Source organism: Elaeis guineensis, chromosome 3 (assembly GCF_000442705.2).
Source record: "Elaeis guineensis isolate ETL-2024a chromosome 3, EG11, whole genome shotgun sequence".
NCBI classification, from domain to species: Eukaryota; Viridiplantae; Streptophyta; class Magnoliopsida; order Arecales; family Arecaceae; genus Elaeis; species Elaeis guineensis.
This window is the reverse complement of record NC_025995.2, coordinates 118,644,681-118,696,765: the sequence shown is the minus strand read 5'-3', so window position 1 is coordinate 118,696,765 and position 52,085 is coordinate 118,644,681. Positions and strand designations below refer to the sequence as shown.

Genomic DNA, 52,085 nt, shown 5'->3' with positions numbered 1-52,085 from the left:
TCATGCCAAGTTGTGTCAAGCATCAAGCACCCACATGGAGTTTCATTTTTTTCTTAGAATTCCTTAAGAGTTCTTGGCTACTTACTTATTTTGTTGAAGGTTGATTTCTTTCCTATGGTAGATTATAATGCTTTACTTTTTTGTGGAGGGTTGATTTCTTCCTTGTAAAGATAAGAGATTTCTAAACAAACAGGACCCTTAAAGTTCTATATAAATCCTTGTATCTTTCATGAAAAAAATAATGAATGATTTTACAAACTTCACAAATACTTGTGTCAATCGCTTCGAGAGGGAGAGGGTGTGAGACCCAAAATCGTCCCACAAGGGGAGGGTGTGAGGTCCACTTTCTATCCTATTCCTTCTACTTAAGATTCAGTGTTCCTACGACTTTGATCAACTCCACCATCTACCCACGCAAGCCTATTCCGTCAAGAGAAGATCTGTCTCCTCCAGAATTTTCATCTGTCGTGCTGAGAGAAGGAGTGATTTCTTATTCTACAGATCATATGCTGTCAAGGACCTTCGTTCCTTAACAGTTGATCTTTGATTTTTTTTTTTTAATCCGATGTTGGTAAAGACCTAGTTCTTTATCGATGGATCTGTTTGGTTAAAAGATTAAGAGCCATAATCAGAGTAGTTTCTTAACTACCACGATCCGGATTCTTATCATCTTCTTGGATTTTCTCACGGGTTTAATATTTTATTTTCTCTCGTTCCATTCTTATTTCTTTTTTTGCATTTACTCGTGAGCATGTTTAATTTCTGCTATCTGTTTATGAAATTTTCTATTGCTAATTATTTACTGATCTCTCGAATGGCATTCGTCTGTATCATTTAGATTGATCTCGCTTTAGTCTCGTATCAATCAATCATGCCTCCTGAGCAGAGTATAGGCAACTATACTGTCTGTCCTGAGAATAATGAGCCCCTAGCCGGACGTGATTTGTTGTTGATGAACAGAAGAGAGCTTGATTATTAGGATTGATTTTCTTTTTAGGATTGTCCCGCATCAATTTGGTATCAGAGCAGGTTGATTAGGGCTTTAGTTTAAATTCAGTAATTTAAATTTTTGCAAGTTAAATTTTCGCACTCTAAATTTCGTACTTTACTTTCAAGCATTTTAATTTTTATTGCACCTTATTTCTGCATCTTAGAGTTGCATGACCACTAGATCAGGTACCTGGTACCAACATCCTACTTCTCCACCCAACATCAATATGGATCCCAATATAGCAGCCATCATTAATGCTCTGACTGAAAAGTTTGATGACATGAAAAATTTTATGAAAGCCATGGATGAGAGAATAGTGGTATTAGAAGAAGCTAGGCAGAAACAACCTGAACCTGAGTCTCTCCGACTACCTATAGGACAAAGAGGTAGGAATATAGAACTTGATCGACCTATAGGGGCACGCCCGCACCATAACCAGTTCGATCAAGATGAGCATATTCTTAGGAATGTGAAAGTCGAAGCTCCAAGTTTTGATGGTTGTCTAGATCCGAGAGAGTACCTAGATTGGGAATCAGGTATGGACTACTATTTTGGATGGTACGAAATGTCTGAAGCAAGGAGAGTTAGATTTGCTAGGATGAAATTGGTGAGGCAAGCCCGACTTTATTGGAAAAGTGTTGAGCGTCTTCTCAATCAGAGAAGACAAGATCCGATAGAAATCTGGGATGAGATGAAAGAAAAACTCAGAGAGAAGTACCTCCCCACCTCTTACCAACAAAGACTTTTAGATCAATGGCAGAGGCTTACTCAAGGGAATAGATCAGTCACCGAGTATATCATGAGATTTGATGAATACCTCATGAGATGTGGAGTAGCCGAAGATAGAGTTGTTACCTTATCTAGATTTAGAGCTGAATTACGAGAGGATATTCAGCGTGAGCTCTTTCTGCGAGAGGTAACCACGTTGGAACAAGCTTATCAACTTGCCTTAGATTTTGAAAGATTTTCTAGATATTCGACTCCCCATCGTCCTGAACCCAACTGAGTAACTCCTTCTGGATCGAGACCTAATATTAATCAAACTCCTAGTAACAGACCTCCACTTATAAATCCTATTGGGAGAAAAGAAGATAAAGGAAAAGGAGCTATAGGAGAGTTATCAAAAGGAAGTAGTTCTCGATCTCATTGCTTCAAGTGCCATGGTTACGGTCACTTTGCTGCACAATGCCCCAACCGATCATTATTCGTAGAAGAATTAGAAGGAGAAATTCTAAAAAATATTGAGGAGAAAGTTTATAAAGCTGATCCAGATTTAGCCGAGCAATTTGAGAGTACTGAGGACATCCTAGGTTATGCCACACCTGAGTCAGACCTTAGGCTTGGAGTCGTTAGGTATGTCCTAGCCCAAACTAAGGAAAGTGAAGACTGGCGTAGGACCTCTATTTTCTATACCTTCATAAAATTTGGTGATAAAATTTGTAAGGTGATCATTGATAGCGGTAGCTGTATCAACGCCATCTCCACCGACACGGTTAAGCGATTAGGATTAACTCCTGTAGATCATCCTAGTCCATACCGTGTGTCTTGGATTGATTCCTTCTCTATTCCCATCAAATTTAGATACCGTGTGCCCATCCAGCTTCATTCCTATCAAGATCATGTGTGGTGCGATGTCTTACCCATGGAAGTCGGAAGTATCATATTAGGTCGGCCTTGGCTATTCGACAATGATGTTACGATTTATGACCGTACCAACTCCTACAGCTTTACTCATCAGGGTAAGAAGATCATGATTAATCCTTCCCCACCTAAGGCTACTAATAGAAAGATAGGCGATGGACCAAAAGAAAATCTTAAGAAGAAAAACCTCAATCTGATAGGTGCTAAAGAATTAGAGACGATCATGAGTGAAGGATCACCAGTTTGGATGCTTGTTGCTAGAGAAGTTTGTGAGGATTCTAAGGTGGATTATCCTAAGGAAGTAACTAGCCTTCTTACTGAGTTTCATGATGTTTTCTTGAGGATCTTCTAGATTACTTACCGCCTATGAGAAATATTCAACATGCCATTGATTTAGTTCCTGGATCTACCCTACCCAACTTGCCCCACTATAGGTTGAACCTTAATTAGCATACCGAGCTACAAAGACAAGTTGGAGAGCTGATAGAAAAAAGATTTGTGAGGGAGAGTTTGAGTCCTTTTGAAGTAGTTCATGGATATCAACCTAGAAAATCAATAGACCTCATCCCACTACCCATGCATGCTAGGATTTCCGAATCTGCAGAGTCATTTGCACAACATGTCAAGAGTCTGCATAAAGAGATCAGTAAAAAAATTAGTATGAGTAATAAAGTTTATAAACAGAATGCAGATTCTCATCGACGTGTTCAAGAGTTTGCAGAGGAAGACTATGTGATGGTTCGATTGAGGCCTGAACGGTTTCTCCCCGAAACCGTGAAGAAGTTACATGCCCGAGGAGCAGGTCCATTTAAGATCATAAAGAAAATTGGATCAAATGCGTATGTTGTGGACCTACCTTCTGATTTTGGAATTAGCTCTACTTTTAACATTACAGATCTTGTCGCCTATAAAAAATTAACTCGGATACCTAGTGAGCCATTTGAGCCTGAAACAACCTTTGAGAGCGAACCTATCCCTGAGTGTCCACCAGCCAAAATGTCAGCAAAACACGATCAGATTGAGAGAATTTTGGATGAGCAGATCCTTTCCACCCGGAGTCGATGCTATCAGCGGTATCTGATCAAATGGCGAGGTCGACTGGAGTCTGAAGATATCTGGATCACTCGAGAAGAGCTGCAATGCATTGATCCCGATCTACTTGAGCATCACCAGAGTGGAATCGATCCACACTCGACAGGGTCGAGTTTTTCCCACCCCAGAAGAATTGGTGCGGACACCAGAGCCATCAAAAAATCGGCAACATAATTTAAGTTTGATTTGGATCGAAGAAGCCTCATTAAATTGATTCTACTTCAGTTATTTATTTTCAGTCAATAAATTTTAATGCATTTGGCTTTGGGTCCATAGGGCCATACTTGGATTTGTCCACGTCACCTTTGGAGCCACCACTCTCCACATACCAAGAGAAGAAATATGCATGCCAGCATGTGTCGTGCTCATGCCAAGTTATGTCAAGCATCAAGCACCCACATGGAGTTTCATTTCTTCCTTAGAATTCCTTAAGAGTTCTTGGCTACTTACTTATTTTGTTGAAGGTTGATTTCTTTCCTATGGTAGATTATAATACTTTACTTTTTTGTGGAGGGTTGATTTCTTCCTTGTAAAGATAAGAGATTCCTAAACAAACAGGACCCTTAAAGTCCTATATAAATCCTTGTATCTTTTATGAAAAAAAATAATGAATGATTTTACAAACTCCACAAATACTTGTGTCAATCGCTCCGAGAGGGAGAGGGTGTGAGACCCAAAATCGCCCCACAAGGGGAGGGTGTGAGGCCCACTTTCTATCCTATTCCTTCTACTTAAGATTCAGTGTTCCTACGACTTTGATCGACTCCACCATCTACCCACGCAAGCCTATTCCGTCAAGAGAAGATCTGTCTCCTCCAGAATTTTTATCTGTCGTGCTGAAAGAAGGAGTGATTTCTTATTCTACAGATCATATGCTGTCAAGGACCTTCATTCCTTAACAGTTGATCTTTGATTTTTTTTTTTAATCTGATGTTGGTAAAGACCTAGTTCTTTATCGATGGATCTGTTTGGTTAAAAGATTAAGAGCCATAATCAGAGTAGTTTCTTAACTACCACGATCCGGATTCTTATCATCTTCTTGGATTTTCTCATGGGTTTAATGTTTTATTTTCTCTCGTTCTATTCTTATTTCTTTTTTTGCATTTACTCGTGAGCATGTTTAATTTCTGCTATCTGTTTATGAAATTTTTTATTGCTAATTGTTTACTGATCTCTCGAATGGCATTCATCTGTATCATTTAGATTGATCTCGCTTTAGTCTCGTATCAATCAATCACGCCTCCTAAGCAGAGTATAGGCAACTATACTGTCTGTCTTGAGAATAATGAGCCCCTGGCCGGACGTGATTTATTGTTGATGAACAGAAGAGAGCTTGATTATTAGGATTGATTTTCTTTTTAGGATTGTCCCGCATCAACTGTCGGCGCCGACAGTGCGATGACGGGCTCCACCCCCGATCCAGTCGGTTCGCTCGGCGGAGCTACGTGGGGCCTCTTGGGAGGCCGCGACGGCCCGGCCCCTTGTGCCGACCTCTTTCGAACGGCGTACTGACGTACGTCGGCTGCCGTCAGTCTTGATCTCGACGGCATATCTGCAACCAACGATAGACGGTCAGGACCATAAAGGAAAAACAAAGAGAAGAAAAAGGGTAAGAAAAATGAAAAACTGACCTAAGCGAGGGATCGGGCTGAGGCCGGCGTCGTACAGGGCCTGCTCGGTGACGAGCTCCCTCTGCTTCGGCACCGAGATGTCCTTTAGCCGGTGGAAGTCTTCCCGATCCTCGGCTTCCACCCGACTATTCTCATTCGGTTCGGTTCAGGGATTCCCCCAACGGGCAGGGAACCCCCAGGGAGCGGAAGAGGATGCGAAAAAGAACTGATTCTTCCATCCATGAATGGACGATGGAAGACCAGTGATGAAAGAAAGCCCCTTCCGAAGATTGAAGTACCACCACCCTCGGACTTTAGGGTGGGGTCAGAGGACGAAGAAAGCTCGAAAGAGGGAGATCCGAGGATCAGTCGGCAGAAGCCGACACAAAAGAGCAAAACTGACTATTAGCCGAACTGAGTTCGGCGCGAGTTGTGCCGGGCACAGCCCATAATAGTCAAGAATGTTTCGGACAAACTCCGGGACCGAAAAACGAAGGCCGGCCCGGAGGTCCTCCACGTAGAATGCCACCTGGTCCTCAGGCGGGTTGTTAACCCGACCGTTGGCACCAGGGGCGAATAGCCGAAACTGCTCCGGGATGCAATATTGCTCCCGGAGCCGATCGACGTTCGGCCCCGAAAGTGAAGAAACCTCCACCTCCGGGGTCGATCGAGGGTCGTCAGTCGGCTCTCCCGACCGACTGCCTCATGGAGATGTTCTAGCCATGGACTGGAGCAAAAGACGAGGAAATGAAGAAGAAGGCAGGGAGGGAGACGGTCGAGATGAAGGCCCTTAGAAGAAAATCTGAAAGGGAGGAAGGCGGAGTACCTGGAACTACGCGGGCAGAGTCTCGACAGCAAAGTAACGGGGGGGGTAAAAACTGAATATGGACGATCCTGTATATATAGTACCCCCCGATGGTCGAGATGAAGGCACGACCAACGAGAAGTCCCCAGATCTCGTCACATGGCGTCATCCTGTCCGTCCGTCCGCCCGACAGTTCGACGCACCCATCCTCAGGTCGAACCACGTCACCTCAATCCGCTCCAACGGATCCGTCCCAATGACCACGTGCCACGTGGCACAGAGGCCGTAACGTTTCGTATCCCCGAAGGGGCGGCGGGAACGGCGGTTTTCCTTCCCGATGGGACGAGACGTCTGACGCCGACGAGACAGGACGTCCGACACCGACATGACGTCTCACACCGACTGGACATCTGACGCCAGCGAATCGCCCGACATTCACGAGACGCCTGACATCATATCAGCCCACAGTACGGTCGGAACTTGGCACACAAAGGATCCACTCCTTCTCGCCCGACGCTACTGCCCCAAATGAAGACATCGGCCAGCGCACCGTCCGACTCAGGAGTGGAGGGGGGCAACTGTTGGGGAATACCGACCGACCCCGCTCGTGCCGACTTATAATCGGACATATACGACCGACCGACCGACCGACCGACTGACCGATCGATCGACGACTGTCGACCGACCGAGGATATGTCGGTCGGGCAGACCCTTCCTGCCCTCCCGCGACGTGCCCGACTGCACCGGGGCGTCCGATGCCCGACTCTCGCGACGTCCCCGAATGACCATCGGAGGGGTCCGAATCTCTACCCGACGCCCCTCAGCTGGCCACCGACCTAAGGTCGGTCGACTCCTCCAATCGCCGTACTACTGCCAGGGACTGTCGGTTCTGACAGCAGCATACGGCACTGCCCCCTAGGGGCATTATCCCGCCTATGGCATTGTCAACCCTAGTGATTTGACGGCCCCACGACGATTTGACATCTTTACGGCGACTCTGACAGTCTACAGTGAATTGACAATTCTTCAATTGTCCGCGCCATTAATGACAGCGCCATACCACGCTCCACTATATATATCGGAGAAGGCAACAGTGCTAGAGGCCGGTCCAAAAACTCTCAGGCTTGCTCCCTCTCTCTTTTTCTCTCTCTCGTTGAGCTCCCTGTCTTCATTTTACTGTTGCCTAGTCTCCTCTCTGACTTGACCGTCGGAGGGTTCCCGCCGGAGCCGCCTCCAATCAGTGTGGACTTTCTTTTGCAGGTGCTTGTTTCCGGCGATCAGACGACGAGGGGATTGGCCGCAACAGTGCTCGACTACTCTTTTGTCATTTTATTTAAAGAGAACTTGATCTGAGTGGAAGAGGAGGCCCTTGAGATCAAAAGAACACTAGGGAACTACTGCTGGCATTGATTACTTCTCCTGCTGTAATATACTGGAGGAGAGCTCCGATCGTATTATGCTTGCAAGAGGAACCCGGCACCTGATGCATAAATACCCTGCCGGTGCCATTCCATCCTTGTACTCTATCGTAAAAAAGCCAAGTTTTTCTGTAACAAAATGAGTGCAATGCTGGAAATATAACTAATCCACTGGGTACCAGAGCTCGCGGAGAAGGTTTCTCTGTTTCATGATTCTGCAGTAAACTACAAATGCTCTGTTTTTAAGAGTTTTCAATGTTTACTGCAAGGACAAGCACAGATGTTGTTCTGATCAAACTACTAGTACTCTTACCTACCTAATATCTATGCTAGAACTTTATATTCTGGAGAAATCTACAGTACGACAAGTGTCTGCACAACCTTCAGTGCCTTGGGGACATCAGATTGTTTTGAAAAGGACACAAGCCACAGTGATCTTCAGAAGTGATGCATCTTAGCTACGCTTGATGCAGTGTGCGTACTCCAAGGATGCTTTTCGTTGAAGAATCATGCTTATGCTGAATATGAAAACAAGGTAACAAATCCTGAAATCGACTAGCTATTCACTAGCATTCTTTCCCCATAAAGTCGAAGATTTCAATCCAACCATCAGAACAAGACAAGGTCACAAGGGCAATAACTTATATATCTAGAAAAATCAGCCCGGAGTCCTGATTTAAGTGGCTCAGAAACTCAGGTCGGTTGACTGGTAAAGTGTTGTGGAAATACTGAAAAATGTAGAAAATGTATAACGAAGATAAATGTAGGAATTGAACCAGAAACTGGAAAAGAAAGACAATTAAATTGGATAACCACAGATTCTTGATAAATTTATGATTTTGACCACTCCATTTTTAACTTGGATCACCAATAAATTGCCATTTTGATGGCTGATCCAACTTTGAATTTGACTAATTCGATTTAGACAAATGGGATAGGTGAGTTTTGGAGCAGCAGTGACTCAGTTTAGCTTTGATAGTTTAGGTCATAGATGCAGTTCCTCATAATAAATGCATTCCTGGTAGGCATGGGTAGGTAACATCATGTTTGAAAATTTTATGAGTCTTTTAAGACTGGTCCTGTTAACGGGAGGTATACTCCAAAGTTAATTTCATTGGTCGCATACGCTTAGCTCTGAAAAGATGGCATGCCTTCCATCACCTTATGTAGGAATCCTAAAATCAAAGCTTAGCATTAAACATGGATATAAATATTAATGGAATCTCACCACTTAAGGAAGGCCAAGCGGATCTGTAATATTTATTTGGATTGTATTCAGGAAAACATTAAATGTCACCCAACTACTTACTGTCCTCCCCTACCAGCAGCATTTATGTTCATGAATGCAAGACTATCCTTCCAATCACCCCTTCTCTGTGTGTATTTATATGCATGGGCAGCCAGCTGCGTTGTTGCAGGATCTTGTCTCCACTACTTTCATTTCTGTTCCTTCATTCTTCCCTTTGTGTGCATCGAGATTGATAGACATGGAGAGGGAGAGGAGGGGAAAGGCTCATCTCATGAGTTTTCTATCAGCAGGTTTAGTTTTCCAGATTGTGATCACTCCGGTTGTGTCTCGGAGCCTGGAGGAATCCTCAGACCAGAACAACTACTACTACATCCCACATGGTAGGACTCCCAAACGTAGAGTCTCTCTGTGTGCGCGCGCGCGCGCCCGCGCGCATGTATTTGTGTGCTAGTGCATGCATGCGCGCTTGTGTTTGCTAGGTGTTCTAGTTTACAGTATTCTTTTTTTTGAGGTTTAGTTTACAGTATTCAAATGTAGGAACCCTCCAACTAACCAAAGTAAACAGATCTCCTGAAAGACAGTACTGGAGTTCTCTCCACACTCTCTGGTAGAAAGGATACTGGTGCTTTACTTCATAGATTTTAAGTTGCTTAAATTACAATTAGGCCAGATTTTGCTAAAACCTAGTGGCTTTCAGGATGCATGTTCCTGTAAACTCATCTGTGCTTTTGTGTCATGGACGCCTAATGAGCATTAACTTGACATAAATACCATTCTTTGGAAATACTAGAAAAACTCATGAAACATCAGTCGATGTATAGAGTCTCACAGCCCATATTTGAAGATGAGCTTCTACCAACAATAACAACAACAAAAACAAAAACCAAAAAATAAAAATAAAAAATAAAAAAATGAAAGTTTTCTTCTTGATGAGAGTAGGCCCAATAAGTGGAATTGGACCTTTTGTGAAATGTTGCTGTATTTTTCAAGCTCATCACCTAATGTAGTTCTAGGTTCTTTACTTTCACAAAATATTTGTAGGACTCGAACACCAATTTGCTACTGCTTGACTCTGATTATTTGAATGTAGTAAAATCTCCACCAGCAAAAAGTTTATGACAATGCCATGGCTTGCATTTTTGCAGACCAACGTAAGGAACCGATGTTATGCTCAACTCCATCACATGGTGGCTCATCAACTCCCTCCCATGGAGCCGGAGGCGGCTATGGCTTGCCAACGCCATCACATGGAAGCGGATGCGGCTATGGGTCACCATCACCGTCACAGGGAGGCGGAGACAGCTATGGGTCTCCACCACCATCACAAGGAGGAGAAGGCGGCCACACATCGCCAACACCATCACATGGTAGCTACTATACACCAACACCTTCGCGCGGGAGCGGCGGCTACCACGGTTCACCACCATGCGGCGGCGGCGGCGGCGGCGGCGGCGGCCATTCCTCGCCAGCAATAATTCCCCCTTCGTCCCCCCCAGTGGTTGTGCCACCCGTCACTCCATCACCAGGAAGTGGAGGAAGCTATGGTACACCAGCACCTTCGGATGGAAGCACCGGTTACTACAATCCACCTCCAAGTAGTGGTGGCTCGCCGGCCATCATCCCCTCTCCGCCCTCCCCTGTGGTTGAGTCACCGGTCACACCACCTGGAAGTGGAGGTGGCTACGATACACCAACACCCTCACATGGAAGCGGTGGTTACTATAATTCACCTCCAACTCCAAGCAGCAATGGCTCACCGGCCATCATCCCCTCTCCGCCCTCCCCTGTGTTTGAGTCACCGGTCACACCACCTGGAAGTGGAGGTGGCTACGATACACCAACACCCTCACATGGAAGCGGTGGTTACTATAATTCACCTCCAACTCCAAGCAGCAATGGCTCACCGGCCATCATTCCCTCTCCGCCCTCCCCTGTGTTTGAGTCACCAGTCACACCACCAAGAAGTGGAGGTGGCCACGATACACCAACACCTTCACATGGAAGCGGTGGTTACTATAATTCCCCTCCAATTCCCAGCAATGATTACCATAATCCACCTCCAAGCAGCGATTGTTATAATCCACCCCCAAGCAATGGTTACTACAATACACCTCCGTCCTCCCCTACGATCGAGCCGCCCGTCACTCCAACTCCAGCCATTCCTGACACCACACCGCCCTCACCATTGATCCCTAATCCAAACAGCCATCCATACTTCACTGGCACTTGCAAGTAGGAGCAACCGTCCTGCATTATATATCCAAAAATTTTTGACTACTGTTTTACTTTCTCTTTAACGTAACTTGAATTCTTTCTTGATCTGTCAAAGCTATTGGAGGACGCATCCAGAAGCCATAATGGCTATATTGGGATACTTGGGCAACATCAGTCAGCTATTTGGGCCGGCATATGGGTTGGCTTTTGGGAGAGACCTCAGCTTGCCTGAGGCCTTGGCAAACACCAGGACCGATGGGATCGGCGCTCTCTACCGGGAAGGGACCGCTTCACTGCTCAACTCCTTTGTTGATAGTAGATTCCCCTTCACCACCCAACAGGTGAAGAATGCCTTTGCTGCTGCCGTCACCTCCGACAAGGCTGCGGCAACGCGGGCAGAGCTCTTCAAGCAAGCTAACGAGGGACGTCTCAAGTTCTAGAAACAGAAATAATCCTGTTTTACATACGTCTACTTGGTTCTCTGGTCACTTGATGGGTGTGCTTTTGCATTGGTGTATTTGTCGCGTCTAAGCTTCTATTGTACCTTGCAAGTTGTTTCAGCTATGTCTCGTTGTATTAGTGTGGAGCATTTTTTTTTTTTTTTTTTTTTTTTTTTTGCATAAAGTGTGGTTGCTGGGGAACTAGGGTTGAATGAAAAGCTAAAATCAGTGCCACGTCAAACTTATAACAATCCAATCACAAATTGAGAATCGATAGCCAGTATGGATATCATCATAAAAATTGATAAAATACAGATGATCGATAAAATATAAATATTCTCATTGACTTACTATAAGTTTGATATGATATCACTATTACAATAGAGTTTTTTTCCTAAAATAGGAAAGAGCGTGGATGCTTGAATTTGATGCCAGCCAGATATAATTAGAGATCAGGTCTGGTTCAGAATTTGGATCATCTCTGGAACAATCTGATCAGGTCAGGTCATTTTTGCTAGTTACAGTATCCTAGACTACCATTGATGGTTCATGTTGAACCTATATATTGTGTAGTTCCATTGCTCAAGCTAAACTCGATTACTAGAATGGGTCTACAAATCCTGATCTTTAATCGAGATTTAGTAGGACTGAAATCAGATCGGATACGGATTGGATATCAGTATATTCATATCCATATTTGTTTTTGTCTGATGAATACGAATACGATATGGATATTATTCGGACGTAAAAATTTATATCCATATTTATTTTAAACGGATACGGATACAATTTAGATATTAAAAGTATAGATATAATTATGGATATAACTTAAATAATTAAATTTTATGACTATAGAATCAAAGATATTATTAAACAGATGATAAATTAAGTTAATAACATATTTATATGGTTATATATTTTTTAAAAAATTAATAAATATTATATAAAATTATATAGAATTATATGTAAATTCGGATATGGATCGAATAGTTATCTATCCATATCTATATCTATTTTTCTTTGATGGATATTGATATGAATACGGACATTAATCAGATCTTCAAATTTCTGTCCATATCTGATTTGATTTGGATACGAAAACTGATTCAGACAGATAATATCCATGCTACTTTCACTCCTAAGATTTGGCTTAAGTTGTGTTGTGGTCAATCTCCTATCGTCTGTTGCCGGTGAAAAGCACCTACAAGACAAAGTCCTTACAGATCGAAGTTGTATTCGACGGAGACCCTTCGATGCTTAAATCAGAGAGAGGGTTGGTGAACAGCAAATAAAGAATGTTTAGAACGGCAGAGTCTTAGCCCAAAATTGTCTTATTCGTGCTGTTCGTTTACCTTCCTTTTATAGATGATTCTTATGTAACCGTCGAATACGTAGTCCCCTTTTTATGACGCTAAATTATTGAGCTATAATCATGGAGTTAGTGGGCTGTTTATTTTCATTAATGACCGTAATACGTAGTTGATAATCGTTTATAACGATTAGAATATGTTGAGCAGATAGCCGACTATATGTCAGTAATACTGATAAGTCGATAGTCTTGAAAATCCGAATGAGTATTGGTCGGTAACTCTATCGATAGTCTTCGATCGAAGATTAACTGAGTTCTGTTGTTGGTTGATAATAGCCGACTATTGATCAGTCAGTCGATTATGAGTCGACGTAATGTGTTCATACGGCGATATAAAGTTAGAGTCGAAGGTCAATTAACTTATCCCAACAAATTATAAAATTACGAGTGGCTTTGATTGAAGCCAATATGAGAACTGTCGCAACAAATCCAGCATGCCACAGCTGCGATCCAAATCTAATGCTTAATTTGGAGAGGCGTTTTTGAGGTCCTACTTTTGAAACCCAATGTTAACCAAGAGTCTGTCTGACTCGCAAAGATGGATTTATGAATCCTTCAGGTTTCTTGCTAGTATTTCCGAAGTTCTCTCTTGCATCCAGGCTGTCATAGGCCTTTGACTTGCAGGCAAATTTATTTTTTCTATTCTTATTTAAGAATGCGTATATCAACTTCATTATTTTTTTTTTTTTTTGTACAAACATATCAACCCTACTATGGATTACCTGCACAACCCCACCATTTCCTGCTTTGATTATATTGCCGCGTAGTAGGGATGGCAATTGGATCGGATCGGATCATGAATGAGTCGAATCGTAAACGGATCGGATTAGAAAATCGTCAACTCAAATTCGATCTGTTTATTAAATGGATCAAAAATTCAAACCTAAATCCGACCTATTTATTAAACAGGTAACCCGATCCGATCCGTTTAACCCTTTATTAAATAGATCAAATTAGATTAAATGGGTTAAATAAGTTAAACGGATTAAACAAGTCGGGTTAAATGGATCAGAAACAGGTTAAACAGATTTTAAACAAGTTAAACGGGTCTTAAATGGGTTAAACAAGCTAAACAATCGGATTAAATGGATCACAAATAGGTTAAATAGGTTAAATGGGTTATCTAACTCAATTCGACCTGGATATTAAATGGGTTAAATAGATCAGATATTTAAAATTCAAATCTGATCCAATTATTAAATGGATTAAACGGATTGATCCATTTATGATCCAAATCCATTGAGCCTAAACTCAAATCTGTTTATGACGAATCGAAAATGGATTGGATTAACAGATCGGATCATATTCTATCAGTCCTATCATGCAGAGGTATCTCAATATTCAGATCTTGTCATACGCATCTCTCTTCATCGCCTCATAATTGATATCACCTTAAACTGTGAGCCTTACCATTTCTCTGATCCCTGGGGCATGCGGAGATGACATGAATTGTGAAATTCACTCTAATTTATCTCCTCATTTTTATAATAACTAACTCAAGTTAGTGTAAGTATCAATGCCTCTCATATTTTGAGTTGCAATTGAAATCAAAATCGAAATAAAAATTGAAATGATCATTAATTTATGAATAAAATTAAAATCAAAATTAAATTTAAATATTAAATTAAAATCTAAATTAAAATTTAAGAGATTGGACATTCCCTCCCTCTTTGGAATTTGAACAGAACTTCCCACCTAAACTGTTGAAATAAAAAATATTTATTTTCATTGCAGAACTCAACTCCCTGCAATCAAATATACCGTTAGTTTTAGTATATTACAAATAGATAACCCTACACACCATTCCCTTTTCTCCTCAGATTTAGTCTTTGAAGACGATTTTTAAGTCTCGTCAAATCACATTAACACAAGTAAAGACATACTTTACCAAAAAAAAAAAACACAAATAAAGACAGCCAATCAAGAAGCCACAGGACATGGACGCTAATTATCTTCTCTTTCAGCTGCAAATTCCTTTGTGACGACCACACGTTCATAGAATACCAAAACCTTGGCTGTCCTTGCCACCAGACAACCCCAAGTCCTCATTACACCGCAATAAAAGGGTTAAAGAAACTTCAATACCTCATCGGCAATAGAAGGGTGAACCTATGCCGTTAAGACCAACCAGATTAGAATCATGGCAGTCTGATGCTACCAACCGGCTACACAACCTTCCACATGCAGTGGTGGACAAAAGAACAAAACAGTCACTTGAAAAATTCTGCAGTATAGATGATCCCAAGTAGAATTCCATTCTAAAAACCTTCTTATGCGCAATCTTACTTATCGGTAAAGCCAAAAGAACCACTTTTTTGTTTCCCCAAGATAGACAGCTTTCAAGTGCCCGGAAGAATGAGCCACAATACATTCATCAGCACCAGAATCAATGGATAAACTGAAATACAACCATCACAGATGAGCTAACCATTTGCTTTGGTAAGCCAAATTTAAGATATGTAGGAACAACAGGGTTACTTAATGGCTGCAAAAGCTGAAGCTTTTTGCCTTTTTTTGTTGTTTTCTCCTAAGCTCCAGATTTCAGGGTCTTCAGTAATCAGAGTAATTAGGACTTTGGAAGCTCTGCTCTGAACCAGTTCCTTTTCAAAGGAGGAGGGGAAAGATGACCCCTGTTCTGAACCAGTTTCACAACATCGGATAGAATTTTCAGAAATAGAGAATATACCTTGCAATTAGCACATATCCCATTCATAACCGCAACCCAGCTTGTCCAGAAGTTTCTACTGGGTCGGGTTACCCGCTTACACATCATCGATTACCAACAAGCTGATAGGCTGACAAATAGAGCCACTAGAATGCAGGCAGACAGTGTATGCAAGGTTTATATGTCCAATGATCTATCTGAGAGAATTATGGGGACCTATCAACTGTACATCTTAGAATAATTAGGTCCCAATCCAAGCATGCAATTTAATCTCAGTTCTCAACCTAATTAAAAACTATCTGCATTTCATAAAGTATTTCGTGACATGAGCACTAGCTCAATCAAAAATGCAGTTCAGAAGTTGGCCAAGCAGTAAATACCTTAAGAAACCATTTGCCAAGAGTATCAATTTTTCCACAAATTCACTGATTAAGAAATCAATGCAAGTTCGCAACATCTCCACTGGAATAATTCATGGGGCATCAGGAATAAGGTGATAAAAATGCCTAAAAATACCTCTTTGCTGGAATATTAATCATATTCCCACAACTTAGCTTATTTTGCCCTTGAGGAAAGTAAAAATAGTCAAAGAATGACATTTGACCTAGGTTTCAAAAATCAAAAGGTCAGAAACTATGGTGCCAAGCAGTTTAAATGAGCAACCATCCTTATTCAAATAGTTCTGTTTGGAAAACTAACTCGTTGCAATGTTGCAAAAGCCTGTCTAACAGTTTTTTGAATAGCAGCACACTATGGTTTCAAGGATGGATACCATTATCATCATGACTCGAGATAGCTGAATTTGAATCAACTGAGCCAACATGATATCTGCCTAAAAACAACTTTAGCATGTTGTTCTCAAATTTATCAAGAATTCAAACATCAGATGTCCACTCACCAAATTTCAGATTATACCCATGAACATGAGATTGGTTTAGATGATTAAAAATGATGGAAAGAGTGTGGAACAGCTAAAGCTTATTTAGAGCATGAGGTTGGGAAGATCAAAAGAGAATTCTTTGACAGATAAGTTAACAAGTAGTCCAATTCTCTCTGCAATCAGATATAGAGACATTCGCATGCATATATTCAGCAAAGCAGCAGACCATGTTACATATACTAAGTCTTTCACCTCGATAGAGTCTCGTCCCAACCACCTTGGAATGTCTTTGAAATACTTCATTAAGAGATACCATTTAAGGAGGGTGCAGTTGCCCCTAACTCAGTAGTTTGAACAATTTGGCATCATGAAATAAAGTCACTGTTTATCTCATTACTCACAACCGATAATCAAGTATTTTAAATAACTGTGTCCTTACAATTCTTCACAATCAATGAAAACTTGTAAACATCACTCTCTTGACCTCTCAAGGACTACACTCGTCTTTTTTGTCTCTTTGAAATCTCCTCCATTTTAACCATACTTCAAATTTTTTATCGCTTCCCTGTCCACATTCTCTGGCATCTTTTCCCATTATTCATTTTTTTCATATATTACCAAGGCAATCTTTCACAATTTTTCATTATCATACTTAGATATAACACTCAGATTGGAACCTTTCTGACTGGGACACTGTTATCCATGTCTTCAAGATCTCCATCACTGTATGCTCATCCTAGAATACTTCATTTCAAAGAAGCAATATGACTTGGATCCACTGATTGGCACCCCGATCCTGATTGCATGCACTAGGGAGAGGTTTTCGTGTTGATCTCAGAAGGTGGTATGCCCTGTGTTTCTCATAAAAAGGGACAAATAGTGCTGGTAACTTGACATCAGACAGTCATTTTAAGTACAGCTCCAGAACTAGTCTTGCCTTAGTAGCTTGTAGTCTGTGACCTATTAACCTCTCCATACAATGGGTTTTCCATGGTCACTCATTCAGGATTCCCTAACTAAGAAAATTTATTCTATAAAGGCAGGTCTAAATTAAGAAAATTTATTCTTTTTTAAAGACAAGTCTAACCAAGGATTTAGCAATATCATACCATGTCAATTAGGGTAGGAAATCTTATGCCCTACCCTGCTGACACTCGGCATGGAGTGGCACAGAACAACACATCATCCACAATTCACATACTCAGAATCAGAATAAACATATCCCTTTTGCATATGCATTAGTTCTAATTTCATTTAAGAAGTTCAAGATTCTGAGCTATACCATAGGTGTGATTCCTGCTAATAAAAAGAGCAATATACATATGCATTTGCATTCCTGATGAATTCTAGCACTAGCAAAGCAAACATAAGGTATTAAATTGCAAAAAAAAAAAAAAAAAAAAAAAGAAGAATTTCAAGAGAGTATCAAAAGAAGTGGCAGAGAAAAGTAACCAACTGAATTTACGCCAGTAGGGTAGATCTGACTATATCTTAGTCCTACTATATATCAAGTTATTAACAAATACTAGCTTACACTGTAACACAGCATTGTAGTTTGATTTATATAAGCAAATATGTATCTGTACATTACGAATGATATGCACTCCATGTATTATGTTGGTAAATTTCTGGTACTACATATACTATATGACACATGGCTTTATTTAAATTAAAAATGTAAAAGTCATGTGAACCAAAACTATAGAGATTCCTATACAACCATTATTTAATGTTTAAGCAAAGAAATTCTCAATAATAGTCACATTAAAGGTTCTTTCAATCTTCCTCTTCAGAAAAATAAGAAAAATTGTAGACAAACAGACACATCCAAACAATTGTCTTTCAATTAGAATAACGGTCCAACATCAAGAAGTAAACCATATTTTCAGCAGTTCCATAAAAACAAGTTAGACTCAGAAACACTGTTCTACCCAACAATCTGCACATCTTACTTTTAGCTTCACCAGAGGTTTTACATTTGTCCAATAAATGTTCTGTAATTTATAAAAAGAAAAGAAGGAACATTGTCTATGATGCCTTTATTAAACATGGAGATCTTCTTGTTGAACTCCTATATCATGTCATGGCCAGTGGAAGAAGAGACAGCAGTGTGACATATTACAGAAACTTTGAGGTTTAAAAACCATTAGTCAATTCATGTGAGACTCAAACCATTCAAAAATATCATCTGACCGCAAACTGGTCATCTCATGGTATGCAAATGCAAGATTTAGCTCCTCTTCGATGTGATTAACCAATTCATGCTTCTTCAACAACAAATTCCTTTGCTTAACAGCTTGCTTCCATGGAATGACCCGCCCATCATTCCTCATGTATCCATTCTTGTCGATGAATTCTTTCTCACGGAAAACCTCAAACAACCTAACAGCCAAGGTCTGATCTAACCCTGGAATTCTATCAGATAATAGCTTTGGAGCCAAAGGAAACTCCAAGCATGTGATCTCCTTGACAGGGATTCCCTTCTGCCTTAGAGCTTCCATGTTCATTCGTATCAACTCCGCTCTGGTGCGGTCCTTAGGCATGTGGACAAAAAGGGTGGGTGGATAGCCTTCTGGTATTTCCATAGAATCAAACTGCCCTTCTGCAATCATAATGGTAATGCTACTAAATTTTATCTCAGCAGCAAGTGCAGAAACAAAATACCCACCAGATGACGCCCCAAGAGCCGTAGCAGGGAGCTTCTCGAGCTTATTTTTTTCAATCCACCATTTAATAATCCATTTGACATTTTCTTTCTCCCTCCCTAATGACCAGCACCTTTCCAAACTAGACACTGCTAGGACTGCAAATCTTCGTTCAAGAGCATGGAGCACGATGAGCCTCTCTTCAGGCAATCCAACACAATTTGGGCAGCCAGGAGATTTGTCCCAAAAGTTGGCAGCTTGGCCATTGCAGCCATGAGCTAGGAAAAGAACAGCCTTGGGTGACTCGGGTACTTGCCATATCAAATTGGTACCATTCATGAACTCTACGGAAGGCTGGAATTGGATGGAAGAATGAAAGCTATTCGATTTTAGATTTGAAACACCGGATAGAGAACTGGGTTTTCCTTTAATAATTATTGTGGTAGTAACCAAAACCAGAACTAAGGATGCCAGAGCAACTGCTCGCCATCTCTGGGTGTCATGGTATGGCTTGGTTGGTCTGAGCCCTCCCATCACATTACTGAAACTATTATAAACAGACTCAATTAGCAATACATCCAAGGTAAATTTAAAGCAATTGGCTTTGGAAGGTAAGGGAAAACAAAATTTAATTGACGGACAACAAGGAAAACATAAATCGATATACCAATTAAAATTTCGAAAATTCAAATTCCATCATCAGACTAACAAACAGATGCATTTACTACCCAGAAGAACACCTACACATATATAAATCCAAAGCATAAAAGACCGAAGCATGGGAGATAACAGTAACATGAGTAGAAGACCTTCAATCGAGTTGATGATACTTTGAGATAACAAAGCAACGATAAGATTAGCGGCTAAATAAAGTGGTGGAGAAACAACCACTTGATAAAAAATAACAGCAGCATTATAATTCGCCAACTTTTCTTTATTCAAGGAGAAAGAGGAACGCTGAAGTCACACAGGGATTATATTATAGATGAAATCTTGGTAAATAAACCAAGAAATAGTTCTTCAGCTGATACCTGGGCATCGATCCGTTTTGGACTACGCCTCGCTTTCTCGCTCGCTCGCCGATCTCGCAAGTCTCGACCCCTTGTAGAAGCTATATCGAATGGAAGATTCACGGATGAGTAACCTTCTTGCAGGTAGCCTACCATCTCCAGATCAGATGGTGGAAATGACGCTTCCTCCCCAGTCAAAGTAGGCGCATATGGGTGGGGCCGGGCCGGGCCAGAAAATGGCTGGGTTCAGCTGTGGTAGGGCCTGCCCCGAGTTTTACTTGGACGGGCTTCTGGTGCCTGATAGGAAGTCATGGTTTGCATATGATTTGAAATAGGAGAAATTCTTTGTCCCCGTGGGCGGTGTAAAAAATTCGATGCGGAGTACATCACTTCATCTATTATTCATATAGTGATCATTTTTTAATACGCATTTAATGCTTATAGATCAGTTTTTTCGTTTAAAAATTTTATATGACAAAATATTCCTATCTTTTGGAAAAATTTATAGATCCTGTGGCATAATATAGCCCAAGATGTCATAATATGGCCTAAGATATCATAATATAAAAGGAATTTTTGTTCAACTACTTTTCAACGTACATTTAATGCCTACAGATCGGCTTTTTATTTCAAAATTTTGAATGACGAAATATCTCTGTTCTTTAGAAAAAATTATGACATCTTGTGCATATTATGGACACAGGATGTCATAATTTTTTTCAAAAAGTAAAAAAATTTTATGATACAAAATTTTTAAACAAAAAAATCGACATACAGACATTAAATGCACATTGAAAAGTGGTGACTATTGAACCAATCGGATGAGATGGTGTACTTCATATCGGATTTTCTATACCGCCCACGATGTATAAAGAATTTTGTTTTGAAATAGTTCCAAGTCACAAACAGACCTATATAATCTAATCGTTTACTAAATGGGTTGAATTCATAATTTGTGCCAGCCCATTTAATCTGTTTGGATCTATTTAATGGTTTAATCTGTTTAATCTATTTAACATATTTAAGACATGTTTAACTTATTTGAGATATATAAATATATTTACATAAATTTAACTTATTTAACTTGATTTGATCCATTAAACATGTTATCCACATCAGGTTGGTTTATTGAGAAAGTTTGAATCGGGTTTAGAATTTCTTACCCATTTGACAAGTGATTGGCTCAATTTGTATTTGACCTGACTCAACCTAACCTAATTGCCACCTCTAATCTCCTGTAGAGTGAATTAAAATCAAAGAACCCACTATAAATTAGGAATAAATTTATTGAATTATGTAAAGGAATCTTATAAAGGATCGCAATCATCCACATTTCTTTTCTCATGCACATGACCGACCACTCTTCTCTTTACCTATAGGCATGCCATGTGCGTAAGTGTAGTCGCCATGTCCCTTGAATGAGTTATCTGTGGCAAACCCTCATCCATCTTGGACCATTATTTACCATCAATTCATCCATCTTTATCTTTACTTTGAAGTGGGAAACGTAAAAAACTCGACTTGATAATATGGTGATGTCATGCAGACCATTTATTCAACTTTCATTAGGAACGCTGGTCAAAAGCTTCCATGGTACCGTTTTGATCTCACCATTACTCATTCTCTATCATGTATACCACAATGTGCTACAATTGAGCAACTTGAAAAGTTATCAAGAATGTCAGTAGCAAATATAAATGTTACTAGTTAAATTATTTCCAAGTGTGCATATTTCGATTTTGAATAAAATATGTCTCCTAAAATTAGGAAAAGAAATAATGGTTAATAGTCTAAATTTGAAGTCATATATATTATAAATCAAGGTCACCTCACCTAAAATGAGAGCAAACCCAAATGATGGTGTCATCTTGTGGTATCTAAACTTAAGCTTCTCCGTATGGTAGATTTTCAACATGTGTCCGACTTGTTTTCATGGACCTGTTCTTTTTTAGTGGTCTCAGCTAATTGATCAAATGAGCTCAATTCAAACATGATAAAAATATGCTAGTAGGGCTATAAGAAAAATAAACCTATTTTAGAAACTCTATGTTAAAAGTAATGCTATGGCTTTCGGTTGTGTGCACCAATAATTCTCTTAAATGTGGTAAAAGAAGATTAATGCAATTTGTTGGATTTGAATAAAAAAAGTTAATTAATGTTGATGTTATTAAATTAATAATTATTGGTTAGATAAACTTTTCTGCACGGTTTTTCTGAATTTTTTTTAAATATTAAATAAATTTAGCTACTTTAATTATATGAAACAAATATTTAACTATTTTAAATTTATATGATGCCTCGTGAGCACCAGCCGCTTGCGCATTTTGAACACGTGAAGGCCCAAATTAATTATTAAACTGGTCTGAATTTGATGTGGCATCCCGTAATTGGCCAAACATCTCATGAGTAACAGGAGGACACATGTACCTTATTGCCATGCTACTCAACGTACTAGTTTGGCGGCTATCTTATACCTCGGCGGTAATCTACCAGAATCCGCACCGACCAGCCCTCTCCGAAAGGAATCGTAGACCACAAGAAATTGCAACGTGCGGTTTGACGATCTACTGTATCTACATACATATATATTAGAAATAAAAGAATAGTTATAATTTATGAACAAATTCATATGGGGCGAGCACCATAAAAAAAAAAATATGGAGTGAACTTCCGACCTTGCCATCATTTTTTTAATACCCATCAAAAAAAAATTTAAAAATTAAAATATTTTTTTACTAATAGAATCGGATGATTAAAAAAAAAATTGACATACTCTTTTTTTATTTTCAAAAAAAAAAATATATATATATATATATGATCAAATAATATATATTGAATAAATTAATTATCAAAAAAATTAATATATATTTATAGATAATTGATATATAATTTACAGTCTAATACATAGTATACGGTTAGATAATACATAATTTAATAAATTAGTCATCTAAAATTTTGATACATAACTTCAAAAAATTGATATATAATTTTTAAAATATCATATTCATCAACACACATTACATAGTAAGATGATATATACTTGCCTACTTACTGATATATAGCATAAAATTTTTGATACATATCTAGTAGTGATTTAATACATATTTTAGATAAAAAATATATCCTAAATATATATATCGATTTATTAAAGATATATATTATATCATTATTAAATATATATTAAATAAATTTATAATATATATTAATAAATATGATGTTTAAAAAACTATATATCTATTCACTTGAAGCTGTATATTTGATTATTAGATCATTAATTTGTTAAATATATATTATTTAATTATATATAAATATTATATTTTAAAAATTATTTATTGATTTACTTAAATATATGTATTGATTTGCTATAGCTAATTTATTTAGTATGTATTTTTTAGCCATATAATATATATTTTTAAAAAATATATTTTGAGGATGGAAAGGGCTGCATGTATGATTTTTTTTATTATTATTATTTTTTCATCATAAGATTTCTATTAAATATAGTAAAATAAGAAGTCCATGTGCATTGAAGATTGCGAGGATCTATTCAGTCCGACCACCTGACAAGTGTGATCAGGGATAACGCACGGGAAGGGGTACTCCACGTGCTCATGGCATTTTTGTCGCCCACAGATATCCCCGCTGTCAACCGTAGTATATTGACGCGCTAATTTTCATAGGAGATACCAATCTCGCCTGTTCCACCAGCAGGGTCAGGGGTGTAACCATTGCGCGAGTGAAGGATGCACATCCTTTAGACGAACCCACCGTTCAGATCCGTACAGATATATGAATGATGGAGTTCAGGGCGTAATTTGAGATATATACTGTGGGTGATCCAACGATGGACTCGAATGAAAATGAATCTTTCTTTTGCATGAAAGATACAATCCATTCCTAGCAACATGGAGCACCGCTCTCGAATAGGAGGATTGAAGCATGTAAGCTGCCATTAACAATGCAATTGGTACTATTAGCCTAATTTTGATTATGCCATAATCCATGCTTGGTCAACACATATCTAGTCGTTATCGAGTTATTATGGGAGACAATCATGGCAATATTACTATTCATGTTTAGGACAATATTTCTAGAAACAAACCTGATCGCCTTCCAAATATAGCATCCCATTATTTAAAAATAGTTATGGTTGAAACAAATTCGATATCTTTCAATTACCGCTATGATTATTTTTATATATTGTCATTATATGATTCTATATTGTCATTATTTTATTTTCCATGGTTGCTGTAACTTTTTCTTATTATTCAGATTTGATTCTTTGGTAACTTGTATATAAATACAATACTTTAATGAATATGATGAGAGATTACGACTTGCCCAGGTAGCCCAATAAAATGGGATAAAATTCAATGTGCGTCGCATCTTCCAGCAAATTCAGTGAATCATCACATGGAGTTCAATATATATGCCAAGTTTTTAAAATATTAAGGGTTTTGTGAGACATTTAATTTTGTGAGCCTTTGCATTTATGAGAAGATTTCCTGAGGAGCATATGGTGGTTGCTACAGCCTTCGACTCATGATTTTGGATTGGAAGCATGATAATTAAAATGACATTAGAGTGGATTCAACTCCATGGTCTATATGAATTAGAAGAGATTACACAATCGGCTCATTGGGCTATCCATGGGTCGATAGTGGTATTAAGCTTTGCAATGATGTTTGAGCTTAAACTATTAGTCTAGTTGTGATGGTGCTATAATTAATACTTGGTTAATATATATCCAATCATTGACAAGTTAACATAAGAGGTAATCTTTACAGTATTACTATTCATTCTTAGAAAAAAAAATTACTAAAAATAAGCTTAATCGCTTTCTAATCATAACATCTTATTCTTGGGAGATAACTATGGTTATCCTAGTTGTGATTACCTTTCTGTAGTGTCATTATATAATTCAATATTTCTATTATATAATTTTTCATAATTATTATATTTTTTTTTATTATTGGGATTTAAATTGTTGTAGATCACCACCCTAACCTCAGTCGACTAGATCCTTGATCACAGTCGAGATCTTGGCAGACTCGGTCCTTGGATACAATGGAGGCTATTAGGGTCGGCTATAGCCAACTAGGAGAAGTTGAACATGATGATCCAAATAAGGTTAGCGTTGACTCAATCTAGTAAAGAGCCCTCATGATCTTAGAAAGATTGGACGCAAACCTCAGGCATAGTTGAGGCAGGTAAAAGTTGGCTATGGCTGATCTGAGAAAGTTGAAAATAATAATTCAAATAAGGCAATAGTTATGATCTGAAAGGAATATATTCTCTATATGATTTTAAAAAAATCAGATAAAAAAGATGATTATCGAGATCAGATTTTATCTCGAATGGCAATTAACGGTTGGTTCCATATTGCAGATACGAAAATATTGATCTCCATCAATGCGATTCACATGCAATTTTTGAGAGCTGTAAGTTTCCTCAGCGACTCCCACTCCCTTTTATAAATAGGAGAGAAAAAGAGATCTCAAGTAAATTCTTGAAAGGCATTAAGGTTCTCCACTTTCTTTCTTCATTCTTCACTTTCCAACTGGCTTGAGTATTAGAAAGTTCTTATTGAAAAATATTTTGGTTTTTATAAGTCACACTCCAGTCTTCAAAGTTTGCTTCAGTACTATATTTTCTAGTGATGACCCATCTTCCTTGTCCCAATCAAGAACCCATCCTTCTCATCTCAATCGAGGAGTCTTTAATCGAGAAAATCTCCACTCAACCACTACTTGTTGAGATCAGCTCCAACTTCTCTAATTTGAGATTTGACAGCAATATGAATATTGACAATATGTATATAAACGTAATTTCTCGACAAACATGATGAAAAATTTCAGCTTGCCAATAAAGTGAGGGGAAGTTCAATATACATCATTAAGTTCACAAATTGAGCTATTAAAATCTCATGAATTCTCCAATGTTAACACCCAATAGCAAATCCGCATCACCATCCCTTTTTTTTATTTTTTATTTTTACTGTATCTCTTATCATCATCCTTCTGAATTGATAATGGTATATTAATCTCATAACACGAGCCGCAAAAATAAGGGAGCACCCCTGAAGCTGAGCCATATTCTTGCAGGTCGTAGACGGCTCCGATTGTCATCAACTATAATCTTTTCTCTTTTTTTTTTTCCCAAATCGAAGACTCCGTCCAGTCTGTATTGAGATACACGGAAATATTAGAGTATGCTCCAGTACGAATCTAGATGTTTCGTGCACAACTCTAGTGGCAGGTAGAATTTTTACTGGTTATTGGATCTAATCCTCTTCTAATTTGATTAACCACAATTTTTTTTTTTTTCAGTCTTTCTTGAAAAAAATCGAAAGACAGAAATAAAACTAGGAAAGAAATACAGAAGAACCACCCCGCGCTCCCTCACACGTGTCGCGGTTTTATTTGCTGACCCCGATGCACCAGAACGCTTTGGAGACTTTTAACTACCTCCTCTTTTCCCCCCTCTCTCGATCGCTCTCCTCTTCTCCTCCTCTCTCTCCCTTCTCTAATGTGAGGGGGCGCGCGAGTCAGTAATATCTCCCTCCTGCTTTCATCACGGGGAAAAAAGAAAAAAAAAAAGGAAAAGAAAAGAAAAGGAAATCTCCCTCTTTCTTTGATTTAATTCATCCCCACACCTACCCCCCATTCTCTCTTTTGCCAGCGCTCTTATATTCCCGCCCCCGTCCAAAGAAAAGATCACCACTTTCTCCCGCGATCCTCTTCTCGTCTCTCTCGATCCCTGTAAGGTTTTCTCTTCTATCATTTTGATCTCTCTGTGGAGGTTTAAATCTAATTGCATTTCGTTTCTTTATCGATTTTTGCTTCGTCTAGTTTCAATCAGCGATTTTTTTTTTTAATCCCTAGATCTGAACATCGTTCTTTTCTTTTGAATCCATGTAACCCAAGATTTCGTCCCTTTTCTTGGTGATTTTGCTTACAAATTGAGATTGGATGTTGTAACCTTTAATTTCTTTTTCTTGTTTACGTGACTTCTTACTTGGATCTGGTTTTCTTGGACGCTTTGATCCCAGAACGCGACAAGGTAACTCCAGTGTTTGTATTTTTCCTCTTATATATTTGTTGTTTTTATTTTTTTATGTTCTGTAATTGGATTAGCTTTGGTTCGCTCGTGTGGTCGGTTCGGAACTGCTCTGCGGTGGTTTTGGATCTTGATAGATGGATTTAAGATCGTTGATTAGTGATAGAAACAAGTGTGTTCTTGATTTGTTTTTTGTTGGGACTTCATCCTTGAATTGATTCTGGATCTTAGATTGGAGTGATACGGTGTAGATGCATAGATAGATTACTTGTTTCAGTGTTCATAAGCAATGCGGTTCCGGCACTCACTCTGGACATTGGCTATTCTGACTTACGTTTCTTATTATTTTACTTACAAGTAGTATATTTTGGGATCACATATAACGAAACCTAATGTTAAGCCTTTTGAAGTCAGCTCATATATATCTCCCAACGTCTTACGATTGAGATTCCCTTTTCTTTTTTCAATTTTTTGTCTGATTGTTATTGAAAGGTCAAGACATCAGTTTGTTTAATCCGGCCAGCATGATGATATATTGGCTTCTTATGTTAACATTATGGACGAACAAAAGATCTGATTAAAAAGAGTGGTTTTTTCTTTTGGATATGCTTCCAAGATTCATGGATTACTTGGAAATGGCTTATAAAACCTGTTTCTGCAGTGAATTTGTTGCTCTCTGAACAATCAATGTGCTGCTCTGCATGTCGTGATTTCTGCAGGATTGATTTTGGCAACAAAAAAAGATGGCGACATTTACACCTAAAAACATCCTCATCACTGGGGCGGCTGGCTTTATTGCATCACATGTTGCCAATCGCCTCATCCGAAACTACCCCAATTACAAGATCGTGGTTCTTGATAAGCTTGACTACTGCTCTAATCTGAAGAATCTCCTTCCTTCCCGTTCATCACCCAACTTCAAGTTTGTCAAAGGTGATATTGCAAGTGCAGATCTTGTCAACTTCCTCCTCATCACCGAGTCTATTGATACCATTATGCACTTTGCGGCTCAGACGCATGTTGACAACTCCTTTGGCAACTCTTTTGAGTTCACGAAGAACAACATCTATGGTACACATGTGCTCCTTGAGGCCTGCAAGGTCACTGGCCAGATTAGAAGGTTCATCCATGTTAGCACAGATGAGGTCTATGGTGAGACTGATGAGGATGCCGTGGTTGGAAATCATGAGGCATCTCAGCTGCTCCCAACAAACCCATATTCTGCTACCAAAGCAGGGGCTGAGATGCTTGTTATGGCATATGGAAGATCCTATGGTCTTCCTGTTATTACCACACGGGGAAACAATGTATATGGGCCCAATCAGTTTCCTGAGAAGCTTATTCCTAAATTTATCCTCTTGGCTATGAGAGGACAGCCACTCCCAATTCATGGAGATGGATCTAATGTCAGGAGCTATCTCTACTGCGAGGATGTTGCAGAGGCATTTGAGGTCGTCCTTCACCGTGGAGAAGTTGGACATGTTTATAATATTGGGACAAAGAAAGAGAGGAGGGTGATTGATGTTGCGAAGGATGTTTGCAAGCTTTTCTCATTGGACCCTGACAAAGTTATCAAGTTTGTGGATAATAGGCCCTTCAATGATCAAAGATACTTTCTGGATGATCAGAAGCTGAAGAATTTGGGGTGGTCAGAGAGGACAACATGGGAAGAGGGCTTGAAAAAGACGATGGAATGGTACACAGCCAATTCTGATTGGTGGGGTGATGTCTCCGGGGCGCTGTTGCCTCATCCAAGGATGCTGATGATGCCCGGAATTGGAAGGCAATTTGATGGTTCTGAAAATACCAAGAACATAGTTTCTCAGATAACTAATAATTTTAGTCAGTTGAAGATGGTAATTCCCAATTCAAAGAACACTGGTGGTTCATCTCCGAAGCCATCTTTGAAATTCTTGATTTATGGTAGGACTGGATGGATCGGTGGCCTTCTTGGGAAGATATGTGAGAAGCAAGGTATACCATTTGAGTATGGAAAGGGTCGCCTGGAAGAGCGTTCCTCACTCATTTTGGATATTCAGACTGTGAAGCCAACACATGTTTTTAATGCTGCTGGTGTGACTGGTAGGCCTAATGTTGACTGGTGTGAGTCTCACAAGCCAGAGACAATTCGAACCAATGTCGTGGGTACTTTGACTCTAGCAGATGTCTGCAGGGAGCATGGGTTGTTAATGATGAATTATGCTACTGGATGTATATTTGAGTATGATGTAGTACATCCAGAAGGGTCAGGCATCGGCTTCAGGGAGGAAGACAAGCCAAATTTTATTGGATCATTTTATTCAAAGACTAAAGCAATGGTAACTACTAGAAGACCCTGGACAAGCTTAGGATTTGATGTTTTATTTTATGAAGCATCTGTGCAGTTATAATTAGTTATATGTATTAAGTAGCTAATTTGAATTCTCCTTCATGTACTATGCAGGTTGAAGAACTTTTGAAAGAATACGACAATGTTTGCACTCTAAGAGTCCGAATGCCAATATCTTCTGATCTTAATAATCCACGCAACTTCATTACAAAGATCTCTCGCTATAACAAAGTGGTGAACATTCCAAACAGCATGACTGTCTTAGATGAGCTCCTACCAATATCAGTGGAGATGGCAAAGAGAAACTGTAGGGGCATATGGAATTTCACCAATCCTGGTGTCATCAGCCATAATGAGATCTTAGAGATGTACAAGAGGTATATTGATCCTGGCTTTAATTGGGTCAATTTTACACTTGAGGAGCAGGCCAAAGTTATTGTTGCACCTCGAAGCAACAATGAGATGGATGCATCAAAGCTGAAGAATGAGTTTCCTGAATTGCTGTATATCAAGGATTCACTTATTAAGTATGTTTTTGAACCCAACAGGAAGGTTCCTTTAGGTGTAGCTAATTGAAGCTTCGAGTGACTGCAGAATTCAGTTACTAACCTTTGCATTCTGCATTAGCTAGTACAACCTTGTTCTCCATCATTCTGTGGGCCGTTTTAGTTATTACATGTCAGGATGTTCATCAGTGTGAGCTCTATTATTATTGCGTTGCAGTTAGGGCAATTTGTTAGGTTGCTGCAACTTTTGTTTTTCACATTCTTTTTGTAGTCCTGCATCCTTTGTCTGTTCTTGTTTTCATGAGGCATTTGGTTTACCTTAGAATGGATGTCTTGTCCAATTAGGCTTGCATGTTATCTATTGAACTTTTATAAATTAAGGTTAATCTCCTGTAAAACTTAAATTCCTTACTGCTGCTGTCATCAAGTTCTCTACCATTACAAAGTCTCATTTTATTATTTTTTTTGTGCCATTTGGTATTTTGGTTTTCCTGGAAGCCAATGGCTGCTTTTGATCCTCAAAACTGAGCATGACATGTTAATTTGTGGGTATTTTTGGTATGAGCCTGTGGATGTGTGTATTGGCTTAGTCTTTTTCATCTATCGTCTTATTTTAGTAATTCTTTTTTATTCCTGTTAGTTTGTTTAATTGCTCTTCCATTTTCATCTTGGAGCTATGAAATTCGCTCCTGATTTATCTTGATAGTAAAAGAGGATTGAAAGTTACGTCTAGATGAAGCAGGTTGAGGTTGGAAGACGTGCAGTTCATGTAATAGCACTTGCATATGCAGGGTTGCTCAGCAAGTCATGCATTTAGTAGTGGGCTAGGTGAAAATGTCTGGTGTTTGACTCACCTCTTTTTAATCTCACCTTCTATTTGTCAAGGAAGAGTTCATGATGATTTCTTATGAGAGGTCTGTGTGTCAATTATAGTACTTCCATTCATAATCTTTAGCTTGTTTTATTAAGTAAAATACAAAACGTGAGGGAAGGAGCCAGTGACAAATAAGGTATAATAGGAAGATGAAAAGTTTGTTTACTAATTAGTGCTGGGGTTTTGGGGTCTACCAAACTGATGGAGATTTGGTGCCCGAAAAGAAATAGACGGTTCATCGAGGTAAATGATGGTCTTTTAGTTCAAATTTTGAATGGAGGATTGGGACCATTACTTTCTTGTACTACTCGATCTCTACATACGTCACTTGCACTTGGCTCTACCATACCTTATGCGCCGAATTTTGTTGTGAGATGTAATGCATGTATTTTTCTCATTCTTTGTTAGTTTGATGGCAAGAGAAGATTCCTCCTCTTATGCAAAAAATATTCATAAATTCTAATAGTAGTAGAACACTAAGATTTGCCAACTTTCTTGTTTCTGTTTTCAAGCACCTCTTGACTATGGTTTGATTTGGTTATTTGTCTCCGCAAAACAATAAAGTCTAAATCGAACCTAGCTATTCAACGATTGGAGAGATGCTTTCTCAAAGATTCCTGAATGAGCACTTTGCAGGTAGTGTATTTCCCTGATTTTATATTGTTCTCTTGAATAAGCTTAATTTCATGAGTTTTCATGTTGACCATCTCTGTTTTGATTCATCTTGCCTAAATTTTTAGCAGATTATAGAGTTTTTATAATGTTCATCTTGTTGACTGGGCCTGTATGAAATATGGGTATTTGATTTTCATGAGTTTTTTTTTTCGTTGAGTTGAATGGAGGTTAAGGAGGTCGACCTCCGTTAACCACCCAAATTTATTAATCATAAGGGGGACTTACAACAGAAGATTACATAAGGTTTAAGAATGTACAGGGATAATATACAGATCAAAGGTGTATGGGGGAGAGAAGAAAAGAACAGAACAGTCAATTTAGTGAAGATCTAAGATGGCTGAACAAAAACGAACATCTCCACTAACAGAAGCCCCGAACTGATGGAACGCAGAAGCTGTGGACAAGATGATCCACCAGAACCAACCAGCAGAGAACCTTCACCAATGAAAACAGAAATCTGAAGGGAAAAGAAGATTCGGCCAAAGATGGTTCCCAGGTTAGTCCCAGCTTGAATAGAAGTCTCTAATCTTTTTCCAGACATTGCCATAACTCGCGAGTTCCTTTTGGACTGCAAAGAAGAGACCAACGGTTGAGAAGGTGAATTCCTTTGATAGCAATGGCAGCCGGAGAGCAGTCATGAGACTCATGACCTGGGCGATCTGATGCCTACTCCTCGATTGGATATTTGAAGTTATGCTCGTGAATGATTATTTCTAGAACATTGGTTAAGAATATTTGACTCTTTAATCTTTTTTTCTAATTTTTTATATGAACTCGTGTTGAAGTCAATCTGCTGCACATGATTGCTCTTTCTGCCATGTAATATGTTATTTCTACCAAATATATATATATATATATATATATATATATATATATATATATATATATATATATGTTATTTTTGGCATGAATTCCCACTTCTTTTTTTTACTGAGGGTGTCCATAATCTACCCATGCAATGCTGGAAAAATTTCCGCAAAAAGCCTTGATTCATGCCTTTAAAAAATAGAATTAGGAGAAATGTGGCCATCATGAATGAGGAATTCATGTCACCAGCAACTAGCTTTATCCACTCAACAAGTTCTATTGATTCAATATTGTTATCTTATATTTATCAATAGACATTTTTTTTGTCGTGGAAAAAGAAATCTACAAGTTGGCATTCTTCTTCCATTTGAAAGAGATTGTTCTATATTTGAAAAAAAGAGAAAAAAAAAGTTTGCCCTACTGGTATGCCCATCTGTCTCAAAATGGCATGGCATTTTTCTGAAGATATTATCAGTTGGCTTTTCATGGCAAAACCAGACTTGTGTAGAGATAAAAGTAAAAAGTCCATGATTTATTTTATTTTTTTATTTTTATTTTTTTTTGGTATATAACAGTTTAACTATTCTGAGAAAATGGAAGATAAAGAACCAGACAATTTTTTTTTTTTGACGTAAAATGGAAAATCCTAATCCTTTTCTCATCGCACCCATTAGATCCGATGGTTCTACCAAATCGCACTCACGTTCCAGCCACGTGGGAGAAACACTTCAAAAAATGGAAAGCACCAATCAACCATAACATCAAAGCAGAACCGTGACAATCATAAAATAATATCTTAATCTTAAGCTAGACAATAATCCAGAAACATGACCCACTAACCTCCGTGACTCCACGTACCTCCCAAGGCTCACCGAATCCAGCCCTCTTGTTAACGACTGGTGCCGGTTTCGGACCCGGAATCTCCAAGAATCGCCGAATTCACCGCCGACGGGGACGGCTGTCACAAAGAACGGATGGAAAGGAATTTCCAATTGGATACATCTGAGACCCAAGTTACTGGTACGACTTCGAATGCCCGTTTGTAGAAAGCTGAACCGTTGAACACTGTGTTTTGTGTTCGATGCGTTGTGCTACAGGGAAACCCGGGCCTTCCAAGTTAGAGCGGTGGGGATAACCCTGTGCTTCGGCCCATAACGTACGTGGGCCAACCAGGTTCCACCACCTCGCCTCTGACACACCGTATCGATGTGACGCCTGGACCGGACCACCGAACCCAGAAGGCCGAAGCATTAAAGTATACAGATTAATCTCAATAAAGCTCCAATCGCCTTCGATGACGTGTCGATATTCCGCAGGAACACCAGGTTGGACCCACTTTTGGTTTCTTGTATTCCACATACATTTAACCACGCGGTGCGCATAGACGGAAGAACGGCAAAGTGTAGCACCAAAAGGAGGGTAAAAGGATTTCACCCAGAAGTCGAAAATATATATATATTTTTTTCTAAAAATTTCGTTTTACGTGGGCGAGAATTATCCCGAAGAGTCCAGAGGCGACGCGCGTCCAGACATGCTTGGGGCACCTGTTCCAACTTCTTTTGCGAGAAAGGTACGACCCCGTCCCAGTCCCCCACCTCTACACCTCACCTACCTTTACTATTTTCGTAAGCCAGTTTATTTTGCGACGGTGAAGTGGGCGGTGATAACCTCATTGCAACCAGTTCCCTTATTTGGACATGGAAGGCGGCAGCGATAACGGAGGCGCCATGGTGGCCGCTCCCTTCGTAGTGAAGACGTACAGGATGGTGAACGACCCGACGACGGACCCGGTGATCTCATGGGGGAAGGACAACAACAGCTTTGTGGTGGCCGACCCCTTCGCCTTCTCCCAGACCCTGCTCCCCGCCCACTTCAAGCACCGCAACTTCTCCAGCTTCGTCCGCCAGCTCAACACCTATGTAAGTACCGCTTAGATCAGTTAGATGTCAACAAGTTCTCGACGTCTTTCAGATCGATATATATTGGCTAAACTTGGTTTTGTTGACAGGGGTTTCGGAAGGTGGATCCGGATCGATGGGAGTTCGCCCATGCATCGTTTCTCAAAGGACAAACGCATCTTCTCCGGTGGATCGTCCGGCGGAATAGTAGCAACTCGAAGGGCGGCGACAGAGGAGGAGGGGGGAGGAAGGAAGAGGAGGAGGAGGAGGAGGAGAGGGTGGCGATGGAGGTGGTGAGGATGAAGGAAGAGCAGAGGAAGATCGAAGAGAAGGTGCAGCGGATGTGGCGGCGGGTGCAGGAGTCGGAGCGCCGGCCGCGGCAGATGCTGGCGTTCTTGGTGAAGGTGGCGGGGGACCCGGTCATGCTCCACCGTTTGATGGGGACGAGCGAGGGAGGGAAGAAGAGGGCCAGGCTTCGGTTGGAGGGGAACAGGGGAGAGTTGGAAGCGGCGCCGGTGGAGGTGGGGGTGGGGATGGACGGGGGTTTTCAGTCGCTTCCGGTTGAGTGTGATGGTGGGTTGCTCGCTGTGGATGGTGTGGACTCGTTCTTCAACGCGGTTGACTCGCTGGGATTTTTCGACGGTCCGGGGTCTGCAGTGGGAGGGGTGGACGGGAGCGGTGGAGGGGCTTATCCTTACTCTTTCCCGGTCGGGAATGGGTTTTAATTTCAGTATTTCTACCCGCTCTTTTAACGTTTTTCTCATCCGTTTCTTTTCTTTTTCCCGGTTTCCTCTTTCCTCACTGTTTTATTATATAGGTTTGAATAAGTCTGTACAGTTACCCTTTTTTTTTTTTTTTAACTGCTTGTGAAGTAATTATGTAAATATGTGTAGTTTTCGTGACAATAAAATAAAAAAAAAAAAGGTAAAGATGCTTTCTATATATATACATAGGGTGAATTTTGGCGTGCCTTTTGAATAAGCAGGGCTCTGACAAGGAGGAGCAATTTTATGGTGACTCGGGAAATTAATTGAAATTCCAAAAAACTTAGGTAGGAAAAACAAGAAAATAAAAACAAAATAGCAGTCTCATGGGTGACAAGGGCGGAGTTGGCGGCGGAGCTGAGGAGTCCCTGGTCAAACCCATTTCATGATCCGTGAACTGGGGAAGAGTGTTGCTGAATGTACGAGCATAGACATGTGCAAGGCGCTTCCATCTGACGTGTTAATTTCAAACTCCAAAGCATGAACCCCGACGCCCGGGCCGGCTATTCCGATGGTTCGACAGAATGCATCTGATGCTGTATGGGCTTAGAAAAAAAGGTCCGTAAACCGTCATGTGGATTCGTGGGACCTACTGGAGAGAATGAGCTAGCTGAATTTTATAAAGCGAATCAAATGATATCCTGTTTTTAGATTCTTTGTATTATTTATTCGCCCCTGTAGCCCGGGCTACGAAAGGAGAACCTTTCGGAAAGAAGATTGGATCGACCTGCTGTCGCACCTCGAATCAAGAGTGCCATGGTAGCCGTATGCCTCCACAAGAGATTATACAACCATGTAAAGCTGTCGGAACAATAAATTTAATTATTTTATAATAATTTTAAATCAATAATAAGAATCTTAATCCTTAAAAATTTATGTCCACGATCTAGTGTGCTTTTCGAAGTTTCAAAATCAATCATAGATCAAAATTTGAAAAACAACATAAAAGAACAGAAAAAATTATATACTGTACTAGTTTAATAATCAATATAGCACTTCAAAGTGAATAAGGATACATCATTAAATATCGAATACAACAGCGTATCATTGAAAAGGCCAAATTTCATTCTTATCAAATTATTACTCATTTTTCTTTTTAAAAATATACTATTCATGTTTACCAAAAAAAATATTCTTCATAAACTGATATTAGGTTTGGTATTTGACTATAATCATATAATATAGTAGGATGAAACAAACAATAAATAATCAGATGGTAGATAATTATGTTAAAATATCATTATTCTAATCGTCAATAGTGTATTATCCAAATTAGTTTCTCATATTAGGAATCAACAAAATCAATATATAATCTCCATTAATAGGACTAGATCAGTTGATAGCCATTCTAAATATATAAACATAAAAATATTTTTAAAAATTATCAAGTCAAAATTTTTAGGATAAATCATATGCTCAGAGTAACTTATTTTTTCGGATATAAACATATATTTATTCTTTATCATCTTCAAAAATAAAATATAACCAAAGGTCCACGGTTCAGTAGATCAGGGAGGGTGATCGGAACATTAGATTTTTCTATCAGTCGATGATGATTAGGAGGGCGGCCAATCAAGTCAGACAGTTGAGGGAGGAGGATGGTAGAGTAGTGGAGGAGGGGAAGGAGATCAGAGACATAGATATTTCAGTTCTTCAGCTCTCACTGGACCGCTCCTTTGAGCGGTGCGGATCCCCCCTAGGGGCCTCATCTGATCGAACGGATCTTCGATCAGGAGAATGAGGCTTTGGCTCATCCAGTGTCTGTTGAGGAGGTGCGGAGGGCCTTTTGATCTCTTGGGCAAGATAAAGCTTTTAGACATGATGGATTTTCACCGTTCTTCTTCAGGTGGTACTGGCCCATTATTAGAGGGGAGGTTGTCGAGGCTATGCAGGTGATGTTTGATTCTAGAGGCATCCCAAAAGACTGAAAGATGCTGATTATTCTCATTCCGAAGAGGCTTAATGTCTGAGTCACTTCGGGCCGATCAGCTTATGCACAATACACTACAAGGTGTGTGTAAAGATCTTGATCGGATGTTTGAAGCCGATGATCCCTTATCTGATTAGTCCGGAGCAGGATGCATTTATGGAAGGGTGATACATCACCGACAACATCTTGCTCGCTCAGAAGTTCATGCATGATCTACAACGTGTATCCAACCATCATAGCTTGATAGCGATCAAGCTGGACATAGAGCGTGCCTATGACTAGATGAGCTGGTCGTTCCTGCACCAAACGCTTCTCGACCTCGGCTTCTATGATAGATGGATCTTCTGGATTATGGACTATGTGGAGACCCCGAGCTTCACCATCCTGATCAATGGTGCTCCAATAGACTTCTTCCAATCGAGTGGCGGCCTACGTCAAGGGTGCCCTCTCTCCCCCTACTTGTTTATTCTGCATGCTAATGTTCTCTCTCACTCTTGTCGTGGGGCAGTCCAGCGGGCTGAGCTTGAGTCCTACTGACTTACCTCTGGGAGGCTGCCTTTGTCACACATTCTTTTTGTAGATGACTACCTGCTTATTGGTCGGGCCTCACCTCAAAATGCGAGGTACTTTGCGATCATTGTGGAGGCCTACTGCAGGGCATTGGGCTAGCTGGTGAACCTCTAAAAATCAACTATCACCTTCAATTCGAGAACTCAACTCCGAGTGAAGTAGATGATCTATGAGAGATTGGGGATCCTTGAGCAAGTAGGGCTCCTCACCTACTTAGGGGTTTCCATCACGGGGTGGAGGTTCTGGAGGGCTGAGTCTAGACCGTTGGAGCAGAGAATCCAAGAGCGTCTCAACGGCTGGCAAGCCAATACTCTTTCTATGATGGAGAGAACTACTCTTATTAGATCGATGCTGAGCTTTATCCTGGTCTACCTCATGATGAACACTGTGGTGCTTTGCTCTACACTCAGAAGTCTGGATCAGTAACTTCGAAACTTCTTGTGGGGTTGGTGATAGGGAGGCAAGGATCTCCATCTACTGTCCTGGAATGTGGTGTGCCAGTCAATGCGTGATGTGTTAGGATTTGATGTCTCAAAATTTGATCTATTAAGCCTATAGCGAGGTCTGCGATGACGAACGGAGTCCAACGAGCTCAAGATCACCTCAAATGGAGTTCAGATGATCGAGATACGCTCGATTGAAGTTGGCATGAAGTCCGAAGCGATGGAGGACTGATGGCTGGCCAGCGGAGCAGCGATGGCATGGCCAGGCGTGGCAGCGTGCGGCCCGGGCATGAGTGCATGGCCCCGCGTGCAGACATGTGGGCTCACGGGTGCGTGGAGTGTGGCCCAGGCCCAGGTGCATGCATACGGTGTGCGGCCTAGGCCCAAGTGCATGCATGCGGTGTGCGGCCCAGGCCCAGGCATGTAGGAGCGGCCTAGGCCCATGCGCACACGTGCGTGGGTTCAGTGCCCGAGTATCCCGATCCATGGTGGACTGGGCGGTGCACGAGCAAACTTATGGATCGAGGGGGTGTTTTCCTTTGATTTCTCACGGTCCACCGTAGATTGGGCAACATTTTTCCTCCATTTCTCATGGTCTATGCATTTTCTTGTGAACCACATCGCGATTGGACGGCCTAGGGAGCTGCCGGTCACGATTTGATGGTTTTGGGAGGTTTTCTGGGTGTTGTAAGACACGATTTCCTATTGTTTTACGGCTTTAAGCCTTTAAAAAGCTCTGTTCCATAAACAGAGAGCTGGTGTGTGCGGCTTTGATTGGCGAAGAACCCAGAGAATAGAAGTACGGTGCCGATAAGAGCAGAAGCAGGGGCTTCAAGCAGACTATTGGACAGTGGATAGTGGTCGCTTCAGGGGTTCAGGGGGATCTTCCTAGAGAGAGAACTTTTGTGAGGGAGAATTTTCTGTGAGGGAGAGATTGGGTATACGAAGGTTGAGGGTGTGATCTCCTCTTACAATTTTTTTCTTTTCTCATAGTGAAACTTGCATACCCGTGGAGATGAGCTTTTTTTTGGCTAATCCACGTATTTGATTATTTCTATTTTATTTCTTTTTTCTTCCTGCTGCGATGCACGGTATCGAAAAGGTCCTGGGAGGTAGTGTTTTGGCCAGTCATCTACTAACAAGTGGTATCAAAGCGAGAAGATACCAAGAAGTAGATTGCAGCGGTAGTGAGCAAGATTGAAGATGGAGAAGATATGATCAATCAAGATGGAGATCAATAAGTTTGATGGAAAGAGCAATTTTTTCTTATGGCAGACAAGGGTGAAAGACGTGCTCATCCACCGAGGGTTGATCGATGCTCTTTTGTGTGAGAAGAAGCCGACCACCATAGAGGTGCAGGTTTGAAGATGGCTACAGATGCAGGTGGTGAGTACCATCCGTATGTGCCTAGCGGATGAGGTAGTGATCCATGTGCTTAGCGAGATTTCTCCGATGATGCTGTGGTCGAAGCTCGAAGAGTTGTACGTGGTAAAATCTCTCGCCAATACTCTTTTTCTCTAGAGGCAGTTCTATCAGCTGCGAATGACTGAGGGGCATAGCGTGCAGGAGCATCTCAGCCACTTTCAGAAGATCCTCACCGACCTCCTCAGTGTTGGTGAGAAAGTTGAGGAGAAGACCAGGGTGCTGGTCTTGCAAGCATTGCTTCTCCTTTTGTATGAGTCCTTGGTGACTGCTCTTCTAGTGAGGAAGAGCACCATCAAGATGAATGAGGTTACCGCGGCAATTCTTCAGAATGAAGTTTTTAGGAGGGAGAACCCAGCTTCGATTTCAGGTAGCGGTTGCTCAACTTTGGTAGTTTTTGGAGTAGCAGGAGGCGGTAGACAGGGCAACATGAGATCACGACGAGGGTGGTCCAAATCCAAGATGAGAGACCTGAGTAAGATCAGATATTATCGATGTGACGAGTTGGGACATGTAGTCAGAGATTGCTCTCAACTCAGAGATTAGACGAGGGCTACAGCAGTGACGGCCAGTAGCGATTCAGAAGGTGATGCCTTGGAGATATCTAATGAGGAATCTACTTCTTTTCAGCAGTGAATTTTAGACTCTGCATGCACCTATCATGTATGTTGCAGAGAGAAGTAGTTTGACTCCCTAGAGAACAGTGAGGACACTGTTTATCTGCCGGATAGATCGGGCTATGTGATCAGATGTATCGGGACGGTCAGTTGGAGGACACATGATGTGTTGGAAAATATGTCCCAAAAGTCAATCGTCAACCTGTTGACGGTTGAGCAATCTTGTATTGTAATTGATTTGTTAATAAATAAAATATATTTTTGATATTTTCATCACAAGTTTTCATCTTCTAATGAACTCCGTTGTTGTAATGAAGTCCTTAGAACTATTTTGGTTAGAGAAAGAGAAGATTTATCGATTAGTCTTTAAAACTGTTTACGATCAAATGATAGGCTGTTAATAAGGACGACAGCTTCTATCGAGTATAGGTCGTTGTAGGCCATATGGGTTGGTTGTCCTCTTAACAAAAAAGTATGGAGATACTGGTATGGCATACAGATGAGATGTAAGGGTATATTGTTATTGAACGTGACCAACTCTAGAGCATTCTGCTGTCGAGAATGTCTCTGATAGGATATAGGTATAAGTGTCCCTTAGACCTGAGATCGCCTCAGTGACTTGCAAGCAACTCACTGTGCTTTGGTACTGGACTAACTGAATTTCTAATTCAGTGACGGAAGGCTTCTGGGTATAGTCAAGTACTTGCGAAGTTAGAGTGTGATCAAGATGGGATTGACCACTCCAAGAGTTGGAGAAGAATGAGTCATTGTATTTCAATTTAGCAAAACCTTGGTCAGGGTAATCCATCAGATGAATTTTATATTTTAAAATACAATGTGGACAACCTGATCAGAGTTGACAGTTGAACTCTGAGGTATCCTATGAGCATTTTGGTTAAGGAGATGAATTATATAAAAACTATATTCGCATGGGTTCTAAGGATGTTGTTCTACACATTCGACCTATCTGACCGTTGGGTATCATTGCTAGATGGTCACTTCGATTGGTACAGAAATTTATTTCTGTGCTACCGACTTAAGTTCGGACCTATGATGTCACACACATTAGAGTTCACGATCTGATCGGATGGTTGATCAATGATTAAGAATCATTCTAGGGTTAAACGATCAATACGATTGATATTTAACCTAGTGCAAGTACTGCAGGAGGATCGATTAGCAATTCGATTGCTAATTGGCTTAATTTGATTAAGCCAAAGGGCTGAGATTAAGTCTAGTTAAATATAATTTAATTAGATTTGGTTTGAGCTTGATTGGATCAAGTTCAATTGGTTTATTGAATAAGCCAAGTACAAAGAAAAACTAGTCCTAGTTCAAATAGGACTTGGATCAATCTAATTTCTAATTTGATTAAAAAATTAAATCAGATTTAAATCTAATTTAATTGGATTAAATTAGGCTCTTAATTGGTTTAAGACCTATTTTAATTAGGTTGATTTGGTTTTGGTTTGATTTGGTTTGAGAAACCAAATTTGAACAAGTCATAAATTGAATCCTAGTAAGACTAGGATTCCACCTTGCGCCACCTTAGCCCCCACGCCCACTCTCTCTTATCCCACGCCCACTCTCTATTATTTTGTATGACAAAATCTTCTCTCCTAGGTCTTCACGCACGCCCAAAACTTTTTTCTCTTTCTCTCTTACATGGAATGTGGTTGTGGATCAAGTCAAAGTAGGAATTAGTTTGGATTTCAAATTCTATGAGATAGAGTTTTAAAAAATCAAAACTCTTTTTTTATGATACTGATTTTATTCAATTTTTTTTTTGAGATTTTCGTAGCTTTTATGGCACATAATATGTGCCCTTTGCTGGTGGTCCACGCACAAAAAGAAAGAGGGGGCGCCCAACCTTGTCTTGCCATGTTTGGATAATCCTTGACTAGGTATTTGACCTAGACAAGGATTCTATCATATCTCTTTATTTAAAATAATTTTTTTCATAAAATTTTCATAAAAAATAGAGAAAAGAGAGACCTTTGGGGCATGCAAAAATCAGGTAGAAAGAAAGTTAGGATGCGGAGATACAATAGACACAAGACTAGGTGTCTAGGTGAGAGCAAAGAGAAGAAAAAGAGGATCTTCTTCTAGGATTGCTGTGTTCACCTCTTCTCTTCCTCCATCTTGAGTTTTCTGAGAGTGTCTCAGATCTAAAACTCCTTCTCCTACTTCTCATCTTTGGAAGAGTCTAAATCAAGAAGAAGGAGGCATCTGATCGACCATCGAAGAAGGATCAACGCAGTACTAACATACTGTGCTGATTTTTTGGATCAGAATTTCTGATCGTGATTCGTGGGCTCATGTGGGAGACTCCTAGAGATTGGATGCATGTGCAGCTCGCAACATCATCCTCAAGTCTGGATCAGTAAAGTTAGAACGTCTAACTTGCAAGGTAATAGATTTGATCTATTATATTTTACATACATTAGATATAGTATAGAAACATATTGATATGATCAACATGTAGTTCTTGCTCTTTATTTTTTAATTTTTGATTTAATGTCATGTAATAATCATATAATAGGATCTTAGATCTAGAAATTTTCTGATTTTATAACATAAATTTTGATTTATTTTAATCTTCTGCTGTCTGATCTTGAAAAAATTTCAAGATCTAACCCTGAAACCCTAGATCTGATTCTTTCATGATGATGCAGTGAGAAAATTGAAGAAGATCCGATATATATCCGATTTCAGACAGAATCTTATCTCACTGAGCAGACTGGATTCGAGAGACTACAGGACGATAGCCGGTGGAGGAATCCTAAAGTTATTGTGCGGCGATATGATTATTCTAGAGAAAAAGAAGAGGATGAGAGGGCATTACTATCTGATGGGGAGCTCTGCACGAGATAGAGCTTCAGGAGCCAGGAGAAGCTCAGAGCGAGATCGAGCTCCAAGTAGAGATGGATCGGACACGAGATGCGAGGCTCGAGAGGATGAGAGACAATATCGTAAGGTAAGATTTCTATTATCGCAGGATAATACCTCGAGCTGATCTTAGGTCAGGAGGAGCACAGCATACGATGAAGATGGGATCGAGCGGTCTTACTCGACTCCAATATCTGCCCATCCATGATCAGCAAGCGATTGTCTCTAGGCATGGGGGCAAAGAGATCCAGAAGCTCTCAGAGTCAGGAGGAGATCGAATATCAAGTCGAGTTGGAGATTGTTAGAATTTGATATCTTGAGATTCGATCCATATTGAGCCCACAATGAGGTCCACGATGATGAACAGAGTCTCATGAGTCCAAGATCACCTCAAATAGAGTTCAGATGATCGAGATATGCTCGATTGAAATTGGCACGAAGTCTGAAGCGATGGAGGACCGACGGCGGCGGTGGTGGGCTGGTGGCGGGCGACGGTGGTGCGACCGTGCGAGGCAGCGTGCGGCCTGGGCGCGAGTGCACGGGTGCGCGTGCGTGGAGCGCGGCCCAGGCCTAGGCACATATGTGCGGTGTGCGGCCCAAGCCCAGGCGTGCGGGCACTGGTGCAACCTAGGCCCATGCGCACGCACGTGCGGGTTCAACGCTCGGGTATCCCAATCCATGGTGGACCGAGCAGTGCACGGGCAGGCTTGTGGACCGAGGGGGCATTTCCCCTCGGTTTCTCACGGTCCATTGTTGATCAAGCGACATTTGTCCTCTGTTTCTCGTGATCTATGCATTTTCTTGTGGACCACATCACGATCGAACGGCTTGGAGAGGTACCGATCACAATCCGATGGTTCTGGAAGATTTTCTGGGTGCTGTAGTACATTGTTTTCTATTGTTTTATGGCTTTGAGCTTTTAAAAAGCTCTGTTCTGTGAACAGAGAGTAGGTCTACGTGGCTTTGATCGGCGAAGAACCCAGAGAACAGAAGCACGGTGCCGATAGGAGTAGAAGCGGAGCTTCAGGCAGACTGTTGGACAGTGGATAGTGGTTGCTTCGGGGGTTCAGTGGAAATCTTTCTAAAGAGAGCTTTTATGAGGGAGAGTTTTCTGTAAGGGAGAGATTGGGTGTACGAGGGTTGAGGGTGTGATTTCTCTTGTAATTTTTTTCTTTTTTCATAGTGAAGCTTGCATGCCCCGTGGAGGCTATCTTTTTTTTGGTTGATCCTCGTTTGTGATTGTTTCTATTTTATTTCTTCTTTCTTCCTGCTACGACGTACGATGTTGGAAAGATCCTGGGAGGTGGTGTCCTGATCAGACATCTACCAATATGATGGGAGCCTCGAGATCCAGTCCTTATTGGTCAAGAAGGAGGCCATGCTCTCCAGACATGCAGCCAGATTTCTTATGCAGCCTGAGTGTTTGTGGAGTTGTATGATGAGGGCCTGGTATGACGATTGGAGCCAAGGGTCTTAGATGCAGTGTGAGCGTGGCTGTTTCTTCATTTGGATATAGATTTGTGTCCATGCCCCTGTTGTAGCGGTCCAAGTCAGATGGTTGATTGATGATGGTGCTTCGGTCGATGTGAGTCAGGAGACTTAGATATCCAATCACTGCTCTCTTAATGGCCGATCTTTGTCAACTCCGAGGTGGATGACCGTCTGTGGGTTTGTGACTTGATTGATGATGAGGGTAGGTACTGGAGGAGGCAGCTGGTCATTCATCTTTTTGGAGAGCAGCTCGTTGAGAGGATTCTCGCCATCCTGATTCCTATCTATCGGAGTCATGATGTGAAGGTATGGGGGCGATCGTGCCGACCTATGGTGTCGACTAGAGACTTTGCTGATATGTACAGACCTAGGCCACAGAGGAGGATCGACGCGGCGTGGATTTGGAGGGTTCAGGCTCATCCAAGGGTTAGACTCTTTCTCTGGAAGGTAGCATGGGATAGGCTTCCAACACGCACTCTTCTAAGAGATAGAGGTATAGATATTTCGCCCGACTATCCTGTCTGCAGTTTGAAAGAGTCCACAAAGCATGCCCTCTTCCGCTGTCCTAGAGCGGATTTGATCTGGAGTATGGCATGCAGCCGGCATAAGATGTGAGCGCTGGCCCTTGGCTACAACCCTTTCTGAAGGCCATTCAATGAAGCACTGGTGAGGGGCCATTTGGAGCTTGTCGGATGCTGTACATTACCTATCAGATTTGATTATCCCGAAATAGCCTTGTTTTGATATCGAGGTTGTGCCGGCTAGGCGCGTTCCAGAGAGAGCTAGCTACTTAGCTTTGGAGTATAGCCACTTCGACTCTGCTGGTCTGACCTTAGTCGACCCGAGTTTCTAGGGCTCTCTGGCTGCACCTGCAGCATCTCGGAGGACTTTGTTCATTTCTTGGGAGCTCCCACCCTCCGAGTTTGTTAAGGTCAACTTTGATGGCAGTGTCAGAGACGGCAGAGGTAGTTCGGGGTTTGTCATTCGGGATCCGAACTTGAGGATGCTGGCTGTAGGGGGCTTACCATTTTATGAGGCGTCCGTGCCTAGTGCGAAGCTTTGTGCGGTGTGGGTTGGTATCATCTGTGCAATTCAAGAGCTACTGGTGCAGAGGATCATCATTGAGGGGGATTCTCTAATGGTTATCAGTTGGATCCAGGAGGGACCCATGCACCGCAAGGCCCACCCTCTCCTCGACGATATCTGGAGGGCCACTCGCGGGTGCACTGCAGTGTCTTACTACCATATGTATTGGAAGGCCAACAGTGCAGCGAACTGGATGGCATCCTTTGTTACTGAGCACATCGGGGATTGGAGATGGCACCAGGGCGACGACTATCCATGGGCCCTAAAGGATATTTTATTTTCTGATTTTTTGAACTGCTTTCGGACTAGATTAGTTTGATCGTCCGTTTGTACCAAATATATATATATATAACATACTTGCTGGTTTATTCGATATAAATAGAAACCATAAAAATGATTTTATTCGATATAAATAGAAATCATAAAAATGATTTTATCAAGCAATATAAATTATAATTTTTCAAGATACCTCAAAAAAGATACCGTAGACTATTACATTACTTACCTAATAAATATCAACAATCAGATAATCTAATCATCTTACTAGAATTCTTTGGGGTCTAATAATCTAAAACTACATGCATATATAGGATCGATGGTATATTGATATCTAAAAATAATTTCAAAAATTCTCTAAACGTCTAAAAATTCTACTTTTTACACTAATGCTTGTTGGAGGATCCACTAACCTCAAAATATTTCCTATCATAGGGTGGGAATGAGAGATGGCACAATGGAAGCCCCTCTAATCGAGCTGAGAGAGAGAGTGTATGTGTATGAGGGAATAAGAGATGTGGGAAAGGCATTAGCACCCCTTTTTTTTCTTTTTTTCTCAACCGAGAAGGGGAGAAAGGTCCTTCTCTTAACAAAGAAGACGATGGGAGGAGGAGAATGAAGAGGAGACTCGAAGCTCTTTCACTCTCTCTACGAAGAAAGAAAAGAGAGCCCCCGGATGGAAGAGGGGAGGAGAGCCACGGGATGCAAGAGATAGAGAAAAGACAGGGGACGTCGGTTTGGGTGGACGCATGCAACGGAAAGAGGAGGAGGCGCAGCCAGGGTGGGTCGCGGCTGGGCTGAGTTGGGATGGGAGAAACGGGAGGCATGCGGGAAGGAGGAAACGGAGACGGTAGAGCGGGAGATTTTAGGAGCTCACGAGGGATGGTGGGAGGAAGGGCACGGCATGAGACCTTCCACGCGGGAAATAAAAACACTGCGGCTCCGTTTCTGCGCCCGTTCTTACCCTATAAATTTTTGTGCACCGTTTGTGGTGTAATAAAATTTACATAAAATATATCATATTATTTTATTAAATTATATAATTTTTATTTTTCAACATCCATTAAATAATTATAGATCTATTTTTTGATTTAAAATTTTAAATAATAAAAATAATTTTCTGTTCTAAAAAAAATATAATTTTTTATAGTCTGTTTATGACATCTTGTGGCCTGTTATGACATCCTGAGGATATATAATGATATTTTTAAAATAGAAAGTTATAAGAAGAGGAGGTCATAATTTTTAACGATGAAAATGCCCTTCTTCTTTTTGACTTCTTATTTTTAGAAAATCATAATATGTCTTCAGGATGTCATAACAGGTCATGGAATATGGGAAGTCATAATTTTTTTAGAATAGAAAGATTTTTTTATCATTCAAAATTTTAAAATAAAAAATAAATATATAAACATTTAATGGATATTGACAGGCATTCAACAGGCATCGAAAAGTGTGGCTATGTGATACAATGGAAAGAGATGGTGCATTGTTTTTGCACCACATGCGGTGCAAAAAGAATTTCACTTCTTATCTTATCCATGGGACCATGGTCACCAGCTTATAGCCTGGTCCGGATTCTTGTGGGTCTGGGCCATGGCACGGCCTCAAGTGGGCTTTTCGAACATGCACCTACGTTTTTTGAGCCGTGGCTTCTTTTATAATAAATAAATCCATAAGTAGTTCATGAAATATAAAAGAAGAAAAAAGATTGTACACCACTTCACTAGACCTATATCTGTTTAAATCTACTTCGAAGTCTTGATCAATTGGATCATCAATGCTAGTCCTATCTTTTTGAAAAAACCACACCAGTAATGCCAATCGCTTGTACTTAGTTGGACGGGAGGAGGGAAGGAGCTGAAGAGGGATTCGTTCTGTTGTTCAAACACAGATAGTGGAAGCCATGTTTTGGGAATAAAATTTCTATAGAGAACATCACTTAAAAACAGGTTCAAGGAATCCGATTTGGTTTGGTGAAAGCGTGGTTCTCGTGAAGAAGAGTCACCTTTTTGCAGTACCTAAGTAAACAGGATTTCACGTTGACAGATCTGATCAAAGTGGACACTTTTCTTCCTCTTTTAAGCAAATGCTGCAGGAGGCACGCTATCAACATTCATGATGCGCTCCGACGAAATGAACATGATGATTGGCCCCAGAAACCAATCGCCTCTGTTATGGTACCCACGTAGGACCCTTACAATTAGCTTCGTCTAGACATTATTAATAGGCTTATGACCTACCAGTAGTAAAGTTCTAAGATTTCAACTAATGTGGCGTGTGCTTGAGATATCAGGGATGTAATGTCGTTCACAGAACACCTCACAAGATCAAGAAACATGGTGAAGCTTTTATCCAAAAAGAACCAAATGTTGGTGGGCAATAGTGTCGCCAAAAGATTCCTGTACTAAACTTTAGAATGTAATAAAAATACGGGACTAGGCAAATTTTAAAGGATTGGTAACGAGAATAGAGGTTGGGTCAGATGAGGTTTGGGTCAGGTAAAAAAAAAAAATCCTTAATTCTTAACTAACCATTTATAACCAAGTCAAAGATTACAAAACGAAATACAAGCTATTTATTTTATATGGATCCATATTCTGTAATACCCTATCCTAAAGCCCCTCAAGCCCAACAGAAAGTGGCCCACCAAGCCCCCCCCCAAAAAAAAGGAAAATAGGAAGAAAACTCCTATCGGGAGTCTTCTTCTCCGATGAGTTTCATTTGGAACAGGAGTCCTAGGACCACCGGAGGTCCTAAGGCTCTCTATAAATGAATCTCCCTCTCCCTAAGATCCTCCACCAGCCTCCTTCCTCTCCTTTCTCCTTGATTTCTTCCGTTAAAGTCGTGGCCTCTCGTACTCATGCTCGTCGGAAATTAGAACTGACGACGCTGTTGAAGCTTGAGGTAAGCCCTTCTCCTTTTTCCTCTCCCTTTTCCCATTCTTCCCATGCTACTGTGCATGGTCGCCGGCCATCGGGTTCATCGAAAAACCCACAAAAAGGGAGGCCCTATTTTTTACCTGTTCGGCCGAGCCATTTTCTCCTCTTTTTCGGCCACCAGCATCGCCGTCCATAGTGCCGCATCCATGGGTCATGACCCCCACCTCCCTAGCCTCCTCCGAAGATCATGGCCACCAGTGATCGGCCAATGACCAGAGAAATCCAAGAAAATGGGTGGATCCCCTGTTTTTCATTTTTTTTTAAATCTCCCGCCGGCGATCTCTTGCTCCTTGCTGTCAGTCACCACTGCCGAACCAGCGACCATGCTGCTGTAGCCCGTCGGACCACGGGCGACGCCCCTCTGGTCCCCTCCCGTTTGGCCAAAGAAGAAGAAAGAAAGAAGAAAAGAAAAGAAAGAAGAAAAAGAAAAGAAAAGAAAAAAAAAGAGAAAAAAAATTTTTCTCTCTCCTCTCTTATTTTCTCTCTCTCCTTCTCTTTCTAAAATTTTTCTCCCTTTATTCTCTCTCCAAAATTTTTCTCCCTCTATTCTCTCTCCATCTGATTCATGAATCCACGTATTAACTTGAGATGATATACCCAAAGCAGTCCGAAACTACTTTAATATCCGTGCAAGATGTTGGACCTCACCCTGATCATATCAAATACCCTTGAAACCTACTATTGATGAACCTATTGATTGATCTTGATTTCACTTCATGCTTCATGATTCTTTGATCGAGTCACCTACATCTGACCTTTAGTTAGGAAGATTCTAAATTATCTCAACATTTAGACTGCCAGTTGAACTGGCCACCTGATCTACGATCTTTTTTTTTATTATTAAATTAATAAATAAAAATTTAAGATATTTTTAATATGTTAATAGGTTTGATAAATTTATCTATCAAAGTTTGAAGGACTAGGACGAAAAAGATAAATAATCCCGATACTTCTTACTTGCTTTTGAAATTATTGATTATTTTATCATGAAAAAAATTATTCTATATTTTTATGAAATAAGGATCAAGTATATGTATTATGAAATTTCATGATTCATAGTAAAATAGTGATTTACGAATATGTTAATATGAATGATTTTTCTTATGAAATACGAACTCCATATTTATGAAATGTATGCCTGGTTATAAATGGAATGATTTCATGATTATTTTATTATTAAAGATTATTTATATATTATAAATTTTATAAAATTATTTAATATCTTATTTATGTATGATTTAAGAAAATATGATTTGATGAAATATGACTTAAGAATGTCTATCTTAAGAAACATGAAAAAAGGACTTTTAGATAGCTATGTACGATCCTGCCAATGGATAATAGTAATTGACATATGATCCTGCCAGTGGGTAATAGTAATTGGTATACGATCTTGACAATGGATAATAGTAGTTGGTATACGATCCTGCCAACGGATAATAATAGTTGGTACATGATTATGGCCCTATCACAGATATAATAGTGGCCTTAGCATTTAGTTTGAGAGAATTATTAAAAATCATAATATGAAAAGAATGACAAATGATTTATAATTTTATATACAAAGTTGACATAATTTATGAATTTATTTATACTGTGTATTGAAAATTATATTTATGTAAATTGCATGATTTATGCATGTGCAAGAGCGTTATTGATTTATGATATATTGTTATTATGAAAATTTTATGTTTTAATGATAATCATCTTTTCTAAATGATTTATTGATGCATGTATAAACTTATGCTTGATCTGGGTAAGATAGTGTAAGGTTTGCTTACTGAGTTGGTATAGCTCATATCTTTTTATTTTTCTTTCTGTCCAGACAAATAAGGTTAGGAAACAAAGATGATCTAGGCTGGAGGGTCTACACCAGTAAGCATGAAGATTTGCAGTTGAAATTGAATTATAGGATTATTATGGGCTTATAATCGACTGGTGATGAATTTTGATATATGGGTTTAGTATTATCTTTTAGATTTAGTCACTCTGACCCAATATTGGTTTAATTATTTGATGGATAATGAAATTGAATCTTTTGTTATAACTTATTTTTGATGGATTTTAGTTAATGATGATTGATTGACTTCGTGTTATCGTGGGCTCCATTCCTCGGTAGCATGGCCGTATTATGTTCTGAATTTGAAACGTGATATTTTATGGTATCAGAGCTATAGATTTGATCATGGGTAGACTTAAAGTCTAGAAATGGGTAGATAGGTCACGTTTAGCTAGATCATATTTAACTAAATAAGAACAGACAAATTTTCTTAGAGTTTCCGTTACTCATTTAAGAAAGATAATTAATGCTAGTATTTTTTTATCTAGATAATAATGAGTAATTTTTATCTAGGTAATAATGAGTAATAGAGAGAATAAAGTCTCGATAAATCCTGCCAATAGAAAGAGAGAAGCAAGAAGAACTACAAGAAAAAATGCCAGCCAATCGGTTGAGCAGGCCTCTAATGCACCGACCACTCAGATAGACATTGCTGGAGTATGCTAAGTAGTGGCCTGGCTTATTCAACAACGGCAGACACAAGTTGCTCCTCAATCCGCACCATCTTTAGAGTCATATTACGAGAGATTTAAAAGGCTTAATCCATCACTATTTGAGGATGGACCTGACCCTCTGGTTGCAGAGACATGGATTCGAGAAATGAAAAAAATATTTGATGTACTATAGTATCCTGAGGATGTGAAGGTTAGGTTGGTAATTCCTATGCTAAAAGAAAATATCGAGTTTTGTGGACTGCAATAAAAACTGCATATGAAAATAATGATAATCAATTGATATGGGAGGAGTTCAGAAAGAGATTTTATGATCAGTATTTTTCTGAGTTAGTGAGATTACTGAAAGAAAATGAGTTCTTGGATTTGAGGCAAAAAGATGATATGACAGTACTGGAGTATGTAAATAAATTCAATGAGTTAGATCAATTTTGCCCCCAATTTATAGAGTCTGAAAAAAATAAAACAAATAGATTTGAGCATGGTCTAGGATACAAAATTCGCTCTCGTTTGTCCTCCCGTCTTTTTAATGGCTATAAAGATGTACTAGAATGAGCTTTGAAAGTTGAATCAGATATTAAAAGATCAAAGGAAGAAAGAAAAAATAAGAAAAGATCTAGATCGATTGGAACTCAGAATAATCAATATGACAACTTAAAGAACCACACTAATAAGAAAAAAGAAACTGAGACTTGTGAGTATTGTGATAGAAATCATAGTGGGCTTTGTTATAAGAAACTTGGAATGTGCTTTGAGTGTGGTAAGAAGAGACATTTGGCATGAGATTGTCTTAATAAAAAAAATGACTTTAAGTCCACCAAACCTACTGATCAGAATCAAAAAGAGAATGCACGAGTATTTGCTTTGACTGAACAGGATGCCAATACAGGTGATCAAGTCACTATAGGTACGATTCTAGTCAACCCATAGATGCCCATATGTTGTTTGATTATAATTTTATTATTTT

At 40.1% G+C, this 52,085-nt stretch overlaps 4 protein-coding genes across 8 annotated transcripts; 3 read left to right on the top strand and 1 right to left on the bottom strand.

Moving 5' to 3' along the window:
* Window positions 1–8,773: 8,773 nt before the first annotated feature.
* On the top strand, window positions 8,774–11,584 carry LOC105040559 (uncharacterized). Its single transcript, XM_010917130.4, is given in 4 exon segments — window positions 8,774–8,929; window positions 8,931–9,186; window positions 9,952–11,038; window positions 11,136–11,584. Coding segments are annotated over 4 exon segments (1,824 nt in total). The 3' UTR covers window positions 11,461–11,584.
* Window positions 11,585–18,220: 6,636 nt separating this feature from the next.
* On the bottom strand, window positions 18,221–20,208 carry LOC105040561 (uncharacterized). 2 transcript variants are annotated; one of them, XM_010917131.4, is made up of 2 exons: window positions 20,051–20,208; window positions 18,221–19,566 (listed from the first exon to the last, which is right to left on the bottom strand). In XM_010917131.4, exons 1-2 carry the CDS (start codon window positions 20,056–20,058, stop codon window positions 18,525–18,527), a joined length of 1,050 nt encoding a protein of 349 aa, XP_010915433.1. In that variant the 5' UTR covers window positions 20,059–20,208; the 3' UTR covers window positions 18,221–18,524. The 2 variants fall into 2 exon arrangements, with proteins under 2 accessions (XP_010915433.1, XP_010915434.1); XM_010917132.2 differs by having other exon boundaries at window positions 18,221–19,560; window positions 20,051–20,206.
* Window positions 20,209–26,517: 6,309 nt separating this feature from the next.
* LOC105040562 (trifunctional UDP-glucose 4,6-dehydratase/UDP-4-keto-6-deoxy-D-glucose 3,5-epimerase/UDP-4-keto-L-rhamnose-reductase RHM1) lies at window positions 26,518–30,361 on the top strand. 4 transcript variants are annotated; one of them, XM_010917133.4, is made up of 3 exons: window positions 26,518–26,790; window positions 27,808–29,406; window positions 29,532–30,361. In XM_010917133.4, the coding sequence occupies exons 2-3, from the start codon at window positions 27,832–27,834 to the stop codon at window positions 29,991–29,993; spliced, it is 2,037 nt and encodes a 678-aa protein (XP_010915435.1). In that variant the 5' UTR covers window positions 26,518–26,790; window positions 27,808–27,831; the 3' UTR covers window positions 29,994–30,361. The 4 variants fall into 4 exon arrangements, with proteins under 4 accessions (XP_010915435.1, XP_010915436.1, XP_029119054.1 ...); XM_010917134.4 differs by having other exon boundaries at window positions 27,750–29,406; XM_029263221.2 differs by having other exon boundaries at window positions 26,518–26,795.
* Window positions 30,362–33,866: 3,505 nt separating this feature from the next.
* LOC105040563 (heat stress transcription factor C-2b) lies at window positions 33,867–35,119 on the top strand. Its single transcript, XM_010917137.4, has 2 exons — window positions 33,867–34,198; window positions 34,288–35,119. The coding sequence occupies exons 1-2, from the start codon at window positions 33,977–33,979 to the stop codon at window positions 34,900–34,902; spliced, it is 837 nt and encodes a 278-aa protein (XP_010915439.1). The 5' UTR covers window positions 33,867–33,976; the 3' UTR covers window positions 34,903–35,119.
* Window positions 35,120–52,085: the final 16,966 nt, after the last annotated feature.

Coding starts and splice junctions, on each gene's coding strand:
- LOC105040562 (XM_010917133.4), top strand. CDS start 27,832: ATGGCGACATTTACACCTAAAAACATCCTCATCACTGGGGCGGCTGGC. Junction 29,407..29,531: donor ATTCAAAGACTAAAGCAATG/GTAACTACTAGA, acceptor TGTACTATGCAG/GTTGAAGAACTTTTGAAAGA.
- LOC105040563 (XM_010917137.4), top strand. CDS start 33,977: ATGGAAGGCGGCAGCGATAACGGAGGCGCCATGGTGGCCGCTCCCTTC. Junction 34,199..34,287: donor TCCGCCAGCTCAACACCTAT/GTAAGTACCGCT, acceptor TTTTGTTGACAG/GGGTTTCGGAAGGTGGATCC.